General features: G+C 37.5%; 1 protein-coding gene across 2 annotated transcripts in view; it reads left to right on the top strand.

Moving 5' to 3' along the window:
* The window catches only part of TLL1 (tolloid like 1), a 130,854-nt gene extending 129,394 nt beyond the window's left edge, over window positions 1-1,460 (top strand). For both annotated transcript variants that reach the window (XM_008638587.2, XM_017740639.1), the window contains exon 21: window positions 1-1,460. This exon is cut by the window's left edge and continues 1,875 nt beyond it. The gene's annotated coding sequence lies outside the window, so the exon portion shown is untranslated.
* The last annotated feature ends 70,629 nt before the right edge of the window (window positions 1,461-72,089 follow it).

Genomic DNA, 72,089 nt, shown 5'->3' with positions numbered 1-72,089 from the left:
TCACTTACAAGAAATATTATTTTGATATCCTTTGATGTAAGTTGCTACTCAGATTAGCTTAGTTTTTGTTTCCTTCTATGGACATACATTGGCACTAATAAATCTGACCTTTTTTATAAAAATAAAAACCGAATGTCTGTATAGGTGTCTTTGGTTGTTTTAGCAGCCCTGTTACTGCTCATATATATTTTTCTTTTTAGACTGATGCGTGTGAATTTCAAAAACTTAATAATTTCTGTATTTTTATAATGCTGCTACACTGTCTTTTTGGCTCATTTTTCAGGTTGTTTGATCAAGAAATGAACTACAAACATTTTCTCCAAGATATTTTACTACAGAATTCAGCCAGAGATATTGCTGAAGTTAAAAAAATGTGTATTCGTAATGTTGTTACATAATTTATCAGCTGGGTGGAATTCCAATGCTTGAATTTCTGAAAGGAAAAGCAAGCAGCAGGAGTGTCTCCCTGGCAAGGTTAATCAAAAGGAGCTGGGAAATTCTGAGGCTGAGATCAAATGCAAGTTTCCGTGCTATCTTATTTTCCACTTTTCTGTTCCGGTCTCCCCTTAGTATTATCTCTCTCTGTTTGCTAAAGCCTTCCTTTTCTCTAAATTAGGCTTTCTTATTCCTCTCAAGATTACTCTAATAATCACAGGGTTGAGCCAAGTTCATGTTTTTTTGGAAAGGTTTTTCTTGTTGTTCTTGATTCATACAGGCCCCTGTATAAATCCTGCTGTTCTATGTTGAATAGCGCAGCTGGAATGGATGGAGAGGAGGTTGGACTGGGGGCAACACATTATGGTGTATTTCCAAAACTCTGTGGAAGGTGCTTCTTTATGGTCATATCAAAAAATTGCTTTTGAGTACAGCATTTCTGGGATTGTTTCATATGGAATATGTAGAAGTCAGAAGAGAGTAGTTGCCATAACTTTGAATACAAAGTTTGATTTTATTTCTCTGATTGCTTATTCCATTGTAGATCTCATATGCTTCAGAGTGGTGAAAATGCAGAAGGTGTTCTTAATGATTATCTTGATGATAAATGGACCATATGGGTTGTATCTTCTCATTGGCCATGATCCTAGTCAGTGCCTTGTGGTGCTATCAGATGCTATTAAAACCATAGCTATTTACAAGTCCTAGGTGGTTTTCCCTGATGTAATGAAAAATGAACTCCTCCCTTAGGGGAAGCATGCCTCATAAATAGCCTAACAATCAGAAAATAATGAAAAAAGAATTAATTTTGATATTTGAAATTGTGAAAAGGAGTGTGGGTTATCCACATGTGCAGTTCCAGCTTTGAGATCTAGTTACAGTGCATTTACTGGCAACATTCCCATCAGGATGAAGATGATACTCGCTTGTTCTGCTTCCTATTTGACAAACTTTTTTGACTGTGGCAAAGTTAATGGATTTAAATTACTTTTCCTGGAGCATATAGTAAAGTTTTCTCAACTACATCAAGAGCTTCTGATTTGATGAGTTTTATTCTTTAATGTTGTTAAATTCAGCGTAAAGTGTTATTTTGATGGAATAGGCTGGTTCTGCATGGCTGACAGCTCTTGGAGAATTTAAGTCTGTGGCAGACCAAATCCTGTGATCCTTGATATCCTGTTATCATGCTCAGATAATCAGATAAGAGGGAAGGTATGTTTGTGAGAGGCTATTCTTGTGCCCTTAAAAAAAAAAACCTCAAACAAACAAAGAGGAAAAAAAAGTAAAAAAAGAATAAAAGTCGTCAGTGAAAGCAGTTAAAATGGTTGCCTTACGTACAAGCTGTGGAGGTCAAGCTGAAGTGAATAAAGCAAGGCAGGTGCACACACAGCAAATGTTCTGTTCTTTGCTGGCCTTTTATTATAGTCGACAACATATTTGAGTAACATTGCCTTTCTGTGAGACAGTGAGTTGACCTAAGCATGGGTGAGAGCCAAATCAGATCCTTAACACAATATTGCAGAGTTACTTTTTCATTTAAAGCAGATTGCTTTTGAACCACTGTAAAAATTAAATTATTGGATGGAAGCTTTATCCACCTGGGGAATAGGGTTGCAATTTTGCTATGGTGCTGGGGTGTAAGTGGCACACCTAATTTGTTCTAACAGAGGAAATTGTTGTTGACCTCACAGGCTGTGTGTGTGCTGCACTAACTGTGTGCTGCACTGCCATAGAGAGTGGTGACCGTCAAGGCTCACTGGAACTTCTATAATTAAATGGTTCTGTTCTGCCAAAATTTACAGATCTCAGACTTTAGGGACCTGATATGTGTATGCAATTTCAGGAAAGCATTCAATCTTAAAATAGACCTGGCCAGTAACCAGAGGAGAATTTTGCTTTGACTTCAGGCCTTCAGTTGGGTCCAAATGAGTAATAGGAGGGGATGGGTTATATCACATTAACGTATGTGATCATGCAGATTGGCAGAACCTTACCAAAGGACTTGCTCTTATTTTGATTTTATCATTGCTGATTATGATTCAATTATTAATTGGTCAGTCAAGAAAAGAAAGAGGAGCCAGAACAAATAAAATGCCTGAAAAAGCAAAATATAAAGCTACCACAGACACAACTACATTATATTATAAAGAAAAAAGGAGTCTCCAAAGTCAGCACTGTTGCTGATACATTATTTTTTCAATGCATCCTTCATATTCTTTAAAACTGCTTTATGCTGTATTGCTTTCCCTTACCTAGGGAATGGTTAGATGATTAATTGCAGTGGTTAGTGAATTTTTCAAACAGAGAACTGAAGACAACCTAAGAAATTACTTGCTTTGGTTCCTAATCACGTATACCTAGAGTAACTATCCACTTGTGTGAGAGAGGAACACTGGGCTATAGCTCTTACAGGTTGAGTTTTTTCCCCCCTCTAGCGCTATCAAGTCTTGCTGCTCTAACCTGAATATTTGGGACAACATTTTAATGTTATTCTGCTTGATCTAGTTCAATTAATCAAAATAATAGGCAGCTGATTAATATTGTTTCATGGAATCAGGATGAATGAAGTCTGATTTAAACAAAAAAAAGGAAAATGCATTTTGCAAGTTATTCCTTGTTAGAAAATGTTCTCATTTTCCCTGGTTTCTCATTCTGCGTTCACAAAGAGAATAAGCTGAGTCAGTGGCAAAATATATTTATGGTACAGTGGTATTGGGTTAACAGCAAAAGGAAACATTAGCAAGGCTTGAGTCTCCCTATTTGGATCCCATTTCTGCAATTGTTTTCCCTGGTTTTTATTTGTAACCTGTCAAATCTCATCCTAATGCAAGATTAAGTGATATGATAGAAAGACAGATGACAGATTTTTTTTTGTGTATGTGAATGTCTTCAGTGGCCTTCAGGTGTAGTAATTCTTCCTGTGTTGTTGCAACTATGGGAAAGGATCCCTGAATTTATGCATATATGTTAGAAGGTGTTTCCCATGTGATAGCAACTTCTGACACACAAGGAATGCTAATAATCATTGGGAATATAAAGTCTTTCAGAGCACGCTCAATGACCTTTCTCTCCCTCCACAGTAATGGTAGTGTTTTCTAGGGGCACGTCAGGTAAGTGTCCACACAATGAAGGGAAGTTATAGTGAAAAAGGAAAGATAAAAAAGACATTTTGGCTTGCATATGGCATGTGATTCTCACAGAGTAGAGTGAGATTGTTTAGAAGATGTTACAACAATATGTATAGGAGTAAAAAACCGAATCTGAACAATAAAATACTTAAGCTGAGTGTCAGGAGACCTCTTCAGTGTTAGAGACAGAAGAATTTCCCAGGGATGATAGTCCCATCTCTCAAATATCAGGAGCCATATTGTACAGAATGCTGTCTAATGGAGAAAGAGCAATACCTAAAGGTGCCTTTCAGTTATGAAGCACTCTGCTCAAATTTGTGCAAAACATTTGCGTTCTGTTCAATGAACTTAATAGCAATACACTTTTATAATTGAAAGAACTGTCGCTAGTGAAGATGAGAACACTTCTATTACAATAGATAGAATACAATAATGACCCACATCTGCAACCTGGACATCTTGAGTAAAAATTCTCAAGCAGAATATTGACATATAGCAGGTGTTGATGGTTGTTGAGATGTCTTTACAAAGTTGATGTTCTGAAGAGCTGCATGGAAAAAAGCTGACTTGAGACATCTTTACTAATATTCTTGCCTTTCTTACATTGTTGCTATTTCTTCTGATGGTCATGAGACAAACAATTTTAATTACTAAAATCCATAGCCTGGACTATGCTATATGGAAAGACCATACAGAGCTGAAAATTTTACCTATTGACATTTAATTGGTTACTTTAAATTTCTTATTGTTATTATGTCAGCAAAGGCAATATTGTAGGGAAGACACAGACTAAAACATCTTTGGAATATTTCTAGGTAATCACAGTAGTAACTCTATTTTTATCATTTTGAAGAGAAACTTCCTTGAGATTGCTGCTACATAATACTTTTTAAAATGTGCATTTTAGAGTAGATAAATCCTGAATTTTCTTAGTCAGTTTGCCCTGTAGGACATAAAATTATGTCAGTGTTAATTGTGATTTACAGCTGTTTAAAATATGGGCTGATTCCTTATACCATTGGAAGGAGATTTTGGTTTTTTTAATGCTATAAGGGAGGATTTTAACATTTGGGAAATTTAGTGAGTGCTAAATGAATTTAGTCTGTGGTAACCTACCACAGTGCCCGTTAATGCTGAGGGAGGGAGAGACACAAGCAGGGAGGGGCAACTCTTATTGCAGTTTGCACAAAATCTGGCTCTCAAATTCTCTATTGCAAAGGGCATATTAGTATTATGTTTACATAAAGCCACAACAAAAGTTCTGCTGAGAATGTTTCAAAATAGTTGTGTTTCAGGAAGCCTTGTGAAAATATTGATCCTAATGAGAATAGCTCTATGAATAAAAATCAGACTTTTTTTTTTTTTTTTTAATCTTAGAAGCATTGATTCCAAGTCTTTCTTAGGGTTGGTTTGGCAGAACTAGGAATGAGAGGCTATTGGGTTTGCCTTTCCAAAAGGTCCTTGGCCTGAGGAGCTCCTTTCCTGAGGACACAAGCAGACAAGCTGGTTAGTTTCCCCCTTGAAAAAAGAGAGTTGGGTATCCCTTCAGTTGCTGTTTTTTACCCAAAAAACTTGGATTGGTTGGTGGATTTAGCGTACCACACTGAAAATAATAAAGAAAATACTTAGAAATATAAATTGGATTCAATTTGTTTACTTTATACTGGGACTACTTAACCAAAGTCAACTGGTAGCAGAGATTTGTCAGAAGTAAGACTACATATGCACAGTTGCTTCTCTTCCTTTTCTTGAGCAAAACATATAACCTATCTCTTCTGGGAAGCCACAAATTCACTGCTTTTATTTAAAATCTCAAAGCAAATGACATTGCAAGAGCAAGTTGGAGAAAAAAGATTTTGACTCTCTAAGCTTCCATTGCTAAAAACAATTTGACATTGTCACAATGTGCCTTAAGAAACTCCTGGGTCTGAAAATAGGATTTGACTATGGTGTAGAACAACTGAGGAAGAACGGAAAAACTAAAATGTTGTGATAAAATATTGTGGTGTTATTGCTTCTGCATACAAGGGAAGACCTTTATTTTTTTATTTTTGCTTTTCGTCATGATCTTCAGAGCAGTTTGCATACAAATACAGAAAATCCCCCAGATGTGTCCTTTAAAACCCTTTATTCTGGGTGAAGTTGTTGAATGAAGAACAGCTGTTTGCATCCTAAGTGAGATTGATTGTTTCAAGTGGAAAAAAAAGTCTCTGGAAACAGTGTTCAAATGAAAAATGTATGCTATTGCCAACATCCCTAGTGCTTGATGTCGTTCCAAAAAGGAGGACTACAGTTGCCTGTTATGGCACTTCATTAAATACTGTGTTCTGATACAAGTCACCTGAGGAATACTTCAGAATTTGTTTTTCAGTTTCCCACTTCATTTATTCAAAGTGTAAGAAATAGAGTGGAAATCAGACGTGAGTTTGTAGCAAAATTTATGGTAGAAGAACATCAGGATTGCATTTTGAAATGGATCCCTGGCATGAACAGTGGAGTTCTGAAAGAGACCTCCAGTTACTCCAGCCTACATTCACATCTTGGTTTTTTTGTATTTTGTCATATTTCTTCACTGAATTAAATTGCCACACAGAAAATAATTTATCAAGATGCTTTTTAAAGTAGGTTTCCCCTTTCCAACTGGAAATTTCTTTTGAGTGAAATTGTCTCTTCTAGACAATCATAATTAACTTCTCTTTAATTAGGCATGAGGAATAGAGAGGTTTTGTTTATACCAATTCCAGCTAAATCTTAGTGGCTAACATGGCATAGTTTGTGACATTGTTTCTTTTGATTACTCCCTTATGGACTCTGAAATAAATTGTGAGCGCTTTGAAGAGGATATGTTGGATTGACTGAATGAGTGAGTTTTATGTTGGTTAGCTGGCTTCTCTTATTTCATTAAAATGCAGAAATTTCCATTCTATTTCTACATGTCTCTAATATATTTCAGTGCAAGAGTAACTCACCAACTCGTATTTCATTCTCTAGCATGCCCCTGCCCTTGCACACAGGACAAGTTGCAAGTGGCCAGTCTCATTATATTCTTTGTAGGAGAACGGCTCTGATATGCAGTCTTCAGTCACCAGACAGTCACTAAGAAGAAGCAAAAATTAAATAAAGAACAGGATTAAAAACATAATCTTTCAGCAGGTTTTTGCAAGAAAAAAACAAGACCAAATAAAGAAATAGAAAATTAATTACAGGGGTGAGAGAAATCTAACAAATATAGGAGGAAATGGAAAATAAAAGACCTAACTTTCTTAAACTGGTCCTTTTCTGTTGCATAGAATACATGAATGCCAGTATTAAACTGAGGCTGAGAAAAACATGAAGAAGTTGTGGTGGGTTTAGGTATAACAGTTAATTTTCTTCACAGTAGCTAGTATGGGGCTGTGTTTTGTATTTGTGCTGGAAAGAATGTAGATAACGCAGGGATAATTTTGTTATTACTAAGCAGGACTTGCACAGAGTCAAGGCCCTTTCTGCTCCTCACCCCACCCAGCCAGCAAGGAGGCTGGGGGTGCACCAGGAGTTGAGAGGGGACACAGCTGGAACAGTTGATCCCAACTGACCAAAGGGATATTGTTGGGGAAGATGAAACAGGAAAGCCTTATAAATATGATTGCCTGACAAAAGATTTTGGGAATATGAAAACTACAGGCGACATTGAAATGAAAGCCACCTTTGAGATACCAAGTCTTAGTTACTGAACAACTGGAAAACAATGGTATGGCCGACTGAAGGTAATCCCCTCTTGATTGAACAATACCCTCTGCTTGCAGGCAGGTCCAAGGGTCAGAGCAGACCCTACTAGCTCAGCAGAAGGGGTCCAAAGAGTAGTTTTTAGAAGTTAAGATGTAACACTCTATGGTAATATAAGAACTCTTATAGGCTGTATGTAAATGCTATAGGATTTGTATCTTGTATTAGATTGGTTAGTGACAATTAGAATATTCAGTACAGAAGATGATTTATTGTATTGTAACCAATACTTCATTTTTCCATTCCATTCCTCTCTTACTCTTCGCACACTCTTACACTCTCTCTCTCTCTCTCCTTACTTACTCGCTTACTCTCTTGCTCTCTTGGGCCTGCTCAGAGCTGCCAGCTGCAGCTCTAAGCAGTGCCCCTGTACCCACGCCCTTTGCAATAAACCGCATGTTCCAAGATCTGACTTCAGAGATCTCTCGTCTCCGTCCGTCACTGACCATCTACGCCCGGTCCAGACCGAACCACCCCGCTGTCCTACAGGATATTCCATACTGGAAGACATCACGCCCAGCAGTAATAGCTGGCAAAAGAAGGAAGGGGAGGAGATTTGGAGTGATGGCTTTTAAATTCTGCATCAAGGGAGCATTTCAGGGAAACTGGAGATGGAAATAGCGGTTGTGGCCAGTTACTCCACAAAAGCTTCAGTGGCATTTATAGAGGTAAAAGCATTTAATTGAGGTTTCTCCAAATGTCAGTCATGTTGTTATTTTCACATTTTTCTATTGATCATAATATATCACCTAACTGCGTTTGGCTTAGATTGGTGGATGAATGGGCAAAGCTTTCCAGTTTTGAAACAAACTTTATTATCACTTTTTTTTTGTTCTGTACAGAATGGCTTTAGTCCTTTCTACCTTATTTTTATGAAATCTAGAGACTACAGCACTGTACTCATGGCCTGTGCCAGGACCATGTGTCATTCATTTGGGATCACATGATCAACATAGGGAAGGTTGAGTCTGATTTATAGAGCTGATGATTGCTATTAATAAGCATCAGATTTCTACAGTAACTTTATTGCTATATACCATAGCAGGGCCTAATGGCTATATCCATCCAATCTGTGTTTTTCCAAGGTCTGTTTTTCATCCTACAACCCTATCCAAAATACCTGTAATGTGACTCAATAAAAGAGATAGTATCAAGTCATTAATTAAAGCATTAAAAAAAAATTTTTCCCACAAGTAAAGTGATTTGAAATAACTACTATGTGCTACAAAATCATAAATATCAAAGATACAACTTTTTTTCCTGAAATGCTGTTAGCATTTTGTGTGATGGAGTAGTGAGATCACTACTACAGGTGATGGTTTTAACCCAAAGATCATGTGGAATTTTGAAATTTTTTGTTATTCCTTCAGAAGGCATACCTCGTCTAAGAACAGATAGACCCACATACAAAAATGGGATAATGTAGTCATTGTGACATCTATGGAAGTAAGAAATGCAACAATACCTTCCACTGGATTTCCATATTTGTCATATCTATTATAAATTAAATCACCAGCAGCTTTCCTTTGGAATTGTCTTTGACAAATGCCAGACAGGGAAGTGCCTTATGTGCTTTCTACCTCTGCAGATTTTTCTTTAAAGCTGCTATCAGAGGGAAAAATAATTTTATGTTTGTATGCAGGGAAATGTAAATGAATAAAAAAGTGGTCATGTGAGTTTGGGGTGTGTTGGATTTTTAAAATTTTATTTCCTCTCAGGCAAAATTTCAGGAATATTTCCTTTAATTTTCTATGCTTAAGAATATCAGTCTGCTTTTCCTTTTCCCCAAATACAGTTTATCCATTTGTATCTCTAGAAGAAAAAACTTTTACTGGGAGCCAATCTGTCTTTCCTCAAATTTCCCTTGCATACAGCTTTCAAGGAAGACATATTTTTATCTGAAGAGTTGTCTTTTTTAATCCAAATTTAGAGCACTTTATGATTTAGCAATCTGCTTTTCTCCTGTCTTAAATATTTATTTAATCTGAAGATTTATTAATGTTATGCCTTTTATTCTGAAGCCTGCACTTAACTTGGACTGCAAAAGGTCCTTCTGCTTTTCTCATTTCCTCTGAATTCAAAGATAGTCCATATTTCTTAGAACTCTGCTTCCTTATTTATCTGCCTGTCAATCATATGTCTCTTGGGACCACTAGGAAATCAGGTCTTTTTAGCTCTGTACAGCTGAAGTAATGAAGTTCTGCTCTGGGGTTGTGCAGGTCAGAATCTGACCCTTGCAGTTTATCACCCAACATCCTTCTGGAATGAAAAGACTTTAGCACCATTTATCTGCTTATTTTTAACACACAGATCAAAGTTAATATAAGGCATCTCTGAAATTTAGTGCAACCTTTAAGTCCTAAACCAAAAATACAGCAAGTCATTTGTAGAAAGCACTTATAAATACATTATTAGACTCAAAGTAAAACATACTCTTGACTGAGACAGTAATCTTCCTTTTGTTTGAAGGAACTCTTCACCTCCTGTATCCCATTCCCTTACAATTCCTTAAATAAGTTTTTAAACAAGTGCTGTTGGCTATATGTGGACAGGACACTGGAGTGGTCTTGGGGCATCAGCAATGTGGAAGAACAAGGCTGAGGTGGGAAGGGTTGTTTGAAGTTCACCATCATTAATGGGAAAGTGAGAAGTTGTCCTTACGCAGTTGCAGTGGTTTGGACTTCTCATCAAACATTGCCTTTGTTTTCTGGCTATCCTGTGGGGGATTTGAGAGAGGAAGAAGCAGAGCAGGGCCTGCATTATTCTGGATACAAGAAATGAATGGGATTGATGCAGCCTCTTTTCCTGCTGCACAGGGATGGGACCACACAAAGCGGAAAATGAAGAGAAACTTCATGTGGTTTAGCTATGGAGCATTATTGCCTCAGTTTCTTGATGCTTTCCTGCATCTGACGCAACAAAAAATCCTATATTCATATACTATAGCAATTCTTGGGCCCCAGCAACCTGCCAGGAAAGGGGCTGGAAGGTACAAACCCCTACCATTTCTGTAAATCAACACCTACAGCAGCGCATTTGGAAGAAAGGACAAGAAAGTCATGTCCCAGGGAGGGAAGGGATTTGAAGGGCCACATGGTAAGGATCCAAAGGGCTTTGCAGCTCAATCCATGTAGGGAATTGGCATCTTCAGCCAAAATCCTTTGCCAAAATAAAGTAAAAGCCAACAGTGTTGGCTTTTGTGGTCTAGGCCGCTACCTGAGTACTACGCTCCAAGTAAGGAATTTTAATTTCTAGAGGGATTTGTGATTGTATCTCATCTTTATTTGCTTTTATGTTCTGGGATAATGAATTTGTACTAATGACCTACAATTTACTATCATTTAAAGGTAAGTAGAGTGAGTTGTCTTCCGCTTTCTGCGTGTTAGTCCAGCATCTAAATACACTCTTTTCTCTTTAGGATTACATTGTGGGTTTGGTGCCCAGTATTCCTGCTAAACAGAAATTGCTCCCTTTTCTGCTGGTGAGGAAGATGGTGAGATATCAAGCAGACTAGCCTTCATTTTAATGTCATTTCCACCTAGTTCTTTGGGTTCTAATGACTACAGGAAGGGGTCCTCAACTCTGCTGGCCAGTGGCCTGTGGGGCTGCTTCTGCTGATGTATTTGGATAAATATGAAAGGAAGAGAGAGAGAGGGTGTTATGAATCACATCCCCACAGGAAGAGACAAATCAATTACAAGACTCAAGGACACCAGTTACTGAGTTAAACATCTGTTTACACCTACGCACAAAGGAGCAACCTTGGCTCATGCTCATATGGGGTCAGGGTGGGAAGACAGTTGATTTTCTCCTGGAGCATGAGATGAACAAATGAACACAACTGTGTTCTTGGCTGGAGGTTCCATTTGGATATGGGAAGAGAACAGGGAAAATTCTTGTCAAGAAAAAATAGTGATATAAAGCAAGGATTAAGCTGTTCAAGAGTGTTCCTCATTTTTAAAGAATTGAGAACTTCAGCACAGATAAACCTTGTTGCATTGTTGCTGCCTCCTTAGGCAAATTGCCCTTGCCGTCCTAGTGAATTGCACTCCACTCCTTCTAGTATCTTCCCTCCTTTCATGCCTAAAAGCATCCTACACTACCACTCATTAAAGGGAAATCCCTTTCAGAAACATCTTTTGGGTTTTGGTCTTACTCCTAGGCAAAGTGAAAATTTAAAAAAAAATTGATTTTTTTTCTCTGATCATATTGGTAAACAGCATGATTGAGATCTAACTGAGATTATTTTCCTCTGGAAGGTGTTGATGACCACAGCTGCAGACCTGCATAAAGAGAAAGTATTAATACACCAATTAATACTTAAGAAAGACCCACAATTGACTTACAGTAGGATTCCAAGAAATAATATGTACATCTTCCAAACACATACTTTTTGACATTCTTTCAATAGAAGATATTTATTGTCTTATAAAATGGAGTTGATCAAAGAGATCACCAGTCTTGCATAAATTGTTTTGTGGTGATGTGGGTTTTGCACATTGTCTAAGCTAGACAATGACACAACTTTACTACTTGTTCTGTAGACACAAATTAGATCAGTGAGTCACTCCCAGAGATCATCCATGAAGTTAGAGGAAAAGCCATCTATAAATTATTCATTTTAAAATAGATAAATACACTGCATTAATATGGAGACTTTAGCTGGAATTTAGGGCACTCCAAAATAGCAGCACTGGTCTCCCTTTTGGTCTCAATGGAAGTAATATGAATTTTACCATTGAATCAGTGCAAAAGATTTAACTCAATTTATGAATAAACATAACTGAGAACACATTTGCAGGCAGTCTTCAGATAACTGCAATCTCTTAATGTTTATTTGTAATGTATTAATGTATTTGTAAACAGGATAGTAGATTGAAGCGCAAGTTTATAAACCTTGGCCTGAGGTATGTAATTTTCTTTTTAAAAACACTTCTTTGGCTACTGAAGAAGAATAACCTAGGTAATTTTAACAAAAGGGCTTGGAAATTTCTGTCTTTCCATCTGTTAACCACTTATCTCATAATCCTGTGTCTAATTCTATTACAAATGCATAAACAATGATTTTAGCCTTAAACTGCATACCCTGCTTAAACAACTTAGGAATATATTATTTCTCTAGCAGAGACTGTGGCTTACAAAACACATACAGAGCTGCAGCTTCCTATTTCTCTTCATTACATATGCTGACAGCTTTCAGATAATAAATACTTTGTTGTCATCTTTGAAGCAGCCAGCATTAAAAGGAATAGTGACTTCCCTCTTCTCCATGTGAGGCTGTATTGGACAAGCTCCAAATGGCCTCAGTGCCCTGCTGTTCACGTCTAATTGTTTTCTGTGGGGAAGGCAGTTTACTGAGGGCATTTCAGGAAAGGGGAACCAGCAGCCAGTGGCTCAATGACTTTTACACTAGACAGCATGTAGATGAGCTAACAGTGCTGGCAGGGTTAAGAATTACTAAATATTGTGATCAGCTGCTGCAGGCATGGAAGGGACAGGAGGGCTGTTGAGAAGAAGATAAAAACATTATTTCTGATAAGCCCCTCTGCCCCCCCCCCCCAAAAAAAAAAAAAAAAAAAAGAAATCAAAAACTGTTTCTCATATTTAGCTATTTAGCTAGGAGGATTTTATGACTTTGAAAATATGATGGTGGTGGATTAGAAATAAAGAAGTGAATGTCTGTATTGAAGTCAATTGATATACATCAACTATTTCAGTTCTGGTTTCAATCTCACTTTGTTTCTCTTAGATAGGAGAAAATAAAGAATGTAATTTATTTTAAGCTTATTTTCAGTATTTCATTTGAGACTAGATTAGGATAGAATTTCCCCATGAGCTAAAAGTTTTTATGAGTTACGTGGTATTTTATTAGTCATTTAAATCTACCTTAAACATGTCCAATACTTCAGAAGAAGTTAGACTCTAAAATGAATGCTATCTGCAATTAACTGTTGTTTCTGGTTAGTACATACCCAACATTTCAGAAGCAGCAGACCTTTTCAGCTATCACATCATTTTTCTTCTACTATTCTATTCTCTTCTTCTGCATGAATAAAGCAACCCTTGCTCTTTTTCACCTCCTAGTTGGTTTTCAACTTAAGCAAATGAGTTATTGAACTGAAATAACCAGATAGCAGAAGGAACTGCTGGGGCTAAAAGCTAGTTTAACACTTCAACAGATTCTGCTTTAAGGTGATTAGTCAGTGTCTTCCTCCAACTGAGTGGCTCTGCTTCCCTCAAAGCAGTAGCAATGCACTGTTGCACATACAGATGTATTTTTTAATATGTAATAGCGATAGCGAACTTGGAATTTTATAAGATTTGCTCTAGGTTAATTTCTTTTATGTTGTTTTTCATATAGAAAATACAGGCACTAAATGGTCTCTCCTTTCTTTTGTTTCAGAGCTTGTTGGCCTTTAAGCACAGTTAAAGCTGTTGCTGTCCTTTGTTGGTAGTATTTTTATGGTCTGGCAGGATGTTGGTGCTAGCATGATGTTAGCTGGAAAGCTTCAGTCTTGCTCTTCTGTTCTAAGAGATGACCACAAGTTTGACTGAGGCTTGGCAAGCTTTATTATCAGAAGGATGCTGCTTGAGTGGATGTTCTACTGAGGTGTCAGTGTCTGTATGCCTGGCAGAAAGCGGTGTTCTTTTGGTCAGTACAGTGTTACATGATTTCTTTCTCCAGTGATCAGAAGGTATGTGCCGACCTAAACCTCCTGTGCAGGCGGCTCCACCTTCACTGCAGCCCTCCACAAGTGTTGCTCATGACCTGTCCTCTGATCCCCACATTCACATTCCTCCCTTATCCTTGGCCATGCAGCATGCTGTGATTAATAAATTGATCTCAATTACTTACTTTTGACAAGAACATGTATTTTGTAACATTCTCCTGACCTTGCTAGCACTTTCATCTTGTGTAAACAGTTTATCCATCAGTCACAGCTCTGTGCAATCCCTTTTGGCTGACGCTTAAGGCAAAGGTTTTATTTGAGCAGTGGGTGGTCTGAGCTATGTTCCAATGAAACTGACACCAGTGATACAGAAGTGTGCCCTAAAATGGGTGTTGTAGTAATTTAGGATGGTATAACTTCAGTTTAAACAGTAGTAAAATAATGATGGTATCCACAAAGTAATTGGAATGCTGTCTTTTTCTTGAAAGTAGAATGAAACTGATTTCCTTATGATCTCTAGTTGATATAAAGGGAGTATGTCTGTTTGTTATGCCTATTAAAAGATTACTTCATATACCTCCAAGTCTGAAAAGACAGTGACAATATATGTCCATCAAAAAATTTTGTAGTAAGACAAATAATAAAGAAGCTCCCATATTGATAACTTATTTTTATTGGTGTTTGGCAGTATGGTTGACTAAACACCTGAGACACAATCTGAACCTGATTTTTGAGATAGAAAGGTAGTTAAAAATTTAACACAGTTTCTAAAGTGTCCAGATAATTCTAAATATTTTAAATGCCCTCCGCATGTATAGAACATACCTTTATTCAAGTACATACATAAGATTTTAGCAGAAAAGTGTAATGGAAACCATCAGACTTGACATTTGATTCAATAACACTGAATTGCCACCTTCCCCCTCTCCATTTGCATGTGCTTTTGGTTAAACTTGTAATTATCATGATTACAGATCCCTTCCTATTCACTGCAAAGAACAGAAAGTGCTCACATCACGTGTGTGACTTTTTTGTTCCCCAAATCCAACACTTATTTCCTGTTCAGTTGTTCTCTGAAAAGATTTAACCGATTTCTTCATGATCTATTTTTTCCATTTCATTATTTTTTTCTATTTGGAAGGACTTTTGAAAGGATGACTTTCTTCTGAGTACATCTTTCTTAGTGCATTCTCCTTTAATAGGAAAAAACTTAGCTGTATAAGGGAAGTGAGAAGCTGTGGGGTGTGTGTGTCACACACTCTTGTGTTGAAGAATCATGGTTCTGTTAGTGATTAAATGTAACCAGCAGTCAGCCCTTCAGCAGTCCCAAACAGGCAGGGGTAGCAATTACACCCTCTTTATGTTCTTCCTGGCCAGATGAGCAGAGGAAGGTGGTTGTGATGAGAAGCAGGAAAAATGGAAAGAGTTATTTTATTTTTCAAGGAGGGGAAGAGGCCATCAGGTCACTTCATGGCTTAGCAGCCTGCACTGGGTGCAGTTGAGACCCTCTATTTCAGATTGTGCATTGACTTGTGGTGTCATATAGCACTCAGGGCTGAATTCCTCTCTGTGTTTCAGACAAGTGCTCCCTTTTTCTTTGTGTTTAGTGAAATAAAACATGGATCCCATGTTTACAGCTCAGAACAAATTCACAGGTTTGAGGGATGTGTGCTTTTCCTATGATGGGAGTTGCTTTAAATAATTTTAAAACAAACCCCAGTAAAGAGTACTTTTACAAGTACTTCTTCTGTGAGTACTGAAGTGAATATATCAGAAAGCCAATGCAAATTTTGATTCTTTCTGTGTTTTGTTTCTCATTATTTATTTGTTTGGGAAGTAAGAGTTTGCTCACATTTTTACTGTTGAGAGTGACCTTTGTGATTTGAGTTAAAAACAAATGGAGCAGAGCAAATTACTAGGGCACCCAAGCATGTTCTCAACTTTGCCACACTGAAACATTTGTTTATTCTTCAGGGGTTTGGGAACACAGCCCAAAGGCTTTGTGAGATTGAGGACCATAAAAGATGGAACAGGTGGGAATGCCTCATCTTTCCCTCTAGTAGCTCTTAATGTGCTACTGCTGCATCTTTGGGGCATTTTTGTAAAATATGTGCATGCCAAACAAAAGAAAAATTATGTAGACTGTATGTCAATGAGATAGCAATACAATTACTTGTTGTAGATGATGCTGAACAGTACTGCATCCATCTGCTCCTATTAAGTGAAATGAGATGTACTCCATTCTCTTTATGGTTAGATGACAACACAACGCATAACCAGGCGTGTCAGAATTATGGGTTACCAGAGGCATTATTCAGATTATTCCATCTTCTTTATTCTTCCTCAACTCCATTCATTTCAGGATTTCTGTACACACATCATAATTCCTGAATTCTGCAGTCAAGAGCACATCGTTTAAAATAGCCCTGAGATAAATGCCCATGGGTTTTTAGCAGCCATTTAGAAATATGAGTTTTTTTAAAAAAACATCTTTAAAAATTCTTTGATATCACTTCAAGTGCATCAACTGGATCACAAAGAGAAGTAATATAAGAAATCTTCCAAAATGGTTTTCTATCTAAGATATTCATCATAAATCTGAAATATTAAAATTATTTACGTTGCTCTGTTGAATAAGGTTGCTCAGCTGTGTGCCATATAATATTTATTACTTCTAGCTACTGTTAGGTTTCTGATGAAAGCAACTTTAGTTGCTGAAGCAACTAAAGATTTGTAGCCTTACCATCAATGTAAAGTCACAAATGAATGTGCTCTGAAAACAGGAGTGAGCCTGGTTTTTAATTGTTATAGTATGGGTACACCTTCAAAGCTTTTTTTTTCAGATAAACTTCCAATGAGGTTTAAAACCAACCTTTAAACTGTGTTCTTAAATTTTTTGTGATTTCAGGTTGATGTATCTCACAGCATTGGTTGGAGCTTTATACATGTAGTGCTATGCCAAGGAGTAGTGAGGTGTGGAGAACTATACAAAATTGTTAATGAAAAACTGTGCTATTCTTAATTTCTTTGCCTATCTCTGCATGTCTTTTCAGTCTTGTGATGTCTGTGAAATAGCAGATTTTTTTTTTTAATGTAGTACATTCAGATTGCAATAAATGAGCAAAATTCTTTCACTGGCCTGTGAAGCGCTATGGAGACGGAACTGAAAGCACAAAGTCTGAAGAGTCACCTTACCTCACGTCACTCTGCAAACCGTTAATGGGGATGACTCTTCACGGGTTTTGTAAGTATGAGCAGAAGGTGAACCTATCTTATTTCTCTTGGAAGAGAGATAAATTTTCAATTTTTCAATTTCAAATTTTCTATTTTTCAAGAGCACCCAAATGTAAGTTATCTAAAATATATTCTAAAATTAAATATCTCTCATGGGGATTTGTGTTTAAAAACCCTATAAAATTAAAAACTAAAATGAAAGAGTGAAAGTTTAAGCATACTGTTCAGTTATTGCAAAGACAGCTAATTTAATCTGCTTCTGATCAATGTAACTTGGATCTGCTCAATTTAATGGAAATTGAATTCCATATTACCAGACTTCTGTTGTTAACTACCCATTATGGAAAACTAGTTCCTTCATTGGAGCCCTAAAAATTGCTAAGTATCTTTATGTGACAACTTTCAATTTTATGATGCTGTACCTCTAAAATCATGCTGGTGCAGATGTGCTGGAGTCATTTCTTAGAACAGGAAGCATTAGGAAACCATGGTCAAGAAAACACAAAAATCTGGGTTTATTAGCTATGGTGCACCAATGCTATGAAAGCAGACTCATCTACCTACCACTTTTAGGCCCAAGCTGTTCATCTAGAGTTCAGTTGTATTATTTACACATTCTAGGTGCGTTTACTACAGGTGTCTGTATTCTCCGTTCCATTGCAGAGTACAAAATTTAAATCTACTATGTCTGTGACTTCTCTTTGTGGAAAAGCTGAAAAAGAAGGTGAATATAGTATGCTGCACATTTTACATACTTCTCTCCTGAAAATCCAAGGTCCCAGCTGAACTCCCTGTGCTGAAAATCCTTTAAAAGACTTTATTAGAGGTCACAGTGGTGAGACTACACAGACAACCGTTTTAAATGACTGGTTGAATTTAGAGACAATTACTTACTCTAAATTATTGGTCTGTAAAACAGCCCTGAAAAAAAGGAAACTGTTTCAGAAACAGACTGCAGATGGAAGAACCAGGCATTTGAAGACCTGTAACCCTTGTGTAAGGATAGAGAAGCCAAAAGAATCTCTCTCAGATGCGGGGCAGTATTTTAAGCCTTGGCTGGTAACTGTAGGCCAAGACCAAACGTGGAACATGAACTACAAAATGCAGTTGTCCCTATGTTGGCATCTTCGTCGACAAACGGGACGGGGAGCCTGGACAGGCGCCCCAGGAGCCTTTTATTATTTTATGGCATTATCAGTCTGACATACCAAGTTGAGACAGAGTTGGTACAAAGGTCACGCTGCCAAGGGCATCTAAAGACTTCCTGGTTGCAAAGCATTTTTAAAAGCTTCTTAGCCAATCAGCATGCTTCTAAAAGTTACAGACAGCTGTCTTAACTAATCATAAACAGCGCAGGTACAACCTTTGAACACAATGCTGGCTTGTTATGCCTTGACATAACAATACGCAATACTCCATTATAAGGCTTAAACTTATCTATTTAGCTAAGAATATTTTTTGCAACTCCAAAATCTATCTAGGCCAAGCCTAGAAACTCTAACCATTGTTTTTAATATCCTTGGTGCTGCATAACTGTATCTTCTTCTAGTTTTCACAGGCAAAGCTGAATCCTACATCCTTTTACTTTATTTTTTGAAACCTGCTTTTATTTCTCACACCTAAAATCCTTTCCACCTTTTGAGTTTCCCCACAATTCCCCCTCTTGGTACAACCATAAAGAAGCCCTTTTAACTTTGTCGCTTATCGACTACTTTGCATTTCACAGCTCTTCTACATAAAGGCACTTCTTCTGCTTGCTCTAAGCAGTGCTATTTTACACCACAGCGATTTTAAAGCTGTGAAAGGTCAGGTCTATTTCAAGAATGTAGGTCAAATCCAGCGTTAGTTGTTTTGTATCGTTCGAATAAGTCTCGTCCGTTCTAAGGCCTTAATTCAAAGCCTTCATCCATAGCTGCCTGGGTAAGGTTCTGAGAACTTTCTGTGATCCCTTTTCTTACATCATTTTCTTGTACGACAAAAACTTCCTTAACAGTTTTGTCTATCATTCATCGCACACACTGAAGAATACAAGGCAAACTATCAGTATCACCACTACAATCATCAACACATATAAACCTGCCTTGCAAAGCTCCTTCAACCAAGGTGCAGAGCTCCATCCCTCAAACAAACCATCTAGCCATGATCCACTATCTTTTTGAATGTGAGATGTTAATCTTTTAGCTTTTGCGTACTTTTGTGGATGGATTCAGAGTGGTCAGACAAATTCATACAACACAATCCTTCAAATTCTTCATAACCATGTCCATGTGCCAGTAAAAGGAAATCAATTGCTGCTCTATTTTGAAGGGTAGGATGTCTAACACTGTTGATGTCAACCAGCATATCGCTGATTGCAATGGATGTGGCATTGGTTTGTTTACTCAGCCAACAGCCTACCTGATCCAATTGCTTCAATGCCATTGCTGAGGCAAGCTGGGGTACTAACAAACTTGCTGAAACCCTTGCTGCAGTTTTCCAGGGTCTAAACTCAGTGTTACAATTCTCACCATAGGGATAAGCAGATCTTTTCTCTCTCTGTTTTTCCCTGACGACTGTTTTAGCATTGGGTGCTAGCACAGTAAGTTTTCCAATGCTGCATGGACCACCTTCAAGGTGTGATGGGATGCCTTGCCAAGCCCTATCTCTGCAAATGAACCAATATCCTTTTGGTAATTGCTGTGAATATTGATCAACTCCGGAACGTCCACCCCAACTGTTGCGGCGGCTAAGTCCACTTTACACCCCCCAAGTTGCCTTAAAAGTGGTCTCTCCTTACAACACTGTGCTAGAAAGTTCTCCCTTTGTCTAGATTCTGCTGGTCACTGGCCCTCTCCCCCTCCCATCCCTTTTCCCATTGGCCCCTGCTATGTCACTCAACCTTGCCTCTGCCCCCGAGCCCTCAGACTATTGGTTTTGGATGCTCTGCCCGCCTTTGGGAGTTTTCGGGATAAAACTGGCCCAGGCTTTTGGTTCGGGGTTCTTGTTGCCTCTGTTCCCTTCTGGTGTGTTGCCATTAAATTCCTTGGAATTGCATTCAGAGAACCCCTCTCACCTCTTTGTCTCCAGTTCATGCACAGACTGTGTGTGTGAGTGGCTGTTCACGACCACCTGCAAAGGTGAGATTGTGTGCACATGTAGGTGCTGGCAGAGTGCTGCCTTAGCGGTTCACGAGAGACCCAGTAGGGACAAACGCGGCATCAATCCACCGAAGCCCTCTCCCATACCCAACTGCCTGAGTAATTACACCAAAAGCTTGAGGTTTTGTAGACAGGGTGATTAGGAGTGACATTGTATCTGGGAGAACATTTCTTTTGCTGATTGCTGACTGAAAAAGTAAGGCAGAAATCCATTGTCAAGGAACCCAGAATTTCCAGTTCCTGGGGTTCAATTGTTGCTTTGGGAAGTTTTATGGTCCAAAGATCTGAATCCCTTACAGGATTGCTTCCACTAGCAACTTCTCCTGGTTTGCTGTTAAGTTGCTTTTTGGTCAAGGGATCATGATATATGGGTATCAGCCAATCTTTTACTGGCATACTGACTAAACAGGTTGCAAAAGGCATTTCTGGGTTTGAGTTGGACAGGCATACAGTATCTGAGCCTGCTGCCTTGGCTAGAGTGACCCAAACATTTGGTTTTCGTTGTCCCACAGGGAAATCTGCATTGTAAAAAGCAAGCAAAGCTAACAAACTCCAATAAAACATTTGATTTTACTCCATTGTTTTCAAGAGCTACTTTTTGGCAAAAGAATTTCCCATATATTTCAACTCACAAATTCTGTTTTTTGTTCCTTCCCAAAGTTGCTGGGGAGCTGAATGGCAATGGTAAAAGGTGGCAATGGCAAAGGTGAAATTTCCCCTTTGCACAACCAATGAAGGGACACACTTTTACTAAACACAATGGATACCATGCTTTTGCCAAAAGAGCTCTATGAAACCAGCAGTTCATTCATGTATCATGGACATGAAATCAAGGTTTGCAAACTCCATGGGTGAGCAAGGGGCGTCAGGCGTGACTCTCAATCTCTCTGTTTGGTTCGCATCTACGTGCCTGCTTCTTCACTTGTAGAATTGTCAGAGCGTTCTCGTGTGCAATATGGTTTGGCGTTCCTTGCGGGGACCCACTTAGGTCCTGCACCTGTGGAAACACAAGCATACCCTTTGCCCCAAGTTATTAGTTGAAAAGGACCTTCAATTTGTCCTGTCTCAGGATTTCTAATTAAAACAGGAGGATTTTCTCTCAATTTTGCTTGTGTGTTATTTGAGAAAACGCCTAAAAATTGGTGGATCAGGTTCTGCAAAAGAGCTGTTCAAACAAATAAAAACATATAAAGCTTTACTCAACCTCATCTGTGGTGTTGCCTCCATTGCCCCCTTCTGTTGATCTAAAATACGTTTTAAGATGTGATATGTCACATGTTTTATTTCTCACACCTAAAATCCTTTCCACCTTTTGTGTTTCCCCACATCCCTCCATATCCAAGAAATATTTTTCCCTATGAAAACAGCTTCAGGTCAGACAAAGTGTATTGCTGCCTCATATGCAAAGGACCCTTCCCATTGCCTTGGAATAATGCAAACAAGCCAGGTGCAGGTTGCTCAGAGTCATGCAGAAGAACCTTGGGTAAAATTATACTTCTTTGAAAAATATTTTATGCCTTAGACAAACAAAAATCATACTGGCAATTGACCCAGGGCTGGCACTATTATCCATTCTTCAGCTTCTTGATGGAGAGCAGAGTTCACATAGGAGTTTGTGGGAGGTGGACCTGCTGTTCCATCAAATCCCATAAAAAGAGTTACAGTCTTCTGTAAAGAACCAATTCCCACAAAAGCCTCTCCTTCCTGACTGGCTCAGAAATGTGGTAAAACCTTGATAAAGCATGTTTTAATCCCCTCCTGGATCATTCCAGTGATTTTTCAATTGCAGGCACAGAGAGTCCCAGTGAGGCCCAGTGTGGCTTCTGAGCACAGGAGGCTTCATGGAGCACATTCTCCACAAACCTTTGAAAGTGTAGTGAAACAAGTACGTGTTATAAGAAAAAAATGGATGGGAAGAGAAAGGTCATTGGGTATCTAAGAAGATGAAGACCATTCAACAATGGAAGATAACTTCAAAGAGCATGTGAGGATGAGAGGTACACAAGAAGTAAGAAAAATAAAACTGGCTCTAAGTGTAGTTAAAGGAAAAAAAGCAGCTCGTCAGATCTTTTTCAAAGATGTGAAGGTAATGTCTCATTTGAATTAGGAGGTGAGCAGCAGTCTGTGGAGATACTGGAAATAGCAGGATGATGAAGGAGGAGACTGAGTACAGTAACTTGTCTCTGAGTCCACAATGAGTTGATGACAGGACTTGAGGCAGTACCTACAACAGTGGAGATGAAGAATATATAGAGAATGGATTTGTGCCAGGTAGAGAAATCTTGCACAGTCGGCTGAAAAATCAAACTATATGTAATAAGACCACAGAAGTGGAAAGAAGAGACTGTGGCTGCATTGTAGGATCACATTAGAGACTGAAAATGATGAGAAGAGCAGCTTTTTCTGGTTTTAAGGCAGTCAAGTATGTAGCCTTAATCATTAACTGACATCACACTTGATGGGAGAGTTTACCTTTTAAAAAATGTAAGAAGTTCAAGCATAGCAGGACTCAAAAAGTGAAAACTTTAAACAATCAATTATAAAAGCAAAAAAAGTGAAAGCTTCAAACTCAGAAAAAACTGAGGGGCCCATGCAAGGTTTCTGCTGAGTATAGCTTTAATAAGTCATGAGCAGGGAAAGGCAGACACAGTGGTGAATACAGGGAGAGGACACTTGGGGTTTAATTTAAAATTTCTTTTGAGGTGAAAGTTCTGGCTGAGGTGAGAGGTTCCTGCCCAGCTGGCAACCATGTGTGGGCAGGATCTGCTGTCCACGGGAGCAGGCATGTGTCACAGGCCTCCTGTAACAGTGATTTACTAGCCCTTGCTCCATTGCAAACATGAGATCTGGTTTTGGTTTGGCTTGAGACACAGGATTTTAATAAGTCCAGTGGCAAAGTTGTCAGAGTGTAATATGATCCTTTCAGTCAAAATCTGCTTGATTGTATTTATCTGTGATTTTTAAGGCTGCTCTTGTTAATTTGTGCTTGCATTTGTGACAGCCCATTTGTACTCTGAGATGATGGGTATGTGATTCCTCTTTGCTATGTTATTGATATACTCCTCTTTTCTCCTCATGTTAATTTCCTCCCTAAATTAAGCATTTCTAATCTTTTTCAACTAGAAACTTCCAGATGTCACTGACTAATTTTTTTTTTTTTTCTCCCTTGGGCTCTTCTGGTTTTGCTGCATTTCCCTAGTATATGTTGGTGTCTGGAAGTAGAATCCTCACTTGACACTGGCTCAGGAGCGGGAAGCCCATCTTCTTTGCTCCTCAGAAAGTCCCCACCATTTTCCTAGAGGTCTTATAGGCTGCTTTGCTTAAAGTTATAAGGTGGCCAAAAAAGGCAGTGGCAAATGAGAGGTGAACCAGACTCTCCTGTCTTGCTTCCAGGTTTGAAGGATTTTACCCCAGGACTGAATAATAGAACAGAATTCAAAACTGTTCAAAGCAATTCAAAACAATTCATTTCCCCACAATCCCTGACCACCATTCAGTCCTTTTGGAATTACTGCACAGTAGCTCTGATAGAGCAATTGTGACTTTGGGAAGTTTGGAAATTTCCATGACGTACACACACACAGAGTCAGCACCATAGTTCTGGAAAATGCTGGATTTACTGTGCACATATTGCACAGTGTATTCACCCACGCATATGTCCTGTCTTTGGATCTACTGGGCTTATGCAATGCAGTAGGTCATCATGTTTTCCATACTGGAATTCCTTGAAAGAAATAGAGCAGTTTTAATTTTCTTTTTCTAGATAGATAGCCTGTCTCCTCCTTTCTTGAGCCATAAGGATCCAGAAGGTCTTTCAGCAGTCAGAACTGACAGCTGAAGACAGACAGGGATACTGCAAACAAATGCAAATGTCTCTAGCTTGAGTAGGGCACTTCGTGTGGGACTGTGTTCCTTGGCAAAGTGGCCACAGTGTGAAGTGACTAAGACACTGTAAAATCACAAGGGAGAGAAGGCAGCTATAGTATTTATTTCAGGCTAACAGGATAAGATCCTTTTTGCACCTTCACCCATGATACATCTCAAGTAAAACTGATATTTAGCCAACAGGAGCTGAACAAATGTTATCAAAATATTTCGTCCTCTGCTATACCACTATTAAAATGTCTCAACAGTATCAGCTTCATTCTTGTTCTTTCCATGCCATTTTCACAGTAAATAATAGGAAAGTGTTGTTATTCTCTGCTTTCCTCATTCTAACAGAGCAATGAAATACAACTGAGCAAATGTTTCCTATTCAGACTCAAAACCCAACAGCACAGTTTTAGTTTTTGTCATGCTGGTGGCAGATCATTCTGAAATCTCTGCTGACTCTGAAATTGAGATACAATTAACTTTCCCCTGCTCTTTTAAGCAGCATTATGGGTAATGACCAATAAAAAGTGTGAATTTTGAACAGGTTAGGGTCCTGTTTTTTGGCATGAAAACAATTGAAATAGCACAATTTTTTTAATGTTGTCTCCCATGTTTATTTCTTCTTTTTTTCCCCCTCATATTGTTAGACATGGAATTTAGGGGTTTTCCCCTGTGCTAATGTCAGATTACATTGTCATTCTCTCATTTTTCTTATCTTCTTCAAATGGCTTGTAATTGTTCCCCCTTTTCCTTTTCAAGTATCTTCTTTTCTCTTTTGCTTTACTGAGTTATTCTTCAGGTAACCTTCTCTATTTTTCACTCCCAAGGCCCAATATTTTCATTCTCTTCTCCATCTACACAGATTTCTATTTAGCTTTCCCCTTTTCCTTTGCATAAGAGGCACCTGAGATCAGTGACCCAACTGGTACAAAAGCACCTGTCAGGACAGCATGGTGGGTCCCTTTTTCTTTAAGAGCTCGTCAGAGCTAAACAAAAGTTGCATTTCTTCCTTTACTGTTTGTTCCTCTTTTACATCATCAGTGTTTATCTTTCATTGACTGACTAAGACTTCAGAAATTAACATCAGTCTGACAAAGCATAGCATCAAAGATCATGTAGTAAATTTAGTTTGCAGAAATTTTACTGGCAATGACTTTTGCCTCAGTATTCAAAGAAATGAAGATAAGCTACCAAAGCAATTTCTGGGCCCTGCCATGCAACCTTATTGCACTAGATGTCACTGTTCTACTTCTTAAAATATGGTGGCCGTACAACTGCAATACAACCTCCTGCTCAAAGGCTCTTAAAAGTCTGCTGTGTGAGAGAAGGTGTGACCAGGAAAGTACTTAATAGCACGGCGCTTCCTGAAAGTACTCTTTTGTTTAGATTTGTGTCTAAGCCACTGTTACTGAATACAGAATAGAAAACATTTCTTCTCTTTAGAGCCTAAGATACCCTAATTGCTGTGGATGTGAATGCTCTTCAAACAATTTCAGTGCAAATGCTTTTTCGTCTACAAAAGATTTTTAGAAGTGAATGATACTGAGAAATAATATAGCAATTGCTGTATTGACAAATGAAATGTAGATGCTCAGCTTCATATCTCTGCTTTCTAAAAGAAAATAAAAAAGAAATGCAAAGCCATTATACTGACTGAAACTAGTAATATTCAAGCAGATGAATACTCATACCTGGCTTCCTCTTCGCCTTACCGTCTACATGAAGGAGTAAAAACCTGGTAGATGTCAATCCAGGATGAACATTACTTCCAATATCTGAGAAACGTTATTAGATTTGTATGATACACAGTAATTGACAAGATTAGTCTTAAGTTTGAAGTATCTTAAGGTTCAGAGAGAAAGAAAAATTTCAAGGCCTTTGACTGATGTGTGCTCTCTTTGGGTTCTCCTCAACTGGAGATGCATGCCACAGTTATGATGGATACAAGCATATTTGCTGAGGTTTACCTGCTGCTCTAGTCTAGCTTTCCCCTTACCAACACATACTTGACACCATGGCAAACTGTTTATCCCTCAGAAGTTCAAATAGATCCATTTGCCTCTGAAATAATACTCTGTTTTTCTCTGCCTTCTGGTTTCTCCTCCACTGCTGTGATGATTTTTACCTCTTGCTCTTTCCAGGCATTTTTCACCTGCTCTTACAGCCTCCATCACCCACCACTTTAGAGTATTTAAAACTGATACAAGCAGCCTCCTCTCTTTCTTCCTTTCCAGCCTGTTAGACAAGTAGATCAAATTGTATATCAGTTCTGTGAGTAGGTGCTGAAAAATCTCTGTACCTCTCAACAGGCAGACATCAATTCATTTTGCCATGCCAAAGGAGATAAGCTAGGACTATCTAGATGCTGCAATAGAAAGCAGTTGCAGGCTGAATTTTGGAGCTACAAGTGGAGCTACATCAGACAGTCTTTTCCACCTAAAAATTTCTGGCACTACAGTTTGTATAGCAGACCCACAGCCACTTGCCTCTCAGGATGAGCTTCCAGAAAACAGCCTACCTTGCCTGTGCTTGGAGACAGCTGAGCAGCTCTGTGGTTGTATCTCATATGTGTGAGAGAGAAAACATTTAATGAAAGTAAGATGTCAATTTTTTCAACAAGGTCTGAAATAGTATTTCAGTTTACCCTGCCTTTTCTGTTTATACACTACACTGACAGAAAATCAGGGAGAACAAGTAGTTCACATGCTGCTTGGAGCAAAGTTAGCCCCAAATGCCTATCTGGATTTCTTACGTGCTTGAGATCCTGCATATAAAAATTGTCATTGTCTTTGTATATATGCCTTACATGACAATCTCCAGTCATCTTTTCTGTCTGGTTCAAATTTACCTGAAGCCTTTGCATCTGCTACTTCATTAGCATTCATCTGTGAACTGCATTTTTAACCACTACTAGACTTTTCCTTTGAAATTCCTTTTTCCTTCCTAGTTCAGCAGTTAACACGCAGAGAAAACTGATCTTTAGTGCCAATGTTAGGTAGATATCCAAAATTAATATTTAAAAAGAGAACATAATCCCACTGAATTATTTCATAATCATTTAATTGTTGCATTTTAAAGAAAAGAAAAGAAAGCAGTTTGTATGTGGAAGAAATTAATAATGCAAGAAATATTTATTTGTTTGTCTAAACATTCAGGGAGTCTTGCCTTTTAGTCACCTGAACAAAGGCATAGGCATTTTTAGCTTTAATCTTTTCTTACTGTAAAAACACCAAGGAAAATGCAAAGACCACTTGCTGGATAACTGAATTTGTAATATCCTTGAACGTTATCACCAGGCAATGTAGGCTCTTCTTCAGCTAAAAAACCCCACTTCTAATAAAAAGCATATTGCTCCAAATTATAGAAAGTATTATACTTAATTATGCTTGATTTTGTTTAAATTGTAATGATTCCTGCTGTTAAGGTTTCACTAAATACACTTTTAAGAGCATTTTCCATTCTTACTTGCAATGTACAGCAGAGTAACTACATTCCTACTGAGAGATAGACACTTTTCCTACAGGTGTTATGCCATCCTAACAATTATCCTGAACAAAAACAGGCTGCAGAGAATTAAACTGTCTCCTCCTTACGCGAATTCTGAGCTGCATGTCTGAACCATTAGGAAAGGCAAATCTTTCCAGGCAGAAAGTCTGTTATTCAGCCAGTTGAGTGCACAGGCCAGAGCCAGAGGGCAAACTTTCACTTGACTAGGTCACTTATTTCATCTTTACCATATGCAGTGTTTACATAAGGAGGAGGATTTTTAAAATGACTCACAGATTTCCTAGCTCAGTTGGCATGTAAGTGATTTCAATTCAAGCTGCTCCAGCAGTATTAAAATCCATAACTAACTGCAGCAAGTTTACAGCTGCAATATTCTGTGAGAGAGGAAACCTTTTTTGTTTATTGGTTTGCCTCTGTGTTTAGACAGTTTGATTTTCTCACTTAACAATTTTGACTTTATAGACTGCTAAATCTATAACAATCTTGCAAATAGTGTAAAGATATGCAGATTTGAAGGTCTGTTTTTAACCCAAATATCATTCATGCTAGATGTCCTTCGTGATTTAAGTCCTGTCTTACCTCATCTTTGCTGAGGGAAACAAGTGGGTTGTTACTGGAAGTTGTTCATGCTGCTGTAGATTACATATGCTCTTGTATATGTTTATTCTTTCCTTATGCCCAGATACCAGATGGCTCCTGCAACAAGGAATTGAAGACGTTCAGTATTCTTGGTCATATTTAAAACAAACCAAAGACCACAGCAAAATAGAGCATATACTGCTGAATATTACTGATGAAGGCAAGTAAATGTGTTGCACAGTACAGTAAAATTATTTCCAGATTGTTGTAAAAAGGTGTCTGCCTCACAAAAGATAAAATTTAAGTTGCCAAAATTCTAACTGAAATTCTACTATAGGAGAAGATAGTAGTATCTTCCTATCAGTTTACAGTATACTTTTAAAGTAGTCCAGGGCTTCTTTTGCATCATTGTATAATTTAAAATACCTCCCTTAGGAAACTGCTGGGAAAAATTATGTCTGCTATGAAGAAATGCTGACTAAACTAAGTACATACAAACACAAATATATCTATATATATATATGTACAGTTTACCTTCAAGTAAATCTAAACTTCCTTGTGAAGTAAGAGAATTTAGTTCTTATCTTGGATGCCGTCTTACTGGGTTCTTAGGTTGGATGTTTTCAGATATAAGAATACATCAAACATTACGATTTATTAAAAGCTATGTTTGTGGGTGTTCTTCGTAACATTGAGAATGTAGTGGTGCCCCTACATGAGGAGAGATAACAGGAACAAGGGTGGTTTTGTGGAGTTATGATTTATAGCAATCATCTTGCAATGATTCTTCAAAGAGAACATATACATACAGCATTTGTGTTTTCTTTTGTAGATAGAAAGTAGCCACTGAGGAACCCAGTGAAACTTAGGCATACGGTTAAACTTATGCATAGAGAGAAGTACCTTGCCAAATAATTATTGATAAGGTGTGCAGGTCCTCGCGTGAGATTTGGCTAGCTGAGAAAACCACAAGAAACTGCTGGACACGACATGAGAAACTGGTGAGCATAAATGACAGAACAAGAGACTAACAAAATTGCATGTAGGACCTTGAGGAAGGACAAGATTTCACAACTAGTTAAGTGGAAGTGGTATGAGAGACTGCCACACTCCACACACAATTTTAGAGGGGCATTGGGAACATTTTGGAGAGTGCACTCTTGCAAAGCCAAGCACACCTAGGTGTAGCTGCTTACGGCTGAGGTGACCTAGAGAGGGTTTAAGGTTGATGGGAGATGACCCAGCATAGCAAAATGGAGAGACAGGGATAAAAGAGGCCAGTCTCTTACCAGTAAGATTAGCAGTGTGCTCACCAGGCTGAGCCAAATGCCTGATCACTGAGGGTTTTTCTTCTTGCTATTGTCCTGTTATTTTTCACTCTTTATACTTTCATGTGTAAGAAACATTTAAGAGATCCAAGTGCTAGAAACTGGTAAAAGGGCCACAGGTGCCTTTAGACTCTGTGTGTGTGTCTGTGTATGTGTGTTTGTGTGTTTCTCCACTGTGCTGGTTTTGGCTGGGGTAGAGTTAATTTTATTCACAGTGGCTGGTATGGGTCTGTGTTTTGGATTTGTGCTGAACAGAGTTGATAACAGAGGTATTTTGGTTTTGTTATTTCTGAGCAGGGCTTGCACAGAGCCAAGGCCTTTTCTGCTTCCCATATGGCCACACTGGTGAGGAAGTTGGGGGTGCATGGGAGGTTGGGAGGGGACACAGCCAGGACAGGTGATCCAAACTGACCAAAGCCATATTCCAGACCAAATGGCATTGTGTTCAGGATAGAAAGAGGGGGGGAAGAAGAAGGAAGGGGAGGATATTTGGAGTGAGGAGGATTGTCTGCCCAAGTAACCATTATGCATGATGGGGCCCTGCTCTCCTGGAGATGGCTCCACACCTGCCTGCCCATGGGAAGCAATGAATTAATTCCTTGATTTGCTTTGCTTGTGTGTGCAGCTTTTGCTTTCCCTGTTAAACTGCCTTAATCTCAACCCACAAATTCTCTACCTTTTACCCTCCTGATTTTGTCCCCAATCCTACTGTTGGGGGAGTGAGCGAGTGGCTGCCTGGGACTTGGCTGCTGGCTGGGGTTAGACCATGGCACCCAGTGAACAGCAGCCCTCTGTCTGCCTGAGTATATTTATGTGTAATTCACTAGGGAACTTCAGCCTGGACTGGGTGGGTGAGTAGAGGCAACCTGCACCTGGAAAATCCCAAGCTCTGAGCTAGTAACCAGGGAAGGGGCCCAGTGGTTAGGCATGGATGGGAGTTACATGTAAGCTAGAGAGGGAAGCTATTAGGGTCTATAATGATAGGACAAGGGGAAACGGTTTTAAACTGACAGAGGGTAGGTTTAGATTTGATATTAGAAAGAAATTCTTCACTATGAGAGTGGGGAGTCACCAGAACAAGTCACCCAGAGAAGGCCAAGTTGGATGGGGCTTTGAGCAACCTGTCCTAGCAGAAGTTGTCCCAGACCACGGCAGGGGGTTTTAGATTTAGATGATCTGTAAGGTTCCTTCCACCCAAAATGTTTTATAGTTCTTTAATTTTATGATTAGAAGGAATTTAAGCCTTTATTATCCATAAAAAAGCAGCAGTCTTATGAACTGGAGAGCGAAGCTGGAGAGGTGATACAAGCCTTGGCTATCAGTGCTTATATGTGTGTAAGATTGGGTTTTACGTAGATGCTGGAAAAGGCACTGCTCTGCCTGTGTTAGTCTGTGTGAGACAATGTCAGTACTGAGAGTGTCTGCGTCTTGCTGCTTGGCCAGACCTCCCCATGGGAAGAGCAGCAACTGCATCTGTCAGGCTGGGATGGGAGAAACCTCTCTGGTTTTAGAGTACATAGGCCTTAGCTCTGGTGGATTGAGAAGGAGGGATGTCTGAGCTCCTAAAGTGCATTTGATTCAGCCACTTCCTTGCAATCATGATTAACTTCAGTCTGATGTTGCATACATCCTTACCAGGATTAGCAACAAGAGACAAATATCAAGAACCACTTGTCATATTTCTGAGGACTGAATAGATGTGCCTGGAAAGACAGAGGTGTCTTCCTGAATACACAATATTTTTGGTGCAGCTTTACAAGACTTTACCAACTCAGAAAAAGACTAATTTTTTTTTTTTTCTTTTTTTTTCTTTTTGTCTGGACTATTTTGTTTCATTCTGGAGGGAAGTGGTCTCTGCTTAAATTATCAGTCTACCAGAAATGGGAGAAGTACAGCAACAAACTATGCTGTTTCATAGTATTTGAACAGCTTCTTTGGCACGTGATGATTTATATTTTGTTGTCTTGTTCTTTGTTATCTGGGTAACAGATATTTATTACCTCTAGCAGGATCCATCTGCACAAGAAGGAAAGATTATCAGTAAATGGCAGGAAGGAAGTCTATAGCTTTTAGATACATTTGGCTGGCGTTCTGAAATTGCCTTCAAAGAAAAGGAAAATGGGATCCAGAAACATGTCAGGGCCCAGATTTCTCCTTAGTGATCCCTTTTCACTTTTTTCCCATTATGTTTCACATCTTTCATTAAGGAATTTGTTACAAACTCATGCCTATGGAGGAGAAGAAATGGATGTTAAGTTACAGAACACATGCAGAGTATATGAAAAACTGAAATTATAAGGTAGCACATTTCTATCTTGTAGCTCAAGTAGGTAAATATGCAGGAAATGGACAATGCAGAGCAAATGGAATTTTTTTTTTAAACCAAGTTACCCCTTGTTTCCATTTTCCACATGTCATCTGTCGTATTGGGGTTTACATTTCAGGACAATGATGGGAAATTACTTGATGTAGGGAGGGAATAGAGCGCATAACAAAGGGATCTGGACAGGCTGAATCAATGGGCAGTCATATGAGGTTCAACAATGGCAGTGCCAGGTCCGGTCCTTGAGTCACAAAAAAACCAAGCAGTACTACAGGCTTGGAAAAGAGAGGCTGGAAAGCTGCCCAGCAGAAAAGGACCTGGGAGCACTGGTGGACAGCACCAGATGCCACTGGCCTTCTTGCCCACCTGGGCACACTGCCACCTCCCATCCAGCTGACCAGCACTCACGAGTCCCATTCTGCTGAGCAGCTCTCGAGCCACTCTACTCCAAGGCTGTAGCAATGGGGTTGTTGCAAAGCAACATCAATTCTTTCTTAAATGTGCTTCTTGCCTTCAAGAACTGCTTTTAAATGACACTGTAACATGCACATTGTGACACAAGTTCTGGGGATGTTTTTCCTCATCTTGCTGCTTATCCATCCAGCAGTTCTGCCTTTCTTAGGTGTGGAGGCAGTGCAATGGCTTCCAGCAGTGTCATGAGTGCTCCCATGAGGAAAGGAGTGAACTCAGATGTGTCTTGATAAGACTGGCCATTTCTATGTAGTTTTCCTGTGGAACTCCTGCAGTCTCTTATTGGTAAGAAGAAAGGGTGTTGTGTGAATTCCCTGTATAGAGCACAAAAAATGCTAAAATCAAAAAGCTACAATTCGGTGGTCTGCTTTCCCAAGTAATAATGTATGTCCTACAGTTAAAATAGCAAAAATCTTGCAGGCTCACAAGGACTTGAAGGCTCAGGGATTGAAGCTGTCTCTACCATGATAGCAGGGAATAGGTTTGTGGCAGAGGCCTCACAGAAAGAGGTGTGTGCTAAATTAGAAAACTCAGTACTGACTTTGAATACATACCAACAACTAATCAGGCAGGAATTAATGAACTACCTGAAAGATCTGGAAGTGTAGCTATGAGAATTTGTGTGGCAAATGCATAAATAAGATCCAGGGTATTCTAGCTTGAAGGCTGCTTTTACCTTAATGTTTTCTCACAGGATGTACAGCTGTATATATAACAGTCTTTTACTGCTTGCCTAAAGTTTTCCCTCTGCTTTTGTACTGTATCTAATCCATATTTTCAATTCTAACAGCCTGCCACCAGAGTTCCCCAAGTGTTTTAATAATTCAGTGCTGAACTGTGGGAGATAGAAAGATGTAATTGAAAGTTCTGAATCACCTGCTACAGGAGGTGCAGGTCCAGTGCTTGGCTAATTGTCAAAGTGCTAATTGATAATGGTAATATTGTCTAAGCACAGTTTGGTCTGGGGGAGGAGGCAGGGGCTCAAAAGTGGAACTTTGTACATTTTGCCTATCACACTGCTAAACTCTTTTCTAAGCTTGTGTACGGTGTAGAGGGAAGGAGCAGTCTCAGAGAAGAGACACAGCATTTTCCTTAATAGGTATCAAAAAAAGGGAACTAAGAATTTGAAAACAATAAAATCCTGGGCTGTATGCTTTAAACTGAAAAAAGATTCTGCTTTCTGAAAATTATTCCCATTGAAGATGGGCATGTTTTTTTATGAATTGGTAACATGCAATACATGCACTTTTGAAGACATAATCTTATAGCTGAGTTAAGAAATGGTTTTGTTTATTTGTGGAAATAGGAATGACACATAGCAGGGAGATAGATTTTCTCATGCAAAAACTTTCTGCCTTATGACATAAAATAGAGCCACAAAGAAAATCATATTTTCCTTGCAGCAGAAGTATTCAGTGCAAACAAGAGCTTTCTCTTTCATCAGTGTCAACCATATTGTAGCAACAGCCTTTACTGTCCACTTGTAAATTTTTTAAAAGCTACCCTTAAACCTTCACCTATGATGCCTCTCCTACACTGGAGATGTGTCATAAACAGCCACAAAGCTGCTTCATTATCACTCTTAAAATTCCCCTCTAATCACAGAAAACCTTGAACAAAATATCTTCCTGACATTGAAGGATGATTGCTAATCCTTGTCAGTAGAATTCCATTTCTATCTAATCCAGGAATCATTTCTGTGTCTAACCAGGAAACTGAAAGTTCTGTTTTTTTGAAATGTCTATTATTTTTCACAGTATCCACCTCTTATCTATTGTCTATCTGGTTGTGGAGTCTTTGTGCCAGAACCTGTTTTTCTAATTTGTGTTTGTACAGACCCTAGCACATTAATGGGTTGGTTCTCAACAAAGGATTTTATTCATAGAGACAGTATAAGTGGGAAATAACAAAATGATAATGTTGTTTTATTCTGCCATTCTTTATTAACTGTGACACTTGAATAGTCTTTAAGTCCCTTTCTTCCATCTTGGAGGGCTGGGTACCCAAAGAACAACTGGTTTTGCTATTAAAGACTGAAGCAAAGAATGCATTAAGTACCTCAGCCTTTTTCCCCTCTTTCATCACTATGTTCCCTTAGCATCCAGTAAAGGACGGAGATTCTCCTTACCCCTCCTTTTGTTGCTGATTCATTTATAGAAACACTTTTTGTTGTCTTTCACAGCAATAGCCAGATCAATTTCTAGCTGGTCTTTAACCCTTCTAATTTTTTAACCTGCATAACCTCACAAACATCCTTGAAGTTCTCCTATGTTGCCTACTCCTTCCAAAGGACGTAAACTCTCTGGTTTTTTCACTGAATTCCAGCCAGCCCAGTCTTCTTGCCTGCTGGCTCATCTTTCACCTCTCATACTTTCAGCATGCCCTCTGAAAGTCCAAGGTGGCAGCTCTGCTACCGGAAAAATGGAGCTCAAACTGTTTTTATAGACTTTTGCTTTAACCTTTCCACCACAGTGCTATTCTAATACATAGTACAAACTCATACAGGCTCTCTAACACAGAGAAATCTGTTATTTTAATGCCCACAGAATGATTGAAAAAATCTTTCAGTACATGTGACAGAGCTAAAGAAGATGCCTATTCTTGAAAAGGAAACACAACTTATAAAGATGCTATCTAAACATGGGGAAAAAACAAGAGGTAGGATAAGACAGGAGCTGAAGACGGAAAGTGGCAAAGGAAAAGGTCCTGACATGAAAGTAGCTTTGAAAGAAACCTGTAAATATATGAAACCTTCAACTTCAGTGAAGTAATTTTCTCTGTTGAGACAAAATTGAACTAAACATAGAGGTGGTGGTTGATTAAACTTGAAGTTTCAGAGGAAAATTTAAACATTAGAAATACATTGTGCTACTTTTTGTATTTCTATTTTACAAAAACTTAACATGGATTTTGTCAAGTCCCTGGACTTATCCAGAATACTAAAGAAGGTAAATATTGGGCAGACTTTAGTATCTTGCTGATTTTCCCAGCATACTTGTGCTGTGTCAGTGGTGAGAAAGATGCCAGATGAAGGATCCCTTATCTCACTAATGCTTTGCTGTTTGCACTGTAAATACAGCTTGTTCAGAAAAGTCATTCTAGTCCTGAAACAACTCATTCCTGAAGAAGGAATGCATTAATTTCTTTAAAATAATTTTAAATATTACTACATAGCCAGGAATGGCAGCTGATCATTCAGACTACATTATGCTTGTTATCTGTCTGTCATAAGACATCACTGAGTACCAAGTTAAAGCAGCAAGAGGGAATGTGCCACTTTGATGTGGCTCTGCAATTGCCATTGCATCTATCTGAGAGCAGTGGCAAGTTCTGAACATAGTTAAGGGAGGAACGCTAAAAGCAATGTCAGAACAGGAGAAAGGTACTGGGTTTGGGCTAGCAAAAGAAAAGAACGTTGCTATCACAGAGCTTCAGTGTTAAAGCTGATTCAGGTGAGCTCTCAGTGTAATGTCTCTATTCAGCTGTGTCAGGCAGAGCACAGGCAGTAACATAAAATAACTGAAGTGTCAGCCTTTGATGTTCAGGAGACAGACTCCCCTTTCAAGTTGAAGTACAGAACATAGGTTTGGTGGTAGAACATGCAAAACTTAGTAGGTGGTGAGGGTGGTGATGACAGGTATTAAGTGGCATGAACATTGTTGAACAGTAAAATATCACTTAAACATTTTGGCTTTAAAAAAGTCTTAGAATGCAGAGTTGACATAGCAATTGTATATGTATCTCCCAGATACATATACATCTGTAGATGTATATCTATCAGAAGGGAGTCCGTCCTGAATATTATCAACAACTAAAACACAAATTAAACAATGTCTTGGTATTATATTATATATCTATAGATCTAGATATATATGCAAATTTTAATGGAATTTGCTATTTTATGTAAGCAATGCATCATTAGAATGTTTGCCCTAAGGAATTGCTTTTTTATTCCTAAAGATTTTCTTTCAGATACACATAAATGTGAAATAATTTCATGGTAGTTGTAGACCATTGAAAGTTTAATTCTACAATTCATGCTCCAGATAGATCGTTTGTGCTATTTTATCAGGGTCACCCCAGAATCTTGAATTGTCCTATTAGCTTAGCTTTAAATGTAATTTTCCACTTGCTGCTAGGAGCAGTTTGAAAGATTCGGTCTTGTTTCTTTGTCTTATTATTTTATGAGCAGTTGAATGTCAAGCATCTCCTGGTGTCACTAACAGGAGCTGGTCCCTTAAGTTAGTGAGAAGAGTAATGACCCTGTAAATCAATTTATGTCTGAGTATGTACTGCTGTGTATTCATGCTGCTACCTGATTGATTCTGGTTGTGAAAGTCACTGGAGAAAATACTTAGCTGTCATTACACATTGACAGGAACAATTGCCATAAACACAAACACCCCCAAAGCCCCCAGACAGTTTTCAGAAAGCTCCTCACCCTTTAAAGGTAAAGCATTGCATTTTTAATACTGCAACATATAAAAGCACGTCTTTTAAAACACTTCAAAGCTACCATGTCTCCAAACTAACATGAAAGCAAGCACAGAGGTAATTTAATACGTGTGAAAATATTTGATGGTTAAAAGGTATCACTTAGAAGAACACATCAGCCTTTTTCAGGAACACTCAGCATCAACATTCATAGGGCATGGGATATTTTTCCCTTTTTAAAAACAATTTTTATGAATTCAACATTCCTGACATTAAGAACAGCAGACAAGACATTCAGCAGAGGGCAAAAGGACAGAAAGTGTGCATAGTGTTTTGTTGAAGCAATGAAAACATTGATCACACAGAGGGCTGATAGGAGTCTGAACAGCATGGTAAAAATCATGCTGATGACTGGAAGCCATGACACAAATTACCTTGATTAAGAGATCATCAACTGCTTCAGCAGGGACATAAAGAGGAGGAAAATTCTTGTGATGATATTAAGACTCTCAGTTGTCTGTGGAACTAGAAGACTGTGGAAAAATAGCACTTAATCTAGGAAAGAAGAAAGAAGCTTTTAAGTCAAACTACAGTTGTGCCCTTACATGATAGGGAACTGGAAGGAGGGAGTGGGGAAAATGTGTGGTGGATGGACCTGTCTTCTGGGTGATGCACTAGGTCGGAGATGCCCAGAGACTTGCTGAGGGAAGGGTCTGTAAGGGATGGAAAGATCTGAAGGAGAGGACAGGCCAGCACAAGTTGGTCTGCCTTTAATGAGATGGTGGTCCTGGACTAGACACAGAAGTACTTATTTTTTTCTGCATGCATCTGTAGGATGGGCTGGGGGAGCTAGCAGGATCTGGAATTGGTAGTTGTGAATCTTTTTTCTATAGGGCTGATGGTTTTGCTCACTTCACTTTCCAAGACACTTACCCTTCTCTGCCCTGGTGCTAGAGGAGACCTTTTACCTGCACAAGCCTCCACAACCCATAGAATCTCTTGAGTGCCACCACAGAGGCAAAGTCTGCTTTTGGACCACATAGAAATAATTTGGGCTGTTAGGTGTGTCTAGAGTTTAGTAGCATGAGTTTTAAAAGAGATTCTATGTGATATGGTGTAGATAGCTCATAACTATGTTGAATGGAAAGAATTAAAGCACTAAGGCAAGAATATTTGTTGCGGTTTGCTTGCGAGTTGTAGAGATGAAGAATTAAGGGGAAGGAGAAAACTTTCTTTCACAAAGAAATATTTGTAGGCCTTTTTTTCCCCCTGCCATTTTGAAGTTAGTATTTTAAAATAAGTAGATGTAATTTTTTCTAGGAGGACAGTGAGCAAAAGAAGGGACTAGCACTAATATCCAGATGTCTATTGCCACTGAAAAGCCACTTTTTCTTTTGGAAAGCCATAATACCAGTAGGATTCATGTGACAAAGAAATGGTTAAAAGTAATGGAGGAAGTCTATACATTTGGATTTCTTCATGCAGGGACCTCATTTGATGAATATTAAAGAGGCTAAATGAAAACTAAGATACCTATGAATTAAGACTGTTGCATGACTTGCAACATGAATTACAACATCATAAAGGATTTAAAGACGTGAAATAAATTTCTAATGCACTGATACTAAGATACTGACATAACAGCTCTACAAAGAAAGGCAGGAGGCATAAAGTAAGGAGATGCCTTTTTCTCTGATTATAACAACATAAATGCCAGCTGTCTTTAGAATAAAAGTTGAAAATTTTCTCTGTATCGTTAAAATTCTTTCCAAAGCACACAGGAAGGCTTTGAACTTTGAAAGACACTTGTCTTTAGAAGCTAAAACTCAGTGGAGTTGATCATGGCATGTACTACCTACCTTATAAAGAGATCTCGGATGATATTTGGTTCTTGATACCAAATGACCTAGTTGAAAGCTTCAGTTGAAGAAATTCAGACTCAAAAGAAGGCGCAGGTTTTCAATGGTAACATTATTTTGTTTATCAACTTACCTAGAAAAGTATTGTTCTATTAATAGTATCTTGGATCAGTGGAGTAAAAGAGTACAGCATAGGAATGCTATAGCTCAAAACAGTATTGAAAATTGTAGATCTCATTTGATTATTGTGCTGTATGGCACATGACGTAGAGGTTTGATGAGATGGTTTTCATTCTCCTCTCTAGCTTTAACATTTCTGACTGTATAAAAGGTGGCCAGACTGGCAGCCCTGGAGCATGAGCATTTCCCTTTTTCTGCACAACAGGTACCGCACAACAAGCACCAGTGCACACATCCTTCCTAATAACCCTGAATTCTTCCTGTAGGGTCCAATTCTGTGGAAGAGAGCTGATTTCTTGAGATGTGTCCATCCTGCAGGGGGGCAAAAAGGTGGAGGCATGCCAAACAAATCTGGAATACTGTCTATCTGTGAAAGGGAATAATTTTACTAGGATTTAGACAGAGGACTAATTCATATAGCCACTAATAGTCAACAGATGGTAATTACTACTGGCTACTAAAAGCTAGGTCAGATTTGAACCCAATGACCCAGAATTAAAATGCTCCATATGCCATCACTATGCTGTCTGGTATGCTCACTAGTTGTGACCCTCCCACTGAAATAAGGCCTTTCCCTTTGAGCAGAAACCTTTAATGTTCTCAGTTAGATGAAACAACTGCCTTGAAATTTCTGTTCTGCTGTTGGTTTTAGCTCTTGCTACATGCTGTTTATAACACTTTAGCTTTAACCTTGGGGTGACCAGGGAAAACAAGACACTGTGAAAGAGAGGAAGTCATGGAAATAGTAAAGATCCTCTTAGAAGAGGACATGCCCCTAAATCCCAGTCAGCCCATGAACTGGAAGTTAGGTTAGGGTTTTTTCCTTCACACTGTGCCCTTCAGGATATTTTCCAAGGCCTTGGGTGTTAACCCATTGTTAGCTAATACCAGTCATCTTGGGTTGTACATTTAATTACAGATCTTTCAGTTAATTTAGACTGAAACTGCCTGGATTTCATCAGTTAGGTATAACCTGATAAAAGTCTAGCTGGGAGTTGTTCATCAGCCACACAGCGATGAGCAAAACAGCTTGCTGTGTGTGGAAAAATATGAGTATTGCTTGCTATTAGGACATGCAGGACACACAGAAAATTTATATACCCAGTCATTTATATGTTCTTCATCACTACAGCATCTTGAGTTTTATATGCATACATAAAAACTCACAGTGTTCTCAGGCATTAATTTTCTGCAGATTAAGAGCTTGATGAAGTTGCTGTGTAGTAAGGATTGAAATGTTGCTCGTTCGAGTGACAATTAATAGGGAGGGAAGTTTTCTGTGTGTAGGACATGAACCATGCCTTTTCTGTTTTTCAGCTTCCTGTCTAACAAAACACAGTCTCTGCTGCCTAATGTAACAACCAAAAGGTTTTTAGACGTCCTGACCTAGACTTAACAGTCACTATTAATTACAATAGTGTACCAAAGCCATACATTTATTAATGCATGGGTTCTTTTCAGTCTTCTCTGGAAATGGCCCTGAACTGTTATTGTATTTATGATATGCTGTATACATGATTAAGAATTTCCCTGGTACGAAACCACATGTCTTCAACTTGGAATCAGATCTGCTGAATGCTGATTTTCTGAAAAATATGTATTGAACCTTTTATATAGCTGTGTTTCTTCTAGCTATTATTGTTAAGGAAATACCTGAATATGCATAAGGTGTCTCCAGGACATTGCTTCTTTCTTCGACTGCTGCAGGGTAAGCACTTTCATTTTCATTATGGCCTATTTCGTTATAATATAAACCTCAACCTCCTGAAGAAAAAATTGTTAGCAACTATATAACAACAGTGGTGCTGTGTTTTATTTTTAAAATTTATTTTATGTAAAGTGCTGTAGCTATGTGTTAATGCTTCCCTGTATCTGTGTGGCAGCTAAATAGATAATGTGAAACTTCTTTTTTCTTTTTTCTTTATGAAGCTCATAAAATATCAGCTAAAAGGCCAATATATGCATTCATAGTGAAACAGCATAATGGTGTATCAGCAGGTCTTATTTAAAAAATTAAAACAAAGGAAAAAATCAAAAAAAACCTCTTGTAATACCAAATCATTTTTAGATAATGTTAACACATGAAATAGAGCAAGCAAACTGCAAAATCTGCAGTTTTATATATGAGGAAGTCAGCAATAGGATAATAAGCCACAGACGTATTAAAAAGAAGAAGAAGAAAAAAAGAAAACAATGAAAAAACCCAAAAATATTTTTATAAATATATCACTCTAACTGCAAGAAAATGCATAAGTATTTAAAGTTTCCAGACAAGTACTGTAAAGACATATTGGATGATACATAAACCAGAAAACTCTAAGGTATTTGTGACTGTCAAACTAAAGCATTGAAATTCCATCTCATTCTCTTGAGTACCACTGCAAGGCACGTGCTACATTAATTTCCCGTGACTTGCTTTTTTCCACAAAAAAGTCCATTACCAACCTGTACTCATTAGCAAACAAATTAGAATTGGTGGCTAAAGGATGTATAATTAAATGTTTCTTGGCTGAACAGTTTATGTTTTTTCAAGTGCTTTCAGTTGATACCTATAACTATGGAGAAGGTCTATGTTGTCACGCTGCTATGACATTTTGTCCACCTGCTCAGAGGTAAAAATATCTCGGATAAAACCCATGTCCCACTGGCATCAAATAGATACACGTTTGAGGATAGGACTAAGGTTTGCTTCTAATTTGACAACTCCCTTTGTTTTACAATTTTTGCTACTTAGGAACCTACAGCAGTCTGGATTTAGCATGAAAAGTTCTTGCTGGGTTTTCTTTTGTTGAAGGAAAGAAACTCTTGAATAAGACTGATTCACATGTCTGATTGGGGCTTATCACAAGTACTCTGAATACACCATCCTAAAAACTGCCCAGACAATATAATAATTGCATATGTGTTTTTGTGTAATGTTGGAGTCTGTTGAAATGCAGCATACTTTTTAAGCAGAGCTACTTGCACCTTTCTTCTTTCAGAACATTTATTATTCCCAACAATCATTAACCAACTTCAGTTTTCAGAGCAGTAAGTGCTCCTCCTGATATCTGTGGCATCACTTAGTATATAGTTATAAGGTGTCTTGGGGCTGATGTCTCAAGCAAGGCAATTGTCAACAGTTACCACGAGCCAAAAAACTTAAGAGCAGTAAAATAAAGGGCTTGATTCTTGGAAGGAAATTTAAACATTCAGTCACTCAGGAAAGGATAGAGTAATTAGAAAATGTTAAAAAAACTCTCCACCAACCAACCCCATACATATGTCACTTCAAATGACACACAAAAGATTTTACTATACTCAGGATTCTTTGCCTTTTCTGCCTTTTTTTCTGACTTTCTTTTATTTTTTTACAAACCAACATTTTAAATAACATTAAATCAATTAATAAGAATGTCAAAGTAATCATTTTCTATCTGTGCATACCAAACATCAACTGAATCACAAAAGATTTGGCTGTCAATCAGCACAACTAAAGCACTAATGGATATCATAATGGATAGCATAATCTTCATGTGTTACAGCTGGGTCTTGTGCAGGGGCACAAATTGATGGTTAAGCTAATGCTAGATTTCCAGTCTTCCACTGATGTCTTAATTCCTCATTCAGACTGAAGGATAATTACTCTTTTGCATGTCAGCTCATTCCAAAGCTGCCCTGAATTCTGGGACTGGACAAAAGAGAGAAAAAGGAGAGGGGGGTGGTTTGTGCTGTGGCTTCTCTGAAACTGCAAAGGTGCTGAGTTAAAATTGGGTATCCACAGTAGAAAAAATACGAACAGAGAATAATTAAAGATGGCATTTTGGGGTTACAACTGTAGAGTGTCTGTTCTAACCAAAATAAAATTAAATTAAAGCTGAAAGAAACAGCTGCACATTAAGCCCTATTTAATATTGATGCTAACTGAAGTATGGATTTGAGTGAGTTCTTCCTCAAGGTCCTAGCCTTGTATCACTGCTTTGTTGTATAATAAAAAGGATTTCTACTTAAAAAAACATAGTGATCACTCATGTATATGTCCTCACTGTATTTTGAGACGGAAAAAAATATTTTTCCCATTACAAGGCCCTTTTAATGATGCCAAAATAGTTAGAAAGGCTCCATCAAAAATGAAAGGATAGTCCCCAAAGCAAAATACCATCAGTGTTTAAGTGGGGGAATGAATCTCTGTAGCTTACTTTCATCTGATACACTAAAAGTAAAGAATTATGTTGAAAATCCTTTTAACCAAAGCTGTTTTCTCAGACATATTAATTTGCTCCACATATATTAAGTTGTTTACAGAGACACTGGTTTTTTCACTTAGTCAGTTAATACACTTAGATGGTGAAGGATCTTGTTCTGACAGCTTTTCTTATTGGAAATCTGATATCCAGGTTGTTAACAAGAAGTATCTTGTCCAGTAGTTCGTTGGTTACTGAGTGGTATGTATTTAAATCGGAAGCCATTGCTTTGCAGAAACCTGTACCTACTCCCTAAAAGAAATAAAGCAGAAAACACCTTATGCTGAACATAATAAGAGAACTTTCCTCCTTCCTGCAATGAGAGGAAGTTTTTATTTAGATTTATTGATATTGATGTTTTAGTTAGTGTTTTATATGGCTTTCCCATCCTCCCCATGTTGCTCATCTGGTGAGACAGTACTTTGCACAGCACAATTTTAGGTCTGACTTGGATTACTCTTTTCCTAGATTAATTGTCTTTGTAATGATGATGAAGAAACACTTAATTTTATCTGCTGTGGCAGTTGTGCTTAGATTAGGGTTGTGTTTTTAAACCTAGTCTCTTGATCAGCCTCACAACCCATGGTTCGCTGTTACACCAGGGAAAGGTGATTGACTGCATAAATTTGATGCCTTCCAGAGGAAAATATGCTTGAAGTCCTTGTATGCAGACCAGATAGAATTGCCAAGTGAGAGACAGAAAGATGCCCTCAATCAGTGAACTGCTGATGAACTATCTGGTATCACAAGGTGGGTGAAAATGTCATTGCAACATGTACATTTTTCCCCACGCTATCAAAAAGAACAATAGCAAACAATTATTGCAAATTTAGCTTAAACATTATTTGGTTAAATTAGTGGAAATCATAATGACAATGGTTTTGGTTGGCATTAATTACAGCGTGTGGTCTTTGGATATTTTCAGGAAAGTCAAGTACACTTTGGACTAAAGTTAAGAAATACTGCCCTTGAAAATGCTTCTGGACAACTCCTTCGCTGTTCGACATGACTGTGAAATCACTGTGATGATTATTAAGGATGACACTGGCTGAATTTACTGGGAGAGTAAGACAGTATTTGTATTGAAACAAACTCTGAGTGAGGGTTAACTGCCTTAGGCTCTAACCAAAGTATATTTCAATGCAGTTGGTACATTGCAAAAAAAAATCAGAACAGATTTTCATTAGTTCTTATGATTAAGAAAATGAACATATTATAGTGGTACAGGTTCAGAGTATACACGTCACCACGTAAGCTAGACTAGTACATGAGTATACTTTACCATTCACACCTGGTGAAAATAGTGCAAGCTTCCTATGCAAATTAGTTTTGCAGCAAATATTTCTGTCCTTCTTCAGCAGAAGAATATGCCTACTTACAGAGTAGGCCTGTTTCTAAGGTCCACTGACAAATTTTTCTACATAATATTTTTGCCTCCTATTCCTGTGCAATGCTAGAACACTAATAACTAATGATTTATTTTAAATGAAATTAGTATCATTAATGGATGTTAAAGTATTCAGTGCTACTGTGTCATCAAATACATTGTTTTAACAATTTTCTAAAATGTTCTGGCTTTGAGGGAATTACCTTCTGCTTTGTGCTTTATTTTCCAAGGTATCTAGATTTACATAAATTTAAAGACCTACTGAAGCTAAGAAAGACATGAAGTAATGTGAGATATTATTTTTTCTGGTTTTGCCTTTTACTGTCTTTGAATTCCATTATTCCATTTTCTAGCAATGTTCTGGATTTTTTGGCACTCTTATCAAAATTTTATTAATCAAATAATAACCCAATGAAACAATGAGAATTCTCAGTTATAGAACTAAGGGTAGTCTCCTGACTATAGAGGCTGGTAGGCTAGCACCTACTTACACTCTGCAAATCCATTTATTTTACATAATAAATGGAATCTTGGTCCTTTCTGCTTGTCTGACTGCCTCATATTGATATGTAAAGGAGTGTTTATAAGCATTTCCTGAAACATTTTAGGGAAAATAATCTGGGTTAGTACAAAATACTTATTAAAATTGGGAAGATGAGCCCTGCTGATTTTGGCTGAGGAAATCCAAAAGTATTCAAATTTAGGGATGGAATCTTCACCAGCAGACTGGTAGAGAACTGCTAGAGAGGAATGACAATAATTTATACACTGGGAATCATGGGGGAGTTATACAGTAAGTAAAAATTTCCATATTAGTGTGAAATATTAAGCATAAGCACTGGTTTGTACCATACCACTATTCTTTTATTATTTGTATTTTATTATTTTCTAACTAAACTCTGAGGATTAGAACTAGGGGATATTTATTTTCATTGAAGGTAATCGAAATCTCCCAGTCCTCGTATTTCCTTTTCAGTCACCTTTCATTGAAAAACTATTTTTTTAAGGTTTGCTCTTTTTTAAGGCCTCTTAGAACCCTTCAGACGTCTGATGTTTTACAGAGCTCTCCATTCACACACATCTTAGAAGAGGTGTTGTGGTTTAGGTACAACTTCCATTTGTGGCATACACAGGAGAAACACGTTACTGAAAGGAATCCAGGTGGATATCTGCACTATAATGAGTGAAGAGGGCTTTGCTATACAGGACACTGAAGACCCTTGGAGATGTATTATAAGCCCTTTCAACTTCCTCTGCCTCAAACTGCCATTTTACAGGTAAATGTATTTGAAAGGGACAATGAGGTCAAACAAGTGCTAGAAGCTAAAAATCCCTCAGATGTGATTCTGCCACTACTTGCAATTTGCTGCGTGAAATTCAGTGAGTTTGTCTGTGCTTGAAATTACTCATCCTTACCACAGAGATAAGAAAACATACAACATCCAGATGATGGAACTATTTCAAGACTTAATTAATTGTGCAGTCCTTTCATGAGAAAAATTGCTTTTGCATAGAACTCCAAGACCCTATCCCCACCTGGAATTAGTCAGAGACACTTAACAGGAATACTTTCAAGGTAAATCAAACTAAGAGTAAGATGCTTCTATTTCAAATAACTAAGCTTTGGACTATTTTTATGTACAGACAAACAATACAAGCATCAATGTTCCATTTTTTATTACTATAAAATGAGCTGCAATCAGCTATTTATATTCAGAAATACATATATGGTTAAGAAACAGCCATTGAATAGTAACATTGTAAAATTGTACATGCTAAGGGTGTTCAATGAGGTTTCTGGAATTATACATGTGTAAGCTAAGCAGAATTCAGTCTTTTTTCAAAAACGTTACTAAGCAGCAACTGAAGGGTGCTCAGGACATTTTTCCATGTGACATACTTGTATACACTGTGCTTTGATTACTGAATATTTTAAACAAAAAACTATTACTCTGTCTTTAGGTATCTATTTCAAAGTCCTTTCCTGATAAAGAGGTACCAGCAGACTTACTATAACATTTTCCTCATTAAATAACCCACACCAAAGTCGGTAGTTACACAGGATTCAGCCACTGTTGGTCTCCTGAAAGCCTTTTCTGTGATAAATTGAACATTGTATCATATCTCAGCACGGTCAATCTGTTTCACAATCAGCAATGTTTCAGTTTATCATTTATCTATTTTTTACCATGGTGATTTAGGTCCTAAGATATTCTGCAATTCTTTGTTAACATTAGTAAAGAGTATACAGAGCATTAATGCAGCTGAACTCTCCTATATGCCTGTTTTGAGACACTATAATTTCAAACTTGGAAGTTCACAGAGTATGTTGCATGTTTTCTGCTCCGGCCCCTCCACCTTTGAGAAAACTTCTTTTAGAAAGCAGCCATTCACCTGGACTTTTAAATATATGAAAAAAGACTTGCAAGGCTTTTTTTCTAGCTACAAGATTAATTTATTTTAAAACTAGTATTGTTCTAAGACAATGTTCTGAAACAGTTTGGGAATGGGGAGAAATACTTTCTTTTTCCCTAACTTGATTTGAACCCTGAGCTTTGAGATGCAAATCTGATTTTATATTTTAGGTGGTAGAGGCAAATTTGGGTTGTTTACAGTTTTTGTTGCATGTGGGAACTCTTTCATGATAAGCCAGCATAATGATTGTGTTTGGATGTAGAGGCACAGCATAGATGAAACTGGGCTCCAGGGCAAGGAACTAAATGTAATCTGTTCAAGAGGGCTTGATGCTGATCTTCTGCCATCTTCGTAATCTGTCAACTGGCTCTGGCCTGTAGGCCCTCAGAGAGGAGTTGTACCACAGATGAGAGGACTCATTTCTGTAGGTTAGTGTGAAGGGGATGGAAGGGTATAAGATTCATTTGAGCATGTTTTTCCCTCTAAAATATTTTCCTTAAAATTTAAGAGGTAGGAGAAGTAAATCTTTACTTTAACTGGTATGAGTTATTATGGCTATAATGGCTGTTCCTCCGTTAAGAATTTAGTGACTGCAGCAAACACTGGGTTGCCACAGAAAAAAGAACAAGGGTGGTGCAAGAACACAAATGGCTGGGAAAAAACATAAAATTCTTCTCAGAAAATATCTGCAGATTCCTTTGTAACACAATGTATATATACTCAGACCAGTTTTATGTAGTGTATTTTTGAGTCATTTAGAATTTTTCTCTGTGTGAACCTAGAGTCAGCCCCTTGGTTCTTGGTGCTTTAGCAGTTATGGTTTCTTTTACAGCAATGACAAGAATTTGCAATCGCTATCAAATTAAATATTAGCATTCCCTTCCTCAGACAGTTCTGTTTGCTTTTGATGTCAAGACAAAGACTATCACTGATCCATGATGTCTGTACAAAGACTCTGGTGGAGACTATAAATGTCAGTAGACTTCAGTGGGTGGGATGAGAAAGAGTGGACAACGCAGAGCCTATGTTTCTTTAGTTAATCTAAGGATGAGCAAACAGTAATATGTTGTAGCAATGCTGTCTGTTTCTTCCTTGTTATCATTGCTGTGTGGAAAAGGTAGGACTCGTTATCTCCTAATTGTGTAAAAGTACAACAAGGTTCAATCTCAGCAACAAAGTTGAATTGTCCAATTTCAGCACTTGCAAATGTAGGTGTCTGCTGTGTATCATAAAGAGGACTGTCCTCTTGGGAATGTGAAGGAAAGCAGTAGCTCTGACAGTTTTGTTCATTAGCATTTACCTGTGGGTAGTGATCAAAAGTGACTGACATGCCAGAATGGATATTTTCTGCACCAACTTTTTGATTTTTATCACTTCGGGCATTTTGGAATATTTCTTCAAATGTCCTGAAAACTGGATTTTCTGCTGCACTAAAGTGAACTCAGCAGTGCAGATGCTGAGGGGGTAAATACATATACTTCATGGTTGTTCTGAAGCTGATGATAACATGCTATAAAGTCGATGATTACAGATAGTATTTCCAAAGGACTGCCAGCCTTCAATAAGCAGAACAAGGTATGCCCCAACCTCCTTACCTTCTAGCTAACATTTCTGCAGCTAAGAAATTCCACACAGAGAAACTGCTGTCTGGGAAATTTGGATCTAGAAGTTGTCTCATTTGTATCAGGGAAAGGAAATAAAAATCCTTCTTTGTCTCTTTTCCTCTCTCTACACCAGCAAACACAAACAAACCAGAAAGAAAGCAAGAAACAGAAAAGGAGAATCACCACTCATTTCCTATGTTTTCTTTGGATTGCTTCTTCTCCCGCTTTCCAGTCGGGTGCGCAGATAAAAAAAAACAACAGGTGTGTAGTGAAAATTAGGTTAGGAGTCCCTGTCCTGACATTAATCAATATAAGGCTCAGGCTAATTTCTCATTTCCAGGTCATAGTGATGCTGCCCGCTCAGTTGACGTGGTGTAACAGTTATTCTCTTCTGCTTGGCTGGGGAGACCTTGCTGCAGAAAGCTGGCCACCCAAAGAATGCTTTAGGGTGGTGACATCTGTCTCTTTGTGCCAGTTCTGCATATGGAAAGATAACTGCAGTGCCTCTTTAAGAAATACATCTCTTCTCCTAACAAATCCAGCTGTAGATGTCATCATTTTGACAGAAAAGCTGAAATATTTATCAAATGACTAATTAAAGGATGTTAAGAATATGATTGCAAATATTCCCATTAGTGTTTTGTCTTGTAACATCAAATCTTTACATTAGTTACCTAGGACAATTTTTTCCAAGGAAATAAAACTTTTTTAAATGCAGGCATAATAATGCTAGAATTCTTAGTATCATCCAGGAAGGCACTTGTGTAGACTAAAACAGCATGACACATAGTAGAGAAAAAGCTTTTCCCTGATAACCTCACTTGACCACTGCATCTTCACAATTCATCTTTGGTCTGGCTCTTGTGGGTTGATTAGAAGGGGCCATTTCTCAGTTTTACATTGATTTATTCTGTCAGGAAAGAAAAAATTGTCTTCTGTCCCAGGAAGGTGAAATGAAACTTGGACTATTTTGCTGTTCCCTTATATTACAAAATGTGAATCACCATCATTTGCTCAGCTGTATTTTCTTTCTGAGCAATCTGTTTTCTTTATTTTTTTTCTGTTCCTTTCAAATAGTTTTGAAAACTGCTTTTCTACCTAGGATATAAAGGATCATAGGAACAGGTTACGAAGGTATTTCTCTCTAGTGGGATGAAGAAAAATTCTTGCCACATTCTTTGTGGAATCGTCTTCAGGAGTTATAAATGCAGACAGAACTATCTGTTTGAAAAATTGGGCAAATAATCATGAGGTTTTAGCATGAGAAATATTAATCCTAGAAAAGGGTTTTTTGTTACTCATGGAGAACAGAAATACTACATATTTGGCTGACCAACCATGTTATGTTAGTTCCAGACAGCAAGTGTGAAGTTGGCTTCTCTTTTACATTTCCATTGATATGTAGGACATTGGTTGTGTGAGTATTAATAGGTGGAGGATTTTTATTTTATATCTGCCATGACTTCTTGGGAGACACCTAGAGTCATGGAATATAAGATTAAATTTATCAGCACAAAATAATTGAGTTCCAAATTAATATTTTTATAATGCCTATAATTTACCAAGACAGACTATCTGGCCAGCTGTGATTTTTTCTTTTCATTGTCAGTTTCTCCTGTTTATACTTGGTCAGTGAGCTCTGTTTGCCTGATATCTTCAGCTCTATTATGAACTTGTAACCATGGCTTACAACTGAAAGTACATCCTAACCACGTTTACTACTCACTAAACAAAGAGTGTTGTGAGCAGAGCATTTTTAAATGGATTAGGCTGGGGTGAAAATATTTGTTGCTCGCTCAGCTGTGTTCACAAAATGAAACTCAGCATAGAAGTTAATTCATGACCAACACAGATTCTATTACAAAGACCTATTGAATGTATCGTTGTAGTGAGACGCAGTTAATGAGTATAAATTACTTGTTTGCTGAAGTAAGAGAAGTAGTATTTACAGAAGGATTAATCTCTCAATCTCAGTGAAAATCTTAGTAAATCACTTAACCAGAGAACAGCAGTTTCAATCCATGAGTGTTCTGGAAATAATCTGTATCTATGATGCACTGTTTGTCTAGACAGAGGGAGATTCTTAGTGAGAAAATGTTACCATAGATTATAGACACTATATATGTTACCATAGATATTAGACATCAATTTTTGTTATTAAGGCAGTAATTTTATGTCTGTCTTAAATTTCATTGGTATTGGTTTTCGGGTAAAAATACATGCAAGAATTTTACGAAAGTAATGTATTTGTGACATAAAACTTCTCTGAAAAGTGCCTCAAAGATCTTTTATAGACTATATCACCCTGGCATTTTTTTGAGCATTTCATCACATCTCCTCTCTTTGGAACAAAGACTTCTGTTTTCAGTCTGTAACAGTAAACCAATCAGTAAATAATGAAAAATGGAAAAGAAAGAAAGCTCTTATGAAGAAAGAGTTGTTGAGGGGTAAATTTGTTTTCAAATAATAATTGTTGTTCTGTGAAAAGGGAAGGGAAGTTTTCAGCACCTCTTTTACCAGATTCCTCTTACTGCTCAAACAGTGATCTGGTTTTCCAGATTTTTCCTGGGAGGCCAATCTGAGTGTGGTGATCAAAGATACACAATTACTTATTATTCCCCTAACATACAGGTTCCACACACTGAATATTGATATTTTAAAAAATCTTCTTCTCCCAGGCTTTGCTACCTTTCTGATGGCTTTTGGGTCCTAGGACTTCCTCTGGTGGTATCAGTGAATATGTAGAACCAGGTCTCAGATATTTAGCAAGATGCACTTTGTCCAGGTAAATTTTGGGGTAATGACAATCCAGAGTTATTGTCATGAAATAAGGTGGGATAATAAAATAAATGATTGAAGGTCCATAATATCTCACTATAAACACATTTTATCATGGTAGTTCAGGTATAGATTAACTAATATTTGGCATAAATTTTCATCTAATGCCACTACCAAATTGCATGCTAACTGCCATTAACTAGCAATATGCGTCAACATTTTTTTCATGCTCAGACATAAATCTGAAGTTTTGTATCTACATCAATATTTGTTTTTCTTATTTCTATTATTAGAAACATTGCCTTGCACGTTTTTCTATTACTCACTTTGCACATGGGTATGTTAAAAAACTACCAACTATTCAGTTTTTTAAAATACTCATCATTATTCTGACTGAAATATCAAGATGACATTGAATTCTGAAATTTGTGTAGTTAACTACAGTAACAATGAAAGTGCAGTTCCTACCTTAGAAATTAAGTGATGATCCTTTATTTCAGTATTTGTGCCAGACCTTACTTTAAATGAGACAAGCTGTAAGAGCTATTGGATCATATAATTATAGTTGAAATCCAGTAGGGGAAAAAATGAACATATTTACATGCCCTTTTTCAGATTAATAGCTCAGCAATGTGCTACATGTAGGTAGTAATTGTGATGAAAGCAGCAAGTTCTGAGTTCCATGTACTGCTAAATCAAATTATTCAAGTAAAAATTGAGGTGAACATTCTTACAGAAGTCAATTACACAACCACTACATTTAGTTATAATTGTTTTAAATACTAGTGCATCTTAATTTTCAATTACACTTCAATTATGTTAGAGGAAAATAAGGCTAGAGTTGTACGCACTACGCAACATTGTACTGAACTTGGACATGCATTCTTCAACAAAGCGTATACATATTTTTTTCTCTTATTAGAAAAAATACCAAGCAGTCAAAAGACTTCATACTTCAAATTTTAAAAAGTTCAGACAAAATGCAGGAGCCCAGTGACCAAAATCTACCAAGCACAAAAACCATGGTGTTAGAAAACAGTTACAAAATTATTTTCATTTGCTTCTGAATTTCCTATCACTTGGGAAATCTTCTAGAAGCTGACTTCTTTCAGCTTCCATTACAGCTTATAAATTAGGGTAAAAAGACTACCACTGATTCCTTGCAAACTGGATCATGTCCCTACTGTGTTCCTGTAAATAACAGTAGGTTTTCAGATTAATCCTGTCATGACTGGGAGGGGCACTCCAATAATGTGTCAGATTTATTATTTTGTGCTGGCCATTACCCAGATTATCAGGGGGGAGGAGGAGGGAAAGGCAGTGATGGGGGGACCAGGAAAGGAGTAATTTACTAAATGCATATTTATGCCATTACAGGAAAGGTCAAATAAATGGGGATGGGTGCACTGATAGTAATGCAGAGAAGAACCAAAATTATGGAAGTTAAAGTTACTAGTAATGGCAAGTAAAATAGACAGTGTATATACATTTAGAAGTTGAACCTAAAAGAAATATCAGAAAAGATGGGAGCTGTCTTTAAGAAACCCTCTTCTAATGACTTCACTTTGTAGTCACATGGACCTTATGAAATAATTACAGTATTTTCATCAAGTTTTAGCAGCTGGAACTAAGTTGCAGTCAACATTCTGAATGTGTTTTTTCCATAACCTGGTACTTCATATTTTAGAACTTTTAATTTAAACCAAAGAACACAGAAGAAGTTTATGTATAAACCTGTGTATGTTATTTACTTTATGTGGAGAAGACTTTCTGAATTGCATTCTTATGTTTGATGTTTATTCAATGAAACATTTATTTTCCCAAAGCAGGAGGTCTCTCTCTGGCTCTTATACAATCTTTTAGAGCACAAGATGACAAAATATGTTTCTCTCTAGTCTTTCAGTAGCTATCATGACCTATGTGATCAAATGCAAGTACTTGAGAAGTTGTACAACAGAATAAAGGTGAGGCTAATACTTAATGTAATCTGACTCTTTTATTGAAGAATCTACGTGAGTTATCAGACATTTGAAGCACAGAAAGTAGCAGTAACATTTCATTGTGAACAGTTAGTCTTTCATTTCCAATTTTATTCCATGAAGTAGGCTTCCGTTATCAATAATGAAGAATTAATGATTAAATCATCATATTAAGGACCAGTTTAAGTATGCACTGAGAAAGAACTTGAGAAAATAGTTCACGTGTTCTCTCATTCTGTATGGCAAGTTAAATTCTGCATGTTTCAGAAAGCCAACTTTATCTGATGGATGGTTCTCTAAATAGAAAATATTAGCAAGTAAACCCACTAATAAAGCAGTTGAACTTTGATGGGAAACCTACCTGAGATTTAGTACTGTGCCTCTTAATACTGGTACTCTGGTACTCTGATGTTTAGATTAAAAAGTGAATAGGCTTTTCAGAAGTACCTGTGAAAAAGGCCAGATCTTGATTTTAGTGATACTGACATAGGTCATGATAGTCTTATGGCCAGAGAAATATGCATGTCTCAGAATTCTACAGAACATTTTTATAAAAGTCGCAGGATTTGGAAAAGAGAAGTATCTTTTGACTATCTAATATTTATTTCACTTGATACCCATTTCCTAAAAGATTCTTTCTTCTGGTTTAGGATATCATCTTTAATGCACAGTATTTGATTATCTCATATGCTTCTAGACAGATAAAATAAAAATATCTTAATAGATCTGTGCTCACTATCACTTGATAACAGACACATTTGATGAACAGCACCAGTGCTCACTCTTTGCTCACTTTTTATAAGCTTGCAATGTACAGAGCTTACAGTGAAAGCTCTGATGCTTACATTTAACACCATTTTACCATTTAAAGCCCTCTAGCAATCATTTGGCATTCTGGACTTCAGGTACGTCAAAACCTGGTTAATGTGCCGTAAAAACTGCAGAGATGTGATTGGTTGAGCTATTTCTGATCAGTCTTGAAAGAATTGCCATTAAATGATATACCTGTGAGGAAATCACAGTCATTGTATCATACTGTGTATGACATTAGCAGTCTCTGAACAGCATATATGGAATCATAGAGATATCAATGCTTGTGTATTTTATTGCATGGAAGAAACCAGATAGTTCTTAAATAGTCATCCTTTTATAATCATTCTTTATTGAAGATACTTAACGAAAATTACCTACTTGATAAGGAGGTTTAATGACATATGGCCAGACCAGAATCTCTGCAGAATACTGCCTACGCACCGTAAATACTTAGGTGTGTTCACCACATGGACAAGCAGACTAAGAATATATATATCCTTAAACATTAGTATTTATTATTTGTAGGCACACACTCTTGTGATTTTGGGGTGATTTCTAGAATTAAATTTTCCAGCTAACTTCATTTCATAGATAAGAAAAACCGTAAATTGATGGTAGACAGAATGTCACTGTCAATTATTTGTGTCAATCATGTCTTCATGGAAGCCTAGCAGGAAGATTCAGTAGGGTAAATAACATTGTATATCAGTTCTAACAATTTCTAATTTTTATCCTTCCCCTCAAATTTGCATTGTAATTTACATTCACTTTCAACTCAGAGGTTCCTTTTCCTTTTGAATGGATATCACTGAAAGGTAATAAAGAATATGTAAATCTGCTGTGCTGTTTTGTCCTAGGTTCTTGGGGTGTGGAATAAATCTAATTGTTATTACTCTGATAGTTGTACTGGAAACATTTACAGTCTTTAGCGGAATAAGTTGACATGACTTATGTAAATTAGTTAAGAGAATGTTCTGTACAGTTCCTCCATAACATCTGTATTGCTAGCTCCCCTTCTAGACCTCATTTTAGATGTATAACATTTAATCAAAGTTCTGCAGATTAAGAATTAGGCATGGATGAATCTCTTTCAAATGTAAGATTCTAAAAGTTTTTCTCAAAGTAACTCTCTGTGAATTAAACCAATGTCCTTTTCTCGTTTCTTTCTCTGGGAGTTTTTTACATTCCTCTCTAAATTGTCTTAATTGCCTTGAAATTATCTTGCGCTCATCACAAGCTTCCAAAAGGAACAGATGAAAGGGTCCACAAATGCTGGTCTGCTCTCAGTTTTTGCAACTCCACTACTGTATAAGTTAGAAAGTATTGTGGCAAAGCTTCTAACAGGGATGTAGATCTGATGTTAAAAAGAGGTTTATTTCAATGCAACACATTAAAATGAGGTCTAATTAAGATCAACTTTGAAGGCAAATTTCTGAAGGGAACTTGGTTATTAGCTGGATCTCTGCAGGTTTGCTTCCACCTCTCAGCTATTTCTGATGGTTGTAGTGTCTTCATGTAGCTGCTAAATTTAATATTCAGATGATGTTTCAATGCTTAAGTGTCTGTCAGTAGATTCCTACCTGCCTTCTACCAGCTATGCATTTACATGCCTGGAAATATTTAACTTTAGATGCTGTTGGGAATGTAGTACTACATCAAATAAGTGTTTTAGGGGCTTTGGTTTTTGGACCCCGGACAGGAAACCAAAAGCCTGGTGTTCTATTTGTCCAGATGCTTGAACAGGCATTTTTCTCTTCTGCCCTGAGTTGATTTCTGCTCAGGATTGGCAAGATAATGGCAATGCAGTATGTCCTTAAACTAAAATATACTATCAGCAGGCTACTCTGTGGGACACCTATTGCAGATTCTCTTTAGAATAAAAGATGGGCATGTTCCAATGTTCATTTCTCTTTCCCCTTCATTTTGCCTTCCCTTTTGCTGTCTAGCTCTTGGAGGAATACCATACCCAGGTAAACACTTTAGCTGTCTTCCATGAAACCATTTGCAAAAGAGTAATGAATTCCTTCTTATGGCAAAATACAGATACGGAAACAGAGCCCTGAAGACACCACTTAACAAACTTTGGTCATGCCACTGCTCTAGAAAGCAGACAGGACCATATTGCAGCACCTTTCCACTCCAGAGTAAGTTTTCTGACAAGGTAACTGAACAGATGAGGGAAGCAGCTTTATGCTGAACCAGGGGCACAAGGAAAACTTTGTAGAAATACACCATAACAGTGGAAAGTTGATTAACTGTTTTTCAGTTTCTTCTTTTCCAGTTTTCCCTTGCTGTTTTCCATCTGAAGTACACTAGCTACTATGGAATAGTTGCTATGGAACAGTTACAGAGTCATTTACATGGGTCTAAGCATTCTGATGTCCACTGGTGCAGCAATAAGCCAATTTATTTAATGATTAGGAGTATACAATATATATTTGGGAGACACAGAATTGGAGATAGTAGAATAAAATGCAAAGATGGCAAGGGTCCTACTTTTCACCTCGTAAAGGAAAAAAAGTCATGATCAATTCATATTCGAGAAGTTGCCCCTTCTTGGAAATAAACAGTTGCGTATTGTCCTGTTTCCACAGAAATAGTGCCAGTATCTTATTGAGCTTGAATTCTGATTTTCATTGTTCCTGTAATTACAACTTAGAGCAACAACTTCCAATGTGGATATCTGTTCTGGGAAGAAGGCACTCTTGTGACCTTGCTATGCCAAAATGCTTTGCCTTTGGTAAATTCTCACTGGCATGTCTTTCCCAGGATCTTGCTTCATGGTGTTAAAACTACATCCACAGCCAGATCTACACTGGTATCTTGCTTTCAGTTGGAGGCAGCCTGGCTATATTCTTAGTGCTATGTGGGAATATAAATGGTGGAAAAAAGAAAAGTTACTTCCCAAATCACCTGTACAAGGATTCTACAAAGAACACATATGGGGTTTGACTGCATCATTTTTCAGTATAAGAATTTTCCTTTCTTTCATAAATCATAACATTCTGTTTGTTGATAAACACATACAAGTGACACTGAAATATAAAGAGTCACTCTGACCAGACTGTCATGGTGGGTCACATAATAACTCTACCAGATATGTGCTACAGAACTTTTTAAACATTTTAACTATTTTGTAAGTGCATGTAAGTAGGGTGTCTCAGTTATTTCTTATGTATGTTTTTGCATGTAACCGCTTCATTTAAAAATGAAGACTGTTGTTTAGGTTTATTTCTGCATGTGGTTATTGTCCTCTTTTTTTTGTTTAACCCTCTTTTAACAATGAGAGGGTTAACTTCTAATGAATCCTGAGTTGTCTAATAGGTCATGTACAAAAAAAATTGTTATGATTTAATTTCTAGTTTAAAAAGTGGGTAAGAATTAGAGGATAATAAATTTTCACTACAATAAATTATTAAAAACATTTTAAATGTGGTTATAAATACAGTTTTAAAATCTGTGTGCTAATCCTTCAATATAAAGAGGCCAAGTAGAGTGTAACACAAAGTTCCACTGAAAAATTAATTTTTGGTGGAATTAATTGCAGATTCATAATACATAAATTACCAGACTTAGTATGTAGGATGAGGTTTTTATTTATCCAGATGTAAACTCATTATGTCTTGTTACAGAAAAATTGCAGCCCTTGTCATTTATATGATGAACTTTGACTTCATAACTGTTTCCAGTTTTTGAGCAATTAACACATTGAACTTTAGTCTTTGCTTCATTTGGATAAAATGCATTTGAAATAGCAATTTGTTTGCATTTCATTTGAAAGGTTACCATTTGAGGACCCAGTAAATGACACGGTTCTCTTTTCCAAACTGTTGATCTCTTTCAAGTACATTAGCTTCAGATGTTCATCCATCTACAGATTGTATTCAGCTTATTTACATTGCTGGTTTTATGTGAGGGAGGGTAAGGATATATGCAGTGTTATGCCATATGAATTAGAGAGAATGCTAAAATAAGAAATGTTTTTAAAGAATCATTAAGCTTGATAATGCTATGGAATAGCCAAACCAATATAAACCGATAGATTGCATTTTGGACTATGTATTTAATGCAACAATTACTGTGCATGCTTTGATCCGAAGTCACATAAAGCTTTTGATTTCATTTAGTCCTCCATTTAGTGTACTTACTGTAAGCTCTTTAAACACATGTATTAAAATAATTATTTTTTACTTTACTGGCTATGTCTCAGACAGTTTTTCTCTGTTTTTGTCAGTTGTCTTCATCTTAGCCACTACTCTTTCCTCTCTCACCTCTCAACATCTCACCTTTTTCATATGCCTTAAATGGAATTTCCAACACCTTTTTTCTACTGTGTCTGAATACAGTCTGTATTGTTATGAGTGAAGCCCAAGGCTGTTAATCCTTTCTCTCTGGAAGAACACATTTAGGCAGGAAGACCAGTGTCAACTCTAAACTTCTGATTAGATTGCCTACAATTAACAACATTTTCTGTAGAATACCTAAGGCTCGTCGAACAGTTGGGAGTCCCTGCCAGGCTGTTGCATTATTTAGAGAATAATTCTCTATTGGGACTGCATTAACAATTTTAGACTGAAAAATCTTTACATTAGGACAATTTTCATTTACATCTTCTGTGGTACTGGACAGGTGGTCATTTAATAAATAATAAGGATACATGAGAAAACAGCAAACTTTTGTTGTAACCCAAGTTCAGTACAGTTTCATATAAAAAGTAGCTGCTCTGACTGCAGAAGGAAAAGAACATAAGATGCCCTTCAGTGCTCAAAGATCAACTTGAAAAATCACTTCAAATCTTAGCACTGGAAGCCCAGGTAAGCAAATTCCTAGCAGAACAACGGTATTCTGTGACAGAACCTTGGATTCAGGCTGAATGAAAGGAAGGCAAAACCCAGTTTCTGCAACATGTTGGACTACTCAGCAGGCATTTGAGATAATTCATTTTATATGGGTCTTTATTTGGACTATTAAATGTTTTCCTTCTATATAAAGTTTTCCAAATTTCTTAGATGAGCATCATTTTATTAATGGATGCTGAAAAGCATTAGTCTTTTTTTTTTTTTTTTTTTACAGTACCTGGTTTGATTGTCGAAAAATATATTTTACCTTTTAAAAAAAAACACTTTTCATGACAGAAATGAATTTTTTGGAGAGGGATTTAATTTTATTTTATCTTTATTTCCATTAAAAAAGAAGTAAACTAGTTTTTTTTTTCTTTAGTAAAAGGATAGATCCTACAAGTGGGAATTTTGGGCTCTAACTTGGAATTGTTATCTAGTGAAATAAATGGTTGAAGCCTATTCTAAAAAATTCCTTTAAATAAGGAGGACTCCTAATTGTAAGATCAGCAGTAACCAGTTTTTGCCACTTGCTAGGCTCAGAAAAGTAGCATTTTTTGGAGTAATAGAAGAGTAACATGAATATATTTTTTGTGAACAGAACACATGTACCTCTGGCTCACTTAATGAGAGGTAGCAACACACTGTGACATTTTGCTCTACTTACGTATTACCCTGTGTGGTAGATGTGCATCTCTCCCCCATTCTCTTGTTGATTCTTGTGGCATGAAAGGGGTTCCTTGAACACTTTATATTTGGCCAGTCTTTCAGCACCCCTAGGGAAGATGAGACCCTTGCACCTGACCAGCCTGTCAGTGTCCTGTCCCCACAGAACAGTCCCCTGTATTGGAGGTGGTTCAGCTGTCCTGTCCAGGGGCTCATGACACCAATATCCCCACTCTCTAGTTGGTGTATTATCAGTTTTTCCAAGTATCTTATTTACTGATGGCCACTGCTAGTGCCCTTGAAGGACTCACCCTAAACAATTTACAGAACAACACACATCATTTACAAATACAGTGATAATTAAAGGGGTAAGGTTCAGAGATTGCTGTTCACGTTAACTGACTGCAAAGAAGAATTGGAAGCCATGTAGTGACAAGCTCTAATCACCAATGAAAGCTAGCTTGAGGTAATCATTTAGCAGTAGACACCCCTATGGAGCAGAAGGCAGGCTCAGCCCATCAACTGATCCCAGAAGTTACAACAGACTCTTCCCTGACCTCCCTCCTCACTTTGAGGGAGGGGAAAAGGTAAAGTTACAGGTGGTTTCATTTCATATTTAGGTGGAGTTTGAGTGACTTTAGTCTTTAACATACATAAGAGCATGAAAAGTAATGTGTATTTTCAAGGTAGTCAAGCAAAGTTCAGGTTTCAATTACTGTCTGGATCATTCCTTTGTTTCACGTCTCCCTTAGCGGATACACCAAGCTTCATCAGCATGCCTGCTCCTAAGGTATGTAGACAGTTTGTCCCTGGTGAACTATATCTAGTGCATGCACTCTTGTATAGCCAAAGTTGTTCTTCTAGTATTTGCATTTATTTTTTATCGTGCCAGATATTCTGCTACTATGTTTATCAAGTGCTCAGATTTCAGCTGCTGAAAGAGATGTGCTAAAGGTTACAAAGCAATTGAAAAACTGAAATTTGATTAGGACATCTTGTGAAATCAACTATTCTGCTGTTTGCTGTGCTATACTGATATCAATCAGCATTTTATATTGTTAGACTAGGATATCGTTAGATAAGAAAGTCTTCAACTACTTTGTTGATACTCAAGATTTCACATCTGCTACAGAATATTGCACCATCAATAGAAAACTTTCTTGCAACCATTAGCAGTAAAAAACACTACCATCTTCTTTATGTGGCAGCTCTTATCTGTGCCGTGTCAGATACATGACTTGTAATTCACCTTTATTGTGTGGCTCAGCAGTGGTTTACTGGAATCTCCTACGTTCTTCTGCAGCGCCTGAATTGCATTTTAAATGTCAAGCACAGTGCAAATAAATATACATGTACAGATAATGTGTAAAAGTACTGCAAGTGACTATTAACTGTGGCATATTAATTTGTAGCTGTCAGTGTTTTTCTGTGTGAATTCCTTAGTCTTGCTGGACCAAGAGAAAGAAAATTCTTTTTAGCTGTAAAATCTGTACTCTACCAGTGACTCCATGTAGGATGCTTTTATGTGTAATGCATTGACAGAGAACAATCTGCTGCAAAACACAGCTGTGCTCATTAGTGATTATGTTTTTAAAACAATGTTCCATATAACAAAATTGCTCGACAGATCTAAGAGAGAGTCACAATTTACTAGAAACTCTACATTTAGCTTTAGTGTCCTTTCTTTCCTAGATCATTATTTTCTGCAGAGATTATGGGATCCATTCTCAAAGTAAGCTCTTGACTCCATGTTTAATTACCTCAAGTCTGTAGTTTAATATTTAAGGCAATAGGCTTCAGCAACTTTTCTAGGAATAAAGTATTGATATAGATATAAAACCTGAGGAGCAGGTTTTTTGGTTCCTAGGTTACTGTTAGTGTTTCCACCTTCATCTGCAGCAAGAATCTGTTTCAAAGAGATTAGTTCACTACTCTTAAGGTCTGATATCTATCCATATTTTAAATGACTAGATAAAGATATATATCAAAAGAGCAAGATTGGCTACTAGCGCATTTCTGGTAAATCCAAAAGTGAATGAGGAAGGGTGGCAAAAATGGAAAGAAAATGTGAATAAAGGTACTCTGAAAATGTTCCTCTTGCTTGGACTCAAAACCTTTCTCTAAATGATAGTAGTGTTCAGTTTCTCTCTAGAAGGACAGAAGAGAGAGCAGCAAATACAATACAAATTGTAAGCATGGTCAAATAGTACCAGTAAACCCTATATTAACAGACACAATCTAGTGTGTCTAGTATTCCATAATGCTGGAATGAGCAAAATGGGAAAGATCATGAAGAGATTGTTAAAATAGGTCATGATTCAAAAGATAAAAATTAATTTTAACAAAACATTAATTCTCTTTTGAATAAATATTTCTTTTCTCTGTTTGTGTGTAAGCTGTCTTTAAATGGAACAGAAACCGAAGCATTACAGAAGAACAATTTAGAAGCTCAGATTTGTATATTCCATTTAATATTGAATTCTAGACTTTTAAAGATATTTATACCTCAAATATAGTATCTCTTCCTATTTCATCCTTTGGTCCTATCAAAAGTAATAAAAATGTAAATAAGTGCCCAGTGCTATCATCATTTTCAGTTAGGTGCTTTGTAAGTCAAGAAAATCAACATTAGATTGAATAACAAGTTGAAATCTTTGAATTTTTCTGTCTCAACCACAAGGAAAGAACTCCAAAATATTAAGGTAGTTCCCACTTGTTTCTTTTGTGCTCATGATTTTTTCCTTTTTAATATTAAATGAGTACGTAAAAAAAAAGTGCATTCATCAACTCAACATTTATTTTCTATATAAAGCTTCAGCAATAATGTGTTTTCCTCTTTCGTTCTACTTGAGTTGATTGAAAAGTTTTACATATTTACCAAGCTCGCACTTTGCCTGAGTTAATGAATTATGCAATTAACCATGAATGCAATTTCCTGCATTTTACAGTAATAGCTTTAATTGTGAAGTGCGGTGCTATATAGAGAGAGCTCATTCATAAACTATAGAACATGTTAGAACAATTTCTTACGTGGGTGGGTATTCTTGGGCAAACACCTCAGATGAAGATGGTAATTTGTCTAATAAAATATTTCTGGGCAATTTTTATGCAAGGGTAGCATTCCTCAGCTACCATATTTTCAGAAGCATTTTCATCAGGTTAAGCATGAGTAGGAAACCAATGCTATTTTTGTATATATATTGGAAATATTCTAGTAAATTCATTTTTTCTTCCTTACTGTAGGTTTCCCCATGGACACGAAGAAAGTGGTAGAGTATGATATCAGTAGGTGTTTAGCCCTTATAGTTCTATTGTGAATCATTTAGTGTTGTTATCCTCAACGATGCTCAGATTATTACACCGACAGTACTAAATTCTTTGTGTTTTAAGCTAAGAACTTAATGAGAAGGAGGTCACAAAATTGTTACTGAACAATTCTAATGCAGTAATACAATCACAAATCATTAGTATTTTACTTCACGTTACATTTAGTTTGAAACAAATCTGTGATCCCTAAAAAATTATTAGCTCTGAGCACACTGTTTACCCCAAGTAAAAAGTAAGACTCATGCAGAATTCAAGAGAGCAGGGAGCTGAGCCATCATGCAACACTATGGAAAATCTTGTATTTCATGTCTCTCTTTTTCATTTGCAACCTTTACAACAAAATGTTCCTGTGTTACTTTTGGCCAGCCAACTTTCTTATCTTTACCTGGCTTCCATTTACTCAGAGTCAGTGTGTAATTTATAGTTTAGACTTCAATGCTTTACCTAATTTGCAAAGCTGCACTGGAGATTATTACCTACAACAGGCTTCTCTTTGTATCAAAGTGCTGATGCCCTCATTTCTTAGATTGTAGTTTGAGTAATTTAGTAGGTTTTGTATATTTTCTGTGACTAAAAATATTTGAAATGGTTATTATAAATTTAGATATATTAACGCATTTGTATTTTACCTGGAACAGTCAAACAGCCATTTCAGAAATACTACTGAGACTAACTGTAATGTTGGAAACACCAATCTCAAAACATCTTGTGCGGCAGCGCAGGTGGCTCCACCAGCTTCGTCTCCTGAGGAGAACTCAGCCAGCCAGCTGTGGTGGTCAGCAACCCAAGTTTAGCATGTGACTTCAGCCATGGTGAGAACCCATGAGTCCTTACTGTGCTGTTTGCATGTTTTCCCTTGATTGGTTAATGCTTTTCCCTTCTTGCTTTATGTATGAGGCTGTGCATATTCATTTCCCAAGTTTAATATGTATCAGTTCTAGAAAGTTCTTTGTTCCTCGATGGCCCATTCCCTAAATCCCTCCTTTGTGTTATTTCCATTGGTTCCCTTGAGCTCAACCCCGCCTTCTGTCAAGTATCGCATTTGCTGTATCCCTTATCCCCGCCTTTCCTATCCCCGCTATAAAATCCCTGGATCTTTGCCAGATCCTTGGCTCTCCATCTGCTCCCACCTTTGTCTCAGCTCAATAAACCTTCTCTGTAGAAATTACACGGAGAGTCCCCTCTCTCTCCATTCTTTGCCTCTGCCTGCGTGCCTTCACCCCCTGTTTAGGGACGGCCCCCTTGGGTGAGGAGCGTACCCCCGTCTGGCTGCGCTTTTGTGTGTGTGTGCCTGCCATAGTGCAGTCGGGTTGCGGCTACACCTCCGGGCTCTCTTTGAGCTAGCACGCAGAAACCTGACAATCTTGTTTTGTCACCTGGTGACCTGGTTTTCTGTCACCTGGTGTCAGTACAGTCCAGCCTGCTGTTCAGCTGGCTGGCTGGCTGATTTGCTTTGGGAACCTCTTGCCTCACTGAGGAACTGGGGATCGGACACCCTTGGCACAGTTCAGAGGCCTATACAGAGACATTTGGTGTCATTTAGGATGTTCCGCAGAAACCTGGCAATCTTGTTTTGTCACCTGGTGACCTGGTTTTCTGTCACCTGGTGTCAGTACAGTCCAGCCTGCTGTTCAGCTGGCTGGCTGGCTGATTTGCTTTGGGAACCTCTTGCCTCACTGAGGAACTGGGGATCGGACACCCTTGGCACAGTTCAGAGGCCTATACAGAGACATTTGGTGTCATTTAGGACAGCCAAGAAATCTGCACAGTAGTCAGTCAGATGAGTAGTGGAGACCTGTACGTTTCCAGGTGTCTCAGATGACCTTGCTTACTTATCAGGGGGTAGCTGAGTCCGTACATCATCTCTTTGTGAAATATGCAGTGGGAATTTGTGACACAGGGAATTAAAGGGCAGCTAAAAGGACAAACTAGAAAGGAACTCTGCAAGATGGTACTTTTCTAAAATGTAGCAAACGTGGATGTCCATTTGCAGGCTGCCTGCTGTCTACTTCATGAATATTGGAATCCCTGGTTTATTTAGGAAGCGTGTTCCAAATGATGTTTCTCTTCCCCAGGCTTCAAACCTCGTTTTAATATTGCCCATTATGTTTTAAGTTATTTTGCCTTTGTAGCACATGAATTGAGCGGCAGGTACAAAATTTGCATTGGAAAGAAATCAGCTTTTGGTTTTTTTGTGTTAGTAATTTCTGAAAATTGCACCTTTTTCATTCATTTTTTTTTGTTGTTTGTTTGCTTGCTTTAATCTTGCTTTAATAATGAAGCAACAGTTCCCAGTGAATTTTCTGGTAACTTTTGGTTTATTATTTAATGGCCTGAAGAAAGACTGAAAGTAGTAGACATTCTTCTAAAGCAAGGAGGAGCTGCAGTAATGATAAATCTCTTCGGTATTATTGTCATTATGAGCCATTTTCAAAAGTTTATGATGCAGATGTGCAAGCATGAAAGCACTCAGATTCACATTAAACAACTCAGATATTTTTAAAAAATATATATATGTATATACACATATGTAACAGCCTTTTGTAAAGTTCTAATGCTTTCCAGCCTACATCTGAAAACAATTGCCCAACTACTTGTTATTTTTTCAAACCTCAGAACCTGCTTCTCTTCCTTGAGCATTAGGTATTTCTCAGGCACCAGTTGTCTATAGCAGAAGCCATTTTATTACTTTACCCTTTTGCTTGAGGATGAATGCATGGTAAATACCCATCTTTGTTTTCCTGTAACCATTACCATTGCTCCCTCCTTCCTCTTAAGTCTGTGTAAAATTGCCTAAAAATTTTCTTTATCATGGTAGCTGCATTAAATTTCGATTAAAGGGGTTTTTTGTGGATATAGGAAGAGAGACTGTTGAAACAAAAGAAAAATTCTCTGCAGCTTATCTGGTCTTTAATTTCTGGATAAACTAGCTTGCATGGTTCCAATGTGAATAATTTGTGAGGAGAAAAGTTCTGTGTAGTTTTGGAGCTTTTCTTCCTGTCTTTCCGACAGATGCATATCCACTTGCTCATTTGTGTGAAGTGTTTCATGTGGCCCGCTGGTCCAGCTCTGCAATCTTAATTTTCAAAGCTGTAGGCTGTACCACACAAAATTACTTTAGAGAAGAACACTTTTTTAATATGTTCTTTTAGTCTCAGAACTGTTCCTTGGTAAAAAGAGCCTATCAGTTGCTAGACTAAAATTACAATCAGAACATATTTAAGCTTCGTTACTCACAATGGGCATCAGTGTTTAGCACATGTAAAAAGCTGTGAATCTTAAGGTAAGACATAACATGAAGTCTTACTGAAACCAGATCATATTTTCTAGGTGGCAAGACTGATTATTTGTTCTGGTCTTGTGTTCAGCCTATGAAATTCTAAACCCATGTTTTTAAATATGTATTCTTTCTTGTGTTCTTAAATGAAGCCTATTTGTTACACTGGGCATATTTTTGGTTCTTCTTCCTACTTCCTTTTTGTTAATTACAAGTATATTGCCTGTGCAGCAATTCTGTCTCAGTCTGTATTCCCATCTTCTGATTTCAAGATCTCAGCCTTAATGATGCTGCTAGGTCATTCTGAACCCAGATTTCTTCAGAATTTCCCTCCATTTTTGCCCATAGCAAATATAAACTATTTTGAATTAAAGTACCTTTTCATCCTTTAAATCTCTGGGAAATCTTTTATCAACAGGAATGCATTGACTGTAGTTAACTAAGAATTAATTCTGAGCTGAGAAATTCAGTAATACAGCCATATTTGACTACAAAATTGTGTTTTCATTTAATTGTTTGTATCCTTGTGTCTAATTCCAATGTCCAGATGGTTTATTTTAGTTTTTAACTTTTATGCATACCTGAATGACTAAAAGTTGATTTCTAAAATGTTCAGGCTTCCAAAATCTAAAAATACTACCCTGCAGTGTGAAGATCATTCTTAGACATGACCTTTTTTCTTGCTTGTCTTTGCAGATTCTCAACTCTGTGCTTATCTAATGTGGTTTTTAGAAATGTATCAGAAGTTATTAGAGAAAAAACCAGCACAGGTGAAACTGAAATTAAATGCTGAATTTAATGCTTCTAACATAGCTGATACTAGTGTAAGCTGTATTCATTCTTTGTTGGATTGTGATGGGACACAATCTTCTAATACTAGAAAGTTTGAGCTTTATGAGTAGTCAGTCAAACTGGGCTATGCCTAATTTAGATTTAGATAATAGATTAAGGAAAACAGCCTGCTGCTGGAAGTGATTTCAACACTGAGCAGGGTTTGGTTGGTTACCTGTCCCTTCGTGTTACGCTCAGACTGTTGGTAGTCTAAAGTTTCCCAGTAATTATTAGACTCCCAATAAACTTCCAACAAAGTACTGCAGGGAATAAGCCACCATGTGATGATATATTTTAATGCAACTGACTTTTATGATCATGTATGACAGCTGAGTTTCTGTTCACACCGCAGAGACAGTTTTTAAAGTAATTAAAGTAAGTTGATTAACAGGATGTTAATGTTCAATATTCTCGGGGCGGAAAAAAATGTACTGAATTAGTTTTACATGAGTTACAATTTTCTGCAACAGTCATATTTACTACAAGCTGTAATATATTAAAGATTATTTTTTTCAGAAATATTATAAAGGGTGTATTTTAACAAGCCCCTCGCATCTGCTGCCATGCAATGTTGATAGCAGCTATCAAGAGTGGTAAAATAAAACACTTGTTAAAGAGGAAATGTGATCAAAGGAGGCAGTTGAAACAGTCAAATTTTTAACATAGTCAGGAAAGTAAGTTATTGTAGAGCAAAGAACATTGGGGAAATAGTGGCATACTTAAGCAGATTCTGCTATTCACCTATCTTACAGTTTGTGACACATCTCTCAAAGCGGGATTCAATGAGGCAGGTGACAGCACAGAGCAAAAGATATACAAAGATCAGTGAGAAGAATGATCAGTGAGAAGAATGCCTGAGAACTGGATGCTCAAGAGTGGTGAGAGTTTTAAAACTTTGATAGCCGAGAAATTTCATCTCTTAGAAGGAAACATCAACAGTTATTCTTGCATGCTCTGGGCAAAAAAATATTCAGTATGCTCAAACAAAGCAACCCAATATAAAAACAGCTAGCAGAAGCAGTGCTAGAAAGATCTACAGAGAAACCTTACCAGAGTCGTGTGTTCTCAGGATCAAGACACAGAAGTGATCTGAAATAGGAGAAATAAGAAATTGAGGATTTTTAAATGCAGCTGATAGAAAAGCAGAGCTGCCCCTGTACTGTAGTCTGACCCACACTCCAGTTAATGCATGGGGGAGATCACAGCGCTGAATGCTAGAAGCTTATTGAAGAGTTAGTGAAGGACCTTATAACAGGTAATGATGACATTAACATCAGCTATGAGATAACTTGATAGCTAAAAAAATGTAAATTGTTCTCATCAAATAGTAGAGAATTACATATGATTGCCATAAAACTGCAAATCTAATTAGCAATGGGGCCCAGTAAAAGTATGTGGAATGCTTGCATGCAGTCTGGGTCTAGAAGGAATCTGTGTGACTTACCTCTGTACAACTCCCTCTGCCTTGGAGTGCTTTGGATCAAAACTGCTGAAACAGTTTGGTTTCCTTCTAAAGCTACAGTCACTGCACCCTGGGGACAGCCTGCTCTCAAAAAGCAGAGTATTAATTGTGCCGTACAGAAAACGTGTTCAAGCAGCTGTAAAAGTAAAAAGAAAAGGGCACTGTAGGAGGTAGACTGAGTTACACAGCTAGTTTTATAGTCAGGATGATAAAGATCCTAAAACACTTCAGAAGTGTATAGACGGAAGTACTGTAGACTCCATACGAGTGGTCTGTGGAGCTGACTGGTGCTAGGTCCTTTAGCACTGCAACAGCCAACACTGAGGAGAGCAGTTATGAATGAAAATCCAGCCTCATGAACTTCTAGGAACTGTATAGTAGTAAAATGAAGGCAATAGTGCACAGTAGCACCATAATCTCTACAAAGGCCTCTTATTGAAAGGGTCAGCAAAGTGTAAGTAGAGTAACACACTGAAATGGTGACACTTGAGCCATGATTTCTCCGTTAGAATAATTCTTAGAAATAGGCCACGAATCAAATAGTACCTTTTCCTTAAGCTTATAATTTCAATATTTATGAGTCAATTTGAATCCCAAATCAAAAAAGAAATGCAGTTGTGCAGCTGTAGAAAACAACTTATCTGATGCATGACTAATTGCCTGGAAAGGTTCAGCTGATTTCCTTGCCTCTTCTTCCCCTTCCGCTTCATTCCCTATGCATATAAGCTGGTAGCAAGGTTTCTAAAATATAAGCAAGCCTCATAAATTCTGCTAAATGCTCACTTTGAAGAAACACTGAGATACAGAAAACCACAAAATCAGTGTGAGGTAACTGCTTTAAAGTTCTTTTCTTGTTCCAAGAACCATGACTTTGGTTTACATCCTGCACCAGATCATCTCAGGTCTTGTTCTTTGCTGCGTGTTTTTGGCCTCCTCAGTTCAGGAGAGACAACGTTTGTGGTTGGCTCTGTTTCATTTTTTTGCTGTTTTGCTTTTGGTTTTCCCTGTTAAGTAGCTTTTCCTGGTCTGTCTGTCTTTAAAATATTGCAATGTTTCTTGTTAGGTATTTTTCATTTCCTAGGTACATCTGTTAACTTGTAAAACCCATGTTTATATCGCTGTGCAAAACATGGATTCTGTTGTTTGGTAAACAGAAACAGTTCTGCTGGAGATGGTGAAGGGGGGAAAAATGGCAGCTCTAAATCACTCAAGATTTTTTTAAAGTCAAAGAGTAGGATTTCAAATTCAGGTAGGTTGAATATCAAGTCACATTTAGCATGATTTCACTAGTATTGCTGCAAGTGAAGCTTCAAAGAAAAAAGTCACTGCAGTGATCTTCCCTCAACCAGAAATATTTTGTTCCACCATAGGGTGGAAGACAAGGAAAGGTTTTATGGCAATATTGGCAGTGATTTGTGCCAACTTTCTCACCTTCTCTATTGAGAAAAAGGATTTATTTAAGATAATTGAATGGTTGGATGACTATTTTTGCAGGGTTTTGTTTGTTTGTTTTGTTTTGTTTTTTTTTCATTTAAGGATTCAAATGCACTTATGACAGTTCCAAACATTTCTAGGAAGGTAGGACTAGAGAAGGAATAGGGGGAAAGGAAATTTTTTGGTACATTGAACTTTCTACCTCTTAGAGACTTTGAATTTTGGAGGGAAAAAATACTGCTGACCTTGAGGGAGCAGAAACCAAAACAGTCCTGTCACCATGTAAGGAGATCTAACCTGTCAAAACAGCAAAGAAGTGCCACCAAAGCAGACACGTTTGATAGAAGTGTCAAAGAGTTACTAAGGGATATTCAGAATTTTGTGTAGGGTAGATCTGATTGTGGACAAAAAATATCATGATTGCCCAAGAAGTTCACATCCCTGGACTTTGGTCTCTGGGACTCTGTGTTGCTTTGCTGAGGAAGGTATTTCCCACCTTCTACTGGAGCAATTTCAATCCATGCTTACAGGTTCATGCTAGATGAAAGACTTTCACTATTTTTCTTTAATACCTTAGCACTCTGTACGCAGACCCGGTTTGTTCTGCAACAACAGACTTTTCAAACATTAAAGGAGCTGCCATGATACCCATCCAACCAGCCTATTACACCACCCTGAAAACTCTAGTAATTTTGCTATGAAAGTTAATTTTTTTAGAGCTTGATAAACTTATTCCTAAAATCCTGCTGACTATGTGAGAGATTCAGCACTTTGATTTGTGCCTTGACATTTCAGTCAAAGCATCCATCCTTAAACACAAAATCACATCTTTTTGAGTCACTCATTTAGGGTTTTTTTTTTCTCATAATTTCTTTGATCCTTGGCAACTTTAAAAATAACAACATTATTTAAACACTTAATAGTTATTTAACTCTGGTGGGAAATCTCCAATATACTAGAGTTTCTGATAGCATAATTGTTTCCATGACATCAGTGTTGTAATCCTTAAGTTTTACCTAGTGCTGGTGAGCTGGATAGCCTGGGAGTTAATTTGTGTTTGAATATTAGTTAGAAACTGTTCTTATGACAGAAGAACTTCATGTCCACATGTATTGTGAACATGAAAAAATCTGGCTTTAAACTGCTATTTTTTTTATTAAAACCTTGTCTGTAGCTAGTACATAAATCCAAAGCAATCACCTTGCAGGTTTTAGTTTTGATAGCCTTCTTTGTAAAGTTTTTGCAGGCATTTTCTTGGAAGAAAATAGATCTATACTACCATGGATATCTGGATTTCTGTAGTAATATGAATGTTCATCAAACTATATGTTAATAATATTGGCCAGAACAGCCAAAAATTAAATTCATTCTCTGATACATGATCAAGCACTTAATTTTGGTTGTTTTTCAGATTATCTTCAGAAAAACTACATTTCAAGGCATATGTATTTCAAAATCAGATTTACTCCAGTTTTGTGGTAAAGATTTTTTGTTTGTTTTTGTTTTAGCAATGGAATTATATTCCTATCTGTTGATCTAAGAAAGGAGAAATCCTTTCCTAAATGACCATCATTTCAATAATCACTCATGACTTTATGTAATTGTTCATTAATGACAAAAAAAGGAAATTCCTTGTCTCTACAAGTATGGAGGGCTGGGGTTTTTATTGGAAAAGCCATAAAAATGCTACATACCAGGCCTCTATTTGTAACAGTACTGCCTTTCAGGTTAGATTCCTCTTGTTTTGGGGATTTTTTAGGTACTATTCTGATCTGACAGGAACACGAGGGCATATAAATAGTCTAAGTTTTCTGCTGTTGTAAGTTTTCTTTATGTGATGTATTGGAATTCTTTGGAATGCTGTATTTCCAACAATTAGATTAACCAAGATCACCCTTACTGTCATGCAGAAGTGATATGTCTCAGATCAGTGGATTTGTGAACTAAAGCTATGTCCTTTACTCTGGAAGTTCCAAAAATGGCACCTTTTTTTCTCCATTAATATTTAAATAGAAATATTAAATACCAAACTTGCATTTCTGTTGGCTTGGCAGCAAGTAGGCAAAGGACTTTGGGAAAGCTTAGTGTGCTACAGATTCTACAAAGATTTCGCAGTTTCTTTTTTCCAAAA

The sequence above is a fragment of the Corvus brachyrhynchos genome, unplaced genomic scaffold, assembly GCF_000691975.1.
Source record: "Corvus brachyrhynchos isolate BGI_N302 unplaced genomic scaffold, ASM69197v1 scaffold178, whole genome shotgun sequence".
In the NCBI taxonomy this organism is placed as follows: Eukaryota; Metazoa; Chordata; class Aves; order Passeriformes; family Corvidae; genus Corvus; species Corvus brachyrhynchos.
The sequence above is the reverse complement of the archived record's forward strand: the minus strand, read 5'-3'. Positions and strand labels throughout refer to the sequence as shown.